The sequence below is a fragment of the Bidens hawaiensis genome, unplaced genomic scaffold (assembly GCF_021521415.1).
Source record: "Bidens hawaiensis isolate Kalapana, Puna unplaced genomic scaffold, B.hawaiensis_p1.1 tig00020418_1, whole genome shotgun sequence".
NCBI classification, from domain to species: domain Eukaryota; kingdom Viridiplantae; phylum Streptophyta; class Magnoliopsida; order Asterales; family Asteraceae; genus Bidens; species Bidens hawaiensis.
The window spans coordinates 40,999-101,946 of NW_027493109.1; the positions used below are offsets into that span (position 1 = coordinate 40,999).

Genomic DNA, 60,948 nt, shown 5'->3' on the forward strand with positions numbered 1-60,948 from the left:
GGATGAAAAAACTTATAGGTTTTTTTAAATTCATATAATTTACATCTTCTTCACTCTGGAGCTGCAATCTAATTAATAATATTTATTTATATATATTTACGCTGCAATCTAAATAGAATGTTATTATATGTTTACAAAAAAGTATAAAAGAGTAAATAAAGTTATTTTGGAATTCCACGTAAAGAAACTAAACCGAATCATAAATCTATGTAATATAAAAATTTAATTTGTATTTTGTTATTTTTTATATTATTAAAAGGTGGTTATAAACAATTATTATTGATTTTTATAAAGATTTAAAAATAACACACTTTTTATAAACATTCAAAGGAGCCCGGTCACGTGGTATAATCAACAAAAAATTAAAGTTATTTAGTTTTATCTTAAGAATCAATTGCGCCCGTTTTAAATATAGTTTATAGTTCACAAAATAAAGTATATATAAATAGCTCCATAGGCCCGCTATTTACCATTGCATCTCTCTCTCTCTCCCTCCCTCCCTCTAGGTAAAGATGAACTCTTCACTGAAGTTGTTTGCAACATTGTAGCTTGTTGCGTGGTTCTAATGACAAACGATAACTAATCCACCTAGTCAATATCTTAAAAAATATATTTAATACTTTGAACATGTTGATTTTGTAAATGATCATTACTAATATCAGTTACGAACATTTAGGTTTAACAGAACTCGGTGGTCCGATGGTGGTGGATGCTGCAACATGCGAATCCTAGAGCCAAAAGTTCATGAGCGACTGCTTGAGCAACAATTGTAGTGCTGTGTGCAAAACTAAGGGATTTGATAGTGGAAGGCGTTGAACCACCGGTGGTAAATTCCATTGTATGTGTATAAACCCATGTTAAAAAGACATCTAACATGTTTGACGTCGGTTGGCTTGTGTTTAGTGCACTAGGTCTTAGTATTATATCGGTGTTGTCTCAATTATTAAGTTTTCCTTATGTTTATATTTGGTTGATCGGTTTTCTAAAAGAATTAAATATAAAGATTTGTAGAAAGAGAAGAAAAATGAAAGAAAAAGTATCAAAATAAGATAATTTATAGAGATATTTGTTAGGTATTTTTACACAGCATAATAAAAATTTAATAATAATAAAAATAATTTTTTATTATATATATATTTATTTATTTTGATGATAATAACATTATAAATTTATAATTATGAAGATAGAGAATTACTTTAGGCATCTATTTCGTATTATTGTATTATCACAAAACTTTATATAATACAGAACTCAATCGCGTTCCTTTATATATATATATTAATGAATCATATTTAATTACAAAGTTGGTCTTCTTCTACGGGGGATTGTTTTATATTGTTTGTTCTAATATTTATTTATTTTTTAAATTTAGATTTTTTTTATTGATTGAAAGTTAATAATATACTTATAGTTTGATGATAAATTGTTTCACAAATAAATGAGATGTTATAACCTGGTTTAAAAGCTATATGGTTTTGATGAGACCCAAGACCCGTTTATTTTTTTTACTATAAAATTGGTTTTTTAATTATAAATAATATTTATGAAAGTTAATAATATACTTATGTTTGATAAGACCCAAGACTCGTTTAATTGTTTTACTATAAAATTGGTTTTTTAATATAAATAATATATATATATATATATATATATATATTGTCACACCCTCAAAATCCACTCACGGAGTTTTACCGTCAGAGGGTGTGAACTGGCAGAATCGGAATCATCAGTTATAATCAAACCATAAAAACGTTTAAATGCAAATAAGTGCGGAAGCGTAAAAACCTTAATTCAAAAGTTGCGTCACGCAGGACGACTTAAAACCAAAGATAACTGTTAAAAATAAGTTTGCAGAATAAAAGTGTTTTCATTTAATGCATGCTCCTAAACCGCGCGCCCTCCTCGGCTACCTGAGAATAACATACTAAAAGTGTCAACACAAGGTTGGTGAGTTCACAAGTTATATAAGATAAATCGTTTAGCGTTTGCATTCAGCGTTTACGTTAAGTGTTTTGCGTAACCTCGTTACGGCGTTTAAGCGTTTTGCGTAACCACGTTTTGCGTTTTGCGTTTTGCGTAACCACGTTACGGCGTTTTGCGTTACCAGATAATGTTATGTCAAATTATATATCGATAGGTAGCTAATCTATACAACAAGTATTACTAAGTGGTTCGACACCGAAGCTGACTGTTTATCAAGTGCCCGTCACCAGGTCAATCCAGACCATGGTAAGTGTTAGCCAAAATTACACCCACTCAACCTCCAGTTGAGCTTAGCGTCGGGTGGGGTTTGTCAAACCCAGTAGTACTACTCAACAGTGACTCGCTATTCTAAATATTAACCGGTTCGATGTGTGGGACTTCAAATGTTACGTTTGCCGCTTAGTCTTTACAAGTGATATATAATTTATAACAAAATCTTAAATATGCGTTTATCTCAAAAATGCGTTTATCGGAGTATGTTATCTCCCCCAAGTGAAAAACGTTTGAAAACAGTTTAAGAGTGGGGTAAGTGAACTCACTGTTTGCGAAGAACATCCCGAATTAGATCACCAAGTGATGCGCGTCGTAGAAACTCTCTAGCGTTCTAAATAACAAAGAGATTTTCTAAGTATCGGTATGTTTAACGAGTCTCTAGACTCGGCACATAATACCTATGCACGTAACATGTTTCGTGTTTCGTTTGTGAATCGTGTGTGACTTAAACAAGTACAATTGTGATACGATACGTGAGTGAACAATTACTTTTGTGTCATGTATTAATAACATACTTTACTAGCAATTATCCCCGTAAGGGCATTTTGGTCAACAAATAACAATTACTAGCCATTATTCCCCATAAGGGCAATTTGGTCAAATCATGGCAATCAATTTGCAACTATTCCCCGCAAGGGTATTTTGGTCAAAACATAACAATTATATAAGAAATATCATATTTCATGCATTTATACACAACTCAGCAGCTAGTTTCACTGTGACAGAATTTCTACTTGAAAGATTGTACTATTTCACCGATCATATCATCTCAATTAATTCACCAAAAATCACCACTGAAACATACATGTCTTAGGTTTCCAGAACATATTTTATCTTATTTTTATTCCATATAGATTTCTCATAATGATCAGAACACTACAGTAAACTCATATCAGTCAGATTCATGCGCAACAGAATGTTATTTGCAATTCCCGTTAAACGAAAAATCCAATAAATGCAAGACCACTTGGGTTTGGTTCCTAACTCAATGAGTCAACTTCCAGAAGTGGAACCAACCCAATTGGTCTCGTAGTTCATGAGATATAACATTTACAACATAACCTAACAGCAGGTCTAACAGCTCAGCTTTGCACAACGTTTTTGTAAAATCATAAAAGTAAACTTCTACTTGTCCAAAAATTACAAACTTATACTTTATAGAAACTAGACTCAACCTAGTTTACTGCAGTACCCACAATCTCAACCAATTTTCACGTTTACACTCCGTTACAGTCACTTAAACATCGTATACACATTCTGTCCAGAATCTGTTCACATCAAAACTCAACAATTTAACTATCTATGGACCATAAATCAATCATATAACATGCTAGACACTACAACCACTATCCATGCATATCAATTACACCATACATACAAGATTAGGGTTTGTGTTTTAACTCAAATCAAAGACAACAATCAATCAAGCAACAACATCAATACTAGTTATCAATCATCATGAATTCAACAACCATCATGTTAACTCATACATACATATAAAAATCGGCTGCCTAGGGTTCTTAATTAACCCATTAAACATCAAAATTAAACAACAAGAAGGTAAAGGATGATCAATTATACCTTCCTAGCACCTAGTTCTTGGATTAAACACTTGATTAGGGCTTGTATGTGTGTGTGCTTGTGGACGGCAGCCAAGAGGGAGCAAGGGAGGGGCCGATCGGAGCTTGTAGGTTTATAATAATAAGTTAGGGTTAAGTGTTAAGGTTATATTTATAGATATACAAGTTACACTCTAGTCCCTCTACTTTCAAGTGTTGTTTTCCTAGCCTAACTAGCTTGTTTTCGTCTTGAGTTAACGTTTATAATCATGTTATCACATAACACATAAGTCTAACACATAATTATCACATAATTATTGTTTTGACGTTTTTCGTTTATTTATCAATCGTTTGCGTCAACTCGTTTGCGTTTCGGTGCAAATCCCGAAAGACTACACATGTAGTAAGTGTTAAGCGTCATTTAAACCCTAGTTTAAATGTAATGATGTGTGCGTTATAGATTCAATGATCTTAAAGTTTGAATTGACGGAGTTGAGTTAACGGAGTTAACCTGAAATTGACGATTGTCACACACACACATATATATATATATATATATATCTTATTTAAAATATATAAGATATTAATTTTTAGTATATCCTATATTATAGGATTTTTACATCAATAATTTGGTGATAATAATTTTAATTTAATGATATGTTATAACCCGTTTAAGGAATATTTGGATTTGGTAAGACCCATACCCATGAATTCGGGTCAAATGCATGAGAAGCCCCCATTTAAAAATCAAGCAAATCTGATGACTCCAAAAAAGGGGGGAGCGATCACATCGCGACACGTAGGATTTTTATGTTTTCGTTTATATATATATAATATATATATATATTAATGAATCATATTTAATTACAAAAGTTGGTCTTCTCTCTAAGTTTTCATTGATTCTGCAAAGCACATGATCAACCAAGCAATTAACTCAAAAAATATTAAACCAAATTTTAGTGATTCTTTTAAATTAAGATAGATAATTGATTTTAATTTACTGCTAGATAGATATCCAATTTTCTTGCACTTGACATAAACACTCTATAATTTACTCTTAAATAATGAGATACTTTAGCACATAATCTATTATAACAAACATATTTCACAACAAATACAAATCAATAAAACAAACATATGTCACAAACCATGGTTCCCAAAGCTTTTAGTCTTTCGACCCGTTTACTCTGCTTCTACGTTCTTTCTTTCCGTCCCCTTTGTGATTTTCGACATTAAGTAGAAACACCACCACCGTTCACAAGGAATCAATTAAATATCCTCGATCATGAAATGTTTTTTCAGTGAATAGGGTGGTATGGTGTCACAACTCGCTTAGACGGCAATTTCCTTAGAATAAAGAGGACTAGAGACGACGGTAGTATCTCCACCAACTATCAAAGGGAAAATAGTTAGAAATATATATAAACGAAACCTTTAATAGCTCTTTGCCTCTCTGGTTGTTCCATACATTCTCTAAAGCCACCAGATTACATTATTTGTAAATGAAGGCTTCTCATGCATTTGACCCGAATTCACGGGTATGGGTCTCACCAAACCCAGATGGTTCTCAAACGGGATATAACATCTCATTAAATTAAAAATTAATCTCATCAAATATTTGATATGAAAATCCTATAAAATAGAGATATACTAAAAAATTAATATATATTATTTTAAAAAAAAGATATTATTTATAATTAAGAAACAATTTTATAATAAATAAAATAAGTGGGTCATGGGTCCCACCAAACCTATATAGGTTTTAAATCATGTTATAACATCTCATCTATTTGTGAAACTTTTACATTATCAAAACCTAAGTATATTATTGACTTATTTACAATAAATAAAATTAAAATCCAAAAAATATATAAATATTATATACGAATAATATAAAACAACCGCGTAATACCGGCGATAAAAGCTAGTTACATATATTTGCGAGAACTCAACATTTTAATATATTATAAGAATATATATTTTTATTCTTAAAACAAAAAATACATTTCCTTACCAAGTAGTATATGAAGTTCAAGACAGGGTGCTCCATCAAATCCAGGTTAGCAGCTTCATCAAACGCATTAAAGCACATCTAACGTCCCGGTCCAAAAACATAATACAAAAATTAGAAGAAAAAAACATAAACACCAAAAGATTGACACATATCATATAACAATATCATAATCTATAGATGGACAACCGTCATTTTAAGGAACCGAGGGACCTCACCATGATACATCTAAAAAGAAGCACGCGAAGCAGATAGTCGTCACATAGCCGACCTACATAAACAATATAATAAATATTTACGCGGTTAGTAAAATGTGTAAAATTAACAAAAAAGATACGAAAAATAAATATACCTCATGTAGCTTCTTTCGCCGGCCTTTTGATTCCACAGGGAACCGCTTCAACATTAAAAAGAGCCTGCATGAAAATTAAACAGCGCCCGATCACAAAATATTTCAAGAATTTGTTAACCATCCAAATGACTACATAATATGCGCGAGACACACACATATATAGAGTGACGTTTATTTCATAACTAATAATATGGAAAAGCAGAACAACGTATTTTATGTACCTTCCGTTGACCAATACGTACCCCCGTTGACCAATAATATAACAAAATATACGTACCCCCGTTGACCAATACGTTAAGAAGATGAAAGACTTTTTGGGTGGTCCAACCGTACTCCGGAACTCTAAGTTGTACCTGACTAATTGTACCTGCAGTTGTTACAAATGACCCAAAAATCAACATTCTGACCCTATTATTATGCAAAATATAATCCAATTTCAAGTATAAAACATGAGAAAAACATAAACGCTTCTACATACTATTTTAAATGGAATATACAGAATATATAACCGCAAATAGGGGCTAAATAAGCCGACCTGAATCAAAGCTTGTTTAGGCTCGATCTTAGCTCATATAGAGTTGTATTTCTAAAGCTCGAGCTCGGTCCGTTTATTATTTATTTATATATTTTTATAAATAGTTACATATATATTTATAGGGTGAGGTTACTATACAATAATTGCTTAACGTACGATAGGTACGCGAATCACTCTCAAAGGCAAAAGCTCAGCCAAAAAACTAAAACGCTCAAAAACGGTTTTCGTGAAGAAATGTAAAAAATTGATCGATTAACGATCCAAAACTGTTTATTTCGGTGAACCAATGATTAATTGGATATGTATTGACAATTTCGAGATCTTGTGATGTGATTTCACGCTATGCAGTTAATGCCAAAAAATAGCGGATATCGGTCAATGACCGATATCTGAGATATCGGTTATTGCGGTGGGATAGCGGTATGTATATATATATAACACCAAAAGTTATCTAATAATAATACTTAAGTCTTAATACCAAAATCATAAAAGTCAATAGTTCAAAACACAAAGTAACAATATTTTTAATTCATCATCATCATCATCATCGTACTCAGTATATCCCACCAATAGCAAAGCTATGGTAGGGTCTGAGGAGGGTAAGATGTAGACAGCCTTACCTCTACCCCATGGGGATAGAGAGGTTGCTTCCGGTGAGACCCCCGGCTCGATAGTAGTTTTTTGCATCAAGCCTTAGACATATTACATAAGGCACATAGCACTCAATCATCGGGACGCCGGCTGATTGGTCCATGTACCCTTGTCTTTCGGCTATCAACGCCACCACATGATGCCTGATTAACCTCCCATCACTTTTAACGTTATTTTCACAAAATTAGTAAAATAACGTCAAAATTAGTGCAATTTTACTTTTGCCCACCCGAGGGTTCACACATATATACATTATATGCGCGCACCGCAAGCAGGGCACAATATTTTTTAATTAAAGACATGATTTAATCACTTAATCGAAAGCCATAAATATATAAGCATCAGCAGCGGCTGAAGAAACGGGTATCGGAGATGAGCATCAGCAGTGATTGAGGTATTTTTAGGGCAATAAGCTGATCGTTCAATAATAATCATAATGAAATTGGGCTATGGGCTTACAGTTTGAGCCAAAAAAAGTAACAATTGGGTCAAAAATATTAAACTGATAATCTCACCGCTAATTCTGATATATCGGTGGCCAAATATCGGCGAAATAGCGGTAAATAGTGCCGCAAATATCGGAACCGCTATTTGGGCCGATATTTCGACCGCTATTTTACCGCCGGACCGATAACCGCTATAGCACCGCTATTGATAGCATAGATTTCACGGATCGATTTCATGAATATAAGAATTCTTGTACCTAATGTACGTTAAGCAATTAAGCAATTATTGTATTCTATCTTTTCTCTATATTTATAAATAACTTTTATATATAACATAGCGCATATTATTTACTTAGTTTAACACATGTTCATATATAATAACAGTTACAAACTTACAATTCAAATATATTGAACAAAAATTATATAAATAAAAAGCTCATCTAGGCTCGTGAACCACCTCAAGCTTGATATATGAAGCTTAGACTCGAGCTCGTTTAATAAAAGCTCATGCTCGGGTTGATTCGAGCTTTTAACAAGCCGATCTCGAGTAGCTCACAACCGGCTCAGCTCGTTTAAACCCCTAACCGCAATTAGTTATCTAACATTCATTCATCAACCAAAATTAACACAAACAATTAAACATAACAAGACCCAATATTATAAATCAAGTTAATTGCAAACTCACCAAAGCCACCACCGAAATGACGCCGTACAGGCCAGCAAGAACGATAAAGGTCCAATCTTGCGAAATTGAGGAATTAATAAACTCATCCCACCAATCATACACGTTTTGTAAAGACACCATCAACAATTCATTGTTATACATGTCGATTAAAGCTCTACCATCACCGGAAACACCGTTTTCCGGCGATAAACCGGCGGCCGGCGAGATCTTTCAAGAATTCGAAAACGGGACAAATTAAGGTGATTTTTTTGGGGGTGTTGCAAGATTTGAAAGAATATGATGGGTTTTGTTTGAATTTGTTGTGGGGTTTGTTTGGATTTTGGATAGCCGGCAAACGTGCGAACAGGAGGGAGAAGAAAGTGATTTGATTTTTGATTCAAAGGTGAATCTTTTACAACCAATTTATTATTATTTATTTAATCTTTTTATTACTTTAGGTTAGATATGATTTAGTCCTCTAACTTGTTTTCTTTGTAATAAAAGATCACTTGGGTATTATGGTTTTCAAGTAACAGATTTTGTACGTAGTGGGGCGTTTTAGAGAGGGAAAAAGCCCAATAGCGTCGGGCACACCGCCCCCCCGGGACATAATAAGGGTGTTTTGGGGCCAAAAATGGATTGGGTGCTTTGTCCATGGCGCTCCAAACTCACTTTTTTCTTACAAAAAAGGCCTCGGCCAATAGAGTGGTGGTGAAGGGGCACTATCACCCTTCACCACTACACACGGTCTAACATTAACGAGTGTTAAAACTTAACATGCCTAACATGTGAGGGTACTTTCATCATTTTTAAATAAATTGCCTAGATAATCTAAATACTACATTTAAAAATCCATTTTCGTATTTACGTCGACTCGTATTATCATAATCATTATTATACGATTGAACTGATGAAATAACATCACCGTGCTTTAAGCATTTGATTTTATAGGGTGAATTTAAGATATCTGTAAAATTGAGTTTCTATTATTTTAAAGGGTATTTTACGTCGTTATGTTTGGATGTCGAAATCAATTGAAATAAAAAAAATATTCTGATACTCCTATTTATTGTAAAGGATGTATAGAAAGTAAAGAATACACTCATATACATATATTGAATGAAATTTTAACACGTCAGAACGTGTTTCAATAGTGTCAGACTCGTAACTTATTGGTCGAGGGCCACAACAAATATTTTTTATATATTGAGTACAACAAGGAGGTTTAATTCATGTTTTTCTTATAACAACTTATACTTTATTAAGAAATATGATGGATATCCTTGACCCACATGAACCTATCGCGTTTATATCCAATATTATTTAAAAAAAAAACCCTATGTTGAAGCATATTTACTTAAGGGTACATAAATGATAAATATGTGACTGAAAAATCAATAAATATAAATAAATGATACGTATCATTTGATCATCTAGGTTAATTGGATTCATAGGTTTTTTTATGGTTAACAATGGGCCAAAACTTCTAATTTGTTAAAGGCAAAATAAATAAAGGTCAGATAGTATATATATATATATATATATATATATATATATATATATATATATATATATATATATATATATATATATATATATATAAAAAGGAGAGGTGGTAAGTGAAAATTGATCCAAATAATAAGAGGTTGAATGGTTGTCTACTTGTCTCATGTGAGGGGTGTGTTGGAATGAGTTGAAACTTGAAAGTACAGGCCACCCCACTTACAATTTGGTTTACATTGGTATATTATAGAATACTAAAATACCTTTTTTTTCAATGGCATCAAATATACGATTATGGTTTATGTTATATTTAATATTTTGTTATATACATATATTTTGCCATTATTTGTTGACAAAACACATAAACATGCACTTGTATATATTGTTTTACATGATATATAAACAGAGGAAGGTTATAATAAAAAGACAAACTTTTGTAAGAAGTGTAGGAAAAGATGTGAACCATTAGATTAATTATAGCACACAAGGGTAAGATCGTTCATATTTATTTTTATTATTTTTGGAATTAGTTTATGTAGTTATGTTTTCTGTTAAACATCAACCACCTATCTATACATTTACTTTCCTTCGAAGTTTTATGAAACAGTTTTTAGTTTACAATGTCTAACAACATTCTAGAAGGTGAAAATGGTATGTTCAATGCTCAACCAAATCTGTTTTACCTTATCAAGTATTCAGTTTTGTTTTTTTGTCTTTTATATTATTTTTTTTCCAAACGTATCTCATACAATTGTTCAAACACGAATGTGATTGCGTTATATATAGTTCGTCATTGTCATGTATGCTAGACAACTGTTTCTAGTTTATCTTTATGTTATAATTCATGATATTATTAATGAATTTTAGGTAATACGTTTGATAATAAAATCCGATCTGTGATGAAATCATAATACATATTGTGAAGATAAGCGTTTAACAAGAGATTTATGTGTTTATCTCAACTTGGTGGACATTTATTTGATTCTAGTTTTTGAAGTTTGGAGAAGATGTTGGTTGCCGATTTTAGGAGATTTGACAATGTGTAAAACAAACAATAAAGATTAAAAGAGTAAATTTGTATATTGGTTTTAATTTTATTATAAAGTGCAACTAATATGATTGCTAATTTATAGGATCCGAAATAAAAATATACTGGTGGAACTAATTTTATCAAAAAATAAATAAATAGATTGATAAAAATTCAACGTTTGCATATGATTCACTGTTGCCCTTTAAAGTTTTATTTTATTTTTCTTTTTTTAAAACCAATTATCACAACCATATTTGGTGTTGTATGGTATTTTTATTTTCCTAGCATGTATGATGCTCTCTTTTTTTAAATTTGCAGAACTAAAACACATTGGATAGAGTTTGTAGAACTCAAAGGCAATGAAGACAATTTGACGATGAAAGATTAAGTCATTGAAGGTGATTAAGTTTGACCAAGGGAACTTAAAGGATAGACACACCTTTCTTTTTAGAATAACCTCACCCTATATAAACATATCACTTTAGAAGGTGTATAGATGGTTCTCTTGCTGTAAGCGCACGAAGCCTCATTTCATCCCACTTCAAATGCGTATGACTGAATGAGACACTCAACCTCACAATCTGACAGTACTTGGATCCAAAGTTTTTCAAGTTTGTACCCCTCGCTGTCATTTAAAACGGTATAGTTGTATCACTTCAACAATCAACACTAGTGTGCTATATTGTCTTTTGAGACTCACTTGTGAGACAAGTAACCATGAGGAGATTGACCATTCGTTAAACTATACTACATCATGTTTCTCATATAGCTCCCACCAGCTCCACCTAATCCTAAGATGTCTTTTGAACATCAAGTGTCTTGGTCACAATAAGAGGTAGAATTAATACATGTTCAAACAGAGTTTATGCTAACGCAAATTTTAATGGACGATAAGGAGGACATGTAATGCTCAGATACTATACTAGCTTCTAATTTTTAAAGCGCAAGCTAGCAAAATGAAAGACACCAAACTTCTTATTATCATACCTGCGCACTTCATGGAGGCGCATATATAAATAAAAGCCTTGTAATGTGACCTCTTGACCGCCATGCTGAAAAAAGCCAAGGATAAGCGTGCTTGAAGAGTTAACAAGTTCGGGTTCAAATATCGTTATAGACGTAGTTCTCAAGTTTATCCGTATGCCCGTTATGGGGAAAACTGAAAAAGATACTTATCACTCAGAGTTAAATCAAATGTGGTTAAAGGTTTTATATGATACAAAGTTTTCAAACTGCTTTTATTCTCTACCAAAAGCAACAAGACAAATAAAAAAACACACACTTCTAACCTTAAAACTTAGACCCAAAAACTGTCGACATCTCAATCACATAACCTTAACACAAGTGCCTTAGACATTTTGTTTTCCGTGGACTTTCAAGAGAGAGTTTCCTACACTCACTTGCTCATTTTGAATTTTTACTGCAGATCTATAAGCCGAAAGGCTGCATCTGTTTACTTCAATCACCTGCAATGTAAAAATCATCCCAAGAGCCGCTGGGACGTTGTCAAAACTTAAGCAACGATGAACCACCAAACGTTGTAGTCTTGGGAAATTATCCCTTGAACAAACCCAATGCTTTATATCCAGATCATGCAACTTCAAAACCTTGAGTCGCCCAAACTCTGCATCCCCTGTCTCCCATAATTCTCCAATGCATGCTTGAAGTTTTAATTTTAAAATTTCAAGGTTAGGTAGCAAGGAGAATGTCCACATCTCTTCCCAATCCATGCCAGTATTTGATAATGTCAAATTCTGGAGATTCTCGGGAAACATAATAGGATTGCACGATCTAGTTGCTTCAGGGTGTGGAAATGTATTAAGTAACTTCAATTTTTGAAGGTGCTCCAGAGAGCCTAAATTTGGAAATTCCAGATCGCCTAGGCTTGATATTAAAGGTCCACAAAACCCAAGCTTTCTAAGATTGGGAGTCATTGAAAATATATTGTGGCAAGATCGAGGATTTACTTGTGATAATGTTTGAAAGCTACCCAATGCACTGGGCCCATCCTTCCCGGGCACTTGTAAGTAGGTAGACTCCTCCATAAGGTTTTCCCCAGATTTGATACACAAGTGCCTTAGATTTTGCATATTCCATAGGGTTTTTGGCACAATGATATTCTTCCTTGAAGATATTATGAGCATTTGTAGGTTCACAAGGTTTGATATTGATGCAGGGGGGCTTCCGTCGTGTGCTTGTATGGCCAGGTATCTCAAATCAACCATCTGTACTGCATCTAAGGAGAAAGAGGATATGCGAATATATTCTAGATCCAAAATCTTTAGAAGTTTGTATGCGTCGAGATGAATTGATCCGCCATCTTGTATAGATTTTCATAGCTCCAATGGATAGCAGTGCTTCGATGAGAGCATGCCATACCTGCAATTTTTTATTAGTAATTCTTACTTTTGGTAAGTTCAAGCAGCAACATGTGTTCATACCTATCATTGTTAGACAGATAATTTTCCTCCTCTGATTTTCTCAAACAAAAATCACGCAATAAGTCATGGATGCGGCATGCTTTAACTTGCCTGTTAGACTTTATTCTAGAAATCATCAGCAGGCTTCTCTTAATTAAATCCATCAAGAAATTTTGTGCAACATCCTCCAAATTTCTGCTTCCGCTTTCATGTATTAATCCTTGAGCAATCCATAGCCAAATCAGCTTTGTCACCGGGACTTCATAGTCCTCAGGAAATGCTCCAAAAAAGAGAAAGCACCGTCTTAAGTGAAGAGGCAAATGGTTGTAGCTTAAAGCCAGCGAGTCTATGTACTGTCTTGGATCACTAACCATAAATGACCGTAGACTTGCAGCAATTTGCTCCCACCAGGTGGTTGAAAAATTATTTTTCAGTAAACCAGAAGCTATAACAATTGCAAGAGGCAAACCTTCACATTTTCTCTTTATCACCCGTCCTGAATGCACCAATCCATCAGGGCATATTCCCATTCTAAACACTTTCTTCATTAATATGTTCCAACTTTCAAGTTGAGTACGAAGACGTAAAATGTGAGCAGGCTTTGCTGCCTGTATATGTAAACTTATACCTATGTCACGGCTTGTAAATAGAACTCGGCTTCCGGTTTGGTCATCTGGAAAATACATTTTGAGATCATTCCAAACCCTACAATCCCAGATATCATCAAAGACCACCAAATATTTACGTCCCTTCAATTTTCTGTATAACTTTTCCCCCAACTGGTGCTCACTCATTTCATAAAATTCGTCAGTAAGTACATTGCTAAAAGAGCTTAATATGCCGTGTAACAAATCTTTTTTCAGATAAACTTGAGAAACAGTAATCCACGATCGAAAGTCAAACATATACTTAACTAACTCATGGCTGTATAGTGTTCTAGCCAGAGTCGTCTTTCCAAGCCCAGCCATTCCTGTAATTGAGATGATCTGGAACTGCTTTGTGGAAGTTGCAGTTAGTTGATCAAGTAGCGTTTCTATTTCTTTGTCAAATCCCACCACAGCCTTTTCTTCCTCTACATTTGAGTTATATCTGATGTTACAGAGTTGTTCACAAACAGCTATTATCTTATCCAAGTTTCCTTTTTTAGCCACCACACCTTCCATTTCTTTCAGTAAAGCCAGCACTTCCTCGCTTTCATACCCGACCATCATGTCTCTGAGGTAATTCATTAGATCATCAAACGATGCGGTCATCATTCCCTTGGAATCTAGTATGTCTCCCTCCTTAAAGGGGTCAAATGCCTCATAGTTTCGGGTTAGTTGCTTTACAAGATGGCCAAGAGCACCAGCCATTGTTTCCCTACTAATACGATAACTATTTCAGGTCAGTGATAATCTTGATTGGCAGCGAAACTCCTCTTCATCCAAGTGTCATGGAACATAGACCAAGCACTCAAAGTTAAATGATTTGACCGACTGTTAACGAAATGTGATTAGCTAATTCGATGTACAAATTCTTCACATATACATCAAGATTTCATTTTGTTATCCTACAATCAAAGGTCTATCAGTCTACAAAGATTAAGATTAATACTCCTCCATTTTAACTAAAAAATGCATTTAAAGCAGTCCCAAATTTTACAAACATTAAAACTATTCCTCAAGGCGATCAATCACATACGTACCTGAAGAGGTAGGTCCCTGCAAAGCCCAGTTGGACCCGCAAGACACACCTCGAAGAGGTACGTCTGCGCAAAGACCAGCTGGTTCCGCAGGACCCACCATGCTCAGAGATGAAGACCTTACACGCAGTAAGTCAGCTGTTCCCGCGGGAAAGCCTCCCTTGGTACAGTACCCTACCTGTTCCCGCAGCTATGGGTACAAGCCAAGAAGGAAGGCTACCCGCACCAACAGTAAGGCTACACGCATAAGGCACTAACTCATACTTCAGTAATGTCACCTGAAGAAGGAATGAGCAGGGCGGGAATATTCCCGCCCAAAAGAGCCAGTCCGTACGCTTCTGGAAGATCTTTTGTACTATACCTGCCAAGGTATGGACAAAATAGACAAGATCTGACCAAAGCAGCCCATGAATCAATCACAGGGTGACAGCTCACCGACAATAGTACGAGGAGGAGCACGCTCCAGTACAAAATGTCACTATCAGCCGCTGTCTACCCACCAACTCCCATCGTGGCACGTACATAGCCCGTAGTTGGTGGAAAAGGAATATTATACAGCTGGCCGTACCTGCTTGGAAACCTACCTTCGGCTATAAATACTCCAACACCTTGGAACGGTATCATCATCTCATATTATCTTATCTTCTCTAGCTATTTATCTCAATATACACTTATATTCAGAGCAATCTAGTCTGATTCTCACGCCGGAGGGTGGTCACATGGAGGAACCCCCCTTCTCAGTGACGAGGTTACGGTGTCTGTTTTGCAGGTCGAGAAGAATAACCATCTTTGCCGGACCTAACCCTCGTGGGAAACATCTGCCTGACCCTAAGATTATCCTTAATCTGCCGGGGTCGTTTAGTGTTTATTTAGTACCGTATGTTTCTAACAATAAGGGCTTTAGGTAATTTAACTTCATAAATAAAACAGATTACAAATCTACAAGAAAATTTTTAATTACTTCACTTATGCAAGCTATTTTTATTAACATACTGATCGTAAAATCAAACAAAGTATACTAGCAGAGTTGCGCTATTACTATCGGAGAACTAAACTAGACGACGTATATACATACATAAGAACTCACCTCCGATGATAAGGATGATGATAATCTGAACTGATCGTTGCTGCAAAAGAAACTACGCACAGCACAAAAGTCAACAAGACACCCACATATCATATGTCTTAGTTTATTTTACTATCATATTTTTCTTAATTTATTAATGTATAATTATATTATATATTATTTGTATTTTGTACTTTGGCCACAACAAGTTGGCTCTTTAGACATTTTCCACCGGAGTTTTAAACATTTACACTTTTGGCATAAACACTTTTAAACAAATAAAGTCAGATAATATACATAAATATAAAATGAGAGGTGGTAACTGAAAATTGATTATCCAAATAATAAGAGGTTGAATGGTTGTCATGTGATCAAGGGTGTGTTGGAATGAGTTGAAAGTTGTCTGGAACGGACCAGACCAGCATAAGTGCAGGCCAGCACTTATATTTTATAAAAACTGTTATGGTCATTTATTTAATTAATAATTAATTTATATTATAAAAATGTGGTAATTAACCTTTTAGGCTAGCAAAACTTCATTTTAACAAAACCATATACTAGATTGTGATCTTTTGAATATTTAAACGTGTAGATATTGTAGAATCCTCATTTAAAACATATATTAGGGGCATATATGGGCTGAGTTTGAAAACACCTTATTGGCATTTTAGCTTTTTCAAAAAGCCAATAAGTTAAATGGTGTTTGGCAATCACAAAAAAATCTTTTATTTTAACTTTTTGAAAGGGTTAAAAAGCAGTTTTCCAAAAGCTCCAAATTCTAACTTTTTAAAATGACTTTTCAAAAAGCCATAAGCACTTTTCAAACTCAATCTAAATTTATTAAAATATATTGCTCAATATATTCAAGGGATCATCCTATATCTATATTTATATCTATACTATTTAAATAATGAGCCAATAGGAGGACACTTGTTACATTTCTAGCCCTCCTTATTTTCGTTTTCCTGACTAAATCCGTACACCCGTTTGACATGACACTCGGATCATGATTCATATCCAACTAACTCGATTGCATTTTCAATTTTAAAATGAATTATAACTTTCTATCTTTCGTCTTCATCAATTATAACTTTCCATTTATTATTAATCTCCATCACTAATAACTATCCATCTTTCGTTTTCAATTTACCCTTTTTTTAGAGTTTTAGAGTTTTTATGGGACAATGCGACCCGTTAATTCATTTAGTTCGTGAGCTCGTTCGTTTATTTGCTTTGTTTTTACTATGTTTGTTATATGGGTCTAGTCCTTGAACTATTGGGTTTATGTTTACTTTGGGATTGTTTCTATTTCGTTTGGGCCTTAGGCCGTAACATGAATGCCACGTTTATCGGGTTGGTTGTTGGCGGTTATCTTGATCACTACATGAAGTAGTTCAACACCAACTGGTGTTATCCAAATTGATGCGTCATTCCTATTAGGTTGTATTGGGATTAGTTTGTAATTGGCAGTATTACAATCAAGTTAATCGTGTTTGCATTTTAATTCATATCTATTGTTCATTGCATCAATGACCCTCGTGGCAGTCACATCATAACCATATGCGGCGATGCTGCATACGGGATAACCTAAAAAGCTAAAACATTTACATATTGATACAAACTTTTCAAACTTCTTTTATTTTCAATAGAAAGCAATAAGACAGCATTACACAATTTTAACCTTAAAAGTTAAAACTTAGACCCACATGATATAGATTTCAATCACATAATCTTCCCACAAGTGCCTTAAGAGTTTTCTTTTCCGTGAACTTTCAAGAAGTAGCTCCCTTCACTCTCTTGTTGTTTCTGAATTTCAACTGCAGAATTATATGCAGACAAGTTGCATCCATTTACCTCAATCGCCTCCAATGTTAAAATTCTCCCAAGAGCCGTTGGGACACTGTCGAGTTTTAAACAACGATGAACCACCAAACGTTGTAGCCTTGGGAAATTATCCCTCGAACAAACCCATTGCTTTATGTCCAGATCATGCAACTTCAAGACCTTGAGTCGTTGAAACTCCGCGTCCTCTGTCTCCCATCCTTCTCCAATGCATGAATTAAATTTGAGTTTTAGAACCTCCAGGTTAGGCAGCCACGAAAAGGTCCACATCTCCTTCCAATCAATCCCAGTATTTGACAAAGTCAATTTCTTAAGCTTTTCAGGAAACATAATAGGATTGCATGATCTCGCTGCTTCAGCGTGTGGAAATGTATTGAGTAACTTCAATTTTTGAAGGTGTACCAAAGCGCCTAAATTTGGAAATTCCAGATCGCCAAGCTTTGATATTAAGTGTCCACAAAACGCAAGCTTCCTAAGATTGGGAATCCTCGAAAAGATATTGTGGCAAGATTGAGGACTTACTTGGGATAAAGTCTGAAAGCTAGCCAACGCACTGGGATGCTGAAGATAACCATCATCCCCTACCGCTTGTTCAAATATTGGCTCTTCCATAAGGTTTTCCCCAGATTTGATACATAGGTGCCTTAGATTTAGCATATTCCATATGGTTTTTGGCACAACAATATTCTTCCTTGAAGATATTATGAGCATTTGTAGGTTCGTAAGGTTTGATATTGACGCAGGGGGACTTCCATCGTGTGCTTGAATGGCCAGGTATCTCAAATTAACCATCTGTACTGCATCTAAGGGGAAAGAGGGTATACAAATATATTCTAGATCCAAAATCTTTAGAAGTTTGTATGTGCCGATGTGAACCGATGCACCCTCTTGTATAGATTTTCCTAGCTCCAATGGATAGCAGTGCTTCGATGAGAGCATGCCATACCTGCAATTTTTAATTAGTAATTCTTACTTTTAGTAATTTCAAGCAGGAACTTGTGTTCATACCTATGACTATTCTTTTGCAGAGATCTTCGTAGCTTCAACAGATAGAAGCGCGTTGATGAGAGCATGTCATGCCTGCAAATTTTGATTAGTACTCCCTTCGTCCATTTGAAAGTGTCCACATTTCCTTTTTAGTTTGTCCCATTACATATGTCCAATTTCAACATTTATTAACTAATTTCCAAGTTTACCCTCACACAAATGCAATAATTCAAACTTTCTTAAATTTTGTCATTTTATATATGACAAGGGCATTATAGTCATTTGTTTATCAAAAAATGCAATCCTTCAAACTTTCTTAAATTTTGTGTTTTTCAAACTATGACACTTGTAGAGGGACGGAGAGAGTAATTCTTAATTGTGGTAAGTTCAAGCAGAAACATGTGTTCATACCGATTACTGTTTTTTTGCCGAGATTTTCCTAGCTCCAATGGGTAGCAGGGCGTTGATGAGAGCATGCCATACCTACATATTTTGATTAGTAATTCTTAATTGTGGTAATTAGTCATATCAGAAACATTTGTTCATACCTATAATTGTTTGACAGGAAATTTTCCTCGTCTGCTTTTCTCAAACAAAAATCACGCAATAAATCATGGATATGACATGTTTTATCTTGGCTGTCAGACTTTATTTTGGACGTCATCAGCAGACTTCTCTTAATTAAATCTATCAAGAAATCCTGTGCGACATCCTCCATAGTTTTGCTTCCTGTTTCATATATGAATCCATGAGCAATCCATAGCCAAATCAGTTTTGTCACCTGTACTTCATAGTCCTCAGGAAATGCTCCCAAAAAGAGAAAACATGGTCTTAAATGAGGAGGCAAATGGTTGTAGCTTAAATTAAGCGAGTCCATATATTGTCTTGGATCATTCGTTATCAATGGACGTAGACTTGCGGCAACTTGCTCCCACCAGGTTACGGAAATATTATTTTTCAGTAGACCAGCAGCTATAACAATTGCGAGAGGCAAACCATCACATTTTCTATTTATTACCCGTCCAGATTCCTCCAATCCACCCGGCCAAATTCCCATTCTAAACACCTTCTTCCGAAAGATGTCCCAACTTTCAGTTTCAGTACGAAGACGTAAAACATGAGCAGGTCTTGCCGACTGTACATATAAACTCACATCTATGTCACGGCTGGTAAACAATACTCGGCTTCCAGTTTTGTCATCTGGAAAATCATTTTGAGATCGTTCCAGACTCTACAATCCCAGATATCATCGAAGACAACCAAATATTTACGGCCCTTCAATTTTCTGTATAACTTTTCCCCCAACTGGTTCTCACTCATTTCATAAATTTCTTCAGTAAGATCAGTGATAAAAGATCCTAATATGCCAAGTAACATATCCTTCTTTTGATATATTTGAGAAACACAAGTCCACGCTCGAAAGTCAAACATATACTTAACTAATTCATGGCTATATAATGTTCTAGCCAAAGTCGTCTTTCCAAGCCCGGCCATTCCTGTAATTGAGATTATCTGAAACTGCTTTGCAGAAGTTGCGGTAAGCTGATCAAGTAGTGTTTCTATTTCGTCATCAAAACCCACCACAGCATTTACTTCCTCTGCATTTGAGTTATATCTGATGTTACAGAGCTGTTCACAAACAACTATTATCTTATCCTTATTCACTTTCCATTTTTTATCTCTATCCCAAAAGTAATTAACCGAAGTTTTAAGATGCTGCACGTCCCAAGCTTTGTTAGCCACCAAGTCATCCAATTCTTTCAGTAATGCCAGCACTTCCTCGTTTTCATACCCAGCCATACTGTCTCTGACGTAATTCATGAAACCGTCAAAAGGTTCGATCCTCGTACTTCTCATGATATCTGGTGCTCCCCCCTCTTCTGAGCGGTCAAATGTCCAATAGAGTTCGAATAAATGCTTTACGCGAAGACCAAGAGCGTCAGACATGGTTCCCTCTGATATGTCCAATAGGTAGTGAAACCTCTCTTTCTCCAACTGTCACGGAACACGGACCAAGCATTCACAGTCAAATGATTCGACCAACTGTTAACGAAATGCGATTAGCTAATTCGATGTACAATTCTTCACATATACATCAAAATTTCATTTGTTATTCTACAATGTCTACAAAGATTAAGATTAGATAATGCTACAATTGCTTTATCATGGATAAAAGTTTTTGTACTTAATCTTCTATTCTACTCTCATAAATGTTAAATTAATTAAGCAATAACATTTTCAGGTGCCATATAAAGAAAATACTGACAGTATCTCAGATCTGAACACGAAAGCAAAAATACTCCATTTTAACTATGAAAAACATTTAAACTCATTCCTCAAGGCGATCAATCAAATAATTAAGTACCATAGGTTTCTAACATTAAGGGACTTAGGTAATTTGATTTCATAAATAAAACAACTTACAAATCTTCAAGAAAAATTTAATGACTTCATTTCTGCAAGCTAATCTTATTAACATACTGATCGTAAAATCTAACTAAGTATAGTAGTAGAGTTATGCTATTACTATCGGAGAACTATACTAGACGACATACGTACATAAGAAGTTAAGAACTCACCTCCGATAATGATGATGATTGATGAAGATTATCTGAACTGATTGTTGCTACAAAAGAAACTACGCACAAGCACAAAAGTCAACAAAGACGAATGTCTTCTATCTGTCCGTCCACACAAATTAGTTTATCTTAGTTTCTCATTTTTTTCTTTTGTCATACAAGTTTCAAATATATATATTTTTTTGCCCTCAGTTTGGTTGATTAGAACACAAAAGTTTCACATATTTATTTATCATTTAGCTCATCAACTTTGGTAATAGAATTTTTGCCCTTTCAACGTACATTTTTACTTTTTGGCTCCTCAACTCTGGTATTGAAGATTTTGATGCAAAACTTTTACCATAATGAATCAAAACGATACTGACATCTTTGTGTACCAGCCGCAACAGACGGTGTAGCTTTTGAAAATGTAATTCATTTAAAACAATCAGCTGTAACGTGCAGATAAAAATACTTGTTCTTTTTTATAATATAGGATATATAGAGTTGAGACACATCATCTAATTGACATATGTATATATATATGATATGTACCACTTGGATTTAGATAGCTAGAATGGGGATTAGAGGATACCGCAACAACATTTAGAGAGAGGATTAGACAATTTTGAGGCTTACCAAGACGACAGTGCCTTGAGAGGGGCGCAAAATGGTAGCGATTTACATGTGGATCAGCTAGACCGGATTAAAAAACAGGATATAATTTTAAATATATAAAAGAATACATAAAAATTAAAATTAACACTTGCAAAATAATTAGCACTTAACACCAAAAACATAACATGATACATAAATTAAAACATACCTATAGATGAATTACATAAACTTTAATAGTAAATTCTAGCTTATTATTTATAAATCAATTCAAAAAATAAAAAGAAATAAAGGAAAAGAAACTTTTTAATAATAAAATACTAAAATTTAAAAGAAAGAACCTAGAAATGGGATTTACTAGTGTCAAAAATCAATACTCCACTAAGTGAATGTTGACTATCTATTGGTTATCATGATAGACATTGTTATTGTTAATCTCCTCACTGATCAAATGAATTCAAAGGTAATGTTGCGTATTTATATGGAGTTTACAAACTGCTTTTGTTTACTAGAGAGTATTTTGAAATATACAAAACACATTTCTATGATCTGAAAAGTTATAACAACAAAAAACCTTCAGATTTCAATAACATAACTTTAACACAAGCGCCTTAAGAATTTTCTTTTCCATGAACTTTCAAGATATAGTTTCCAACACTTTCTTGCTCTTTCTGAATTTCCACTGCAGAACTATATGCAGAAAGGCTGCATGCATTTACCTCAATCACCTCCAATGTAAAACTCTTCCCAAGAGCCATTGGGACACTGTCAAGTTTAATACAATGATGAATCACCAAACGTTGTAGTCTTGGGAAGTTATCCCTTGAACAAACCCATTGCTTTATGTCCAAATCATGCAACTTCAAGACCTTGAATCGCCGAAACTCTGCGTCCCCTGTCTCCCATCTTTCCCCAATGCATGCTTGAAATTTTAAATTTAGAACCTCAAGGTTTGGCAACCATGCAAAGGTCCACATCTCTTTCCAATCAATCCCAGTATTTGACAAAGTCAATTTCTTAAGCTTTTCGGGAAACATAATAGGATTGCATGATCTCGTTGCTTCAGCGTGTGGAAATGTATTAAGTAACTTCAATTTTTGAAGGTGTGCCAAATCTCCTAAATTTGGAAATTCCAGATTGCCTACCCTTGATATTAAGGGTCCACCAAACCCGAGCTTCCTAAGATTGGGAGTCCTCGAAAAGATATTGTGACAAGATCGAGGACTTACTTGAGATAAAGTCTGAAAGCAAGCTAAAGCGCTGGGATGATGATAATAACCATCATTCCCTGCCACTTGTTCAAAAGTAGGCTCCTCCATAAGGTTTTCCCCAGATTTGATATATAGGTGCCTCAGATTAACCATATCCCATATGGTGTTTGGTACAACAATATTCTTCCTTGAGGAAATTATGAGGATTTGTAAGTTTACAAGGTTCGATATTGATGCATTGAGACTTCCATCGTGTGCTTGAAAGGCCAGGTATCTCAGATTTACCATATGAACGTCTAAGGGGAATAAGGAGATATGGATAGACTCTAGATCCAAAATCTTAAGGAAATTGTATGTGCCAATATGAATTGATCCACCCTCTTGTAAAGATTTTCCTAGCTCCAATGGAAAACATAGCATTGATGAGAGCATGCCATACCTGCAAATTTTGGTTAGTAAGTTTTAATTTAGCAAGTTCATGCAGAAACTTATTCATACCTGTAATTGCTTGACAGAAAGCTTTCTTCCTCTTTTCTCAAGCAAAAATCACGCAATAAGTCATGGACGCGACATGTTTTAACTTGGCCATCGGACTTTATTCTGGATGTCAGAAGCAGGCTTTTCTTGATTAAATCCATCAAGAAACCCTCTGCAACATCCTCCAACATTCTGCTTCCGGTTTCAGGTATTAATCCTTGAGCAATCCATAGCCAAATCAGCTTTGTCACGGGGACTTCATAATCCTCAGGAAATGCTCCAAGAAAGAAAACACGGTCTTAAGTGAGGAGGCAAATAGTCATAGCTTAAATCCAGCGAGTGCATATACTTTCTTGGATCACTAATCATAAACGAACATAGACTTGAAGCAATTTCCTCCACAGAAAGATTACCTTTTAGTAAACCTGAAGCTATAACAATTGCAAGAGGCAAACCTTCACACTTTCTATTTATCACCCTTCCTGTTTCCTCCAATCCAGCAGGGCATATTCCCATTCTAAACACCTTCTTCTCAAAAATGTTCCAACTTTCAACTTCAGTACAAAGACGTAAATTGTGGGCAGGTCATGCTGACTGTAAATGTAAACTCAAGTCTATGTCCCGGGTAATAAATAAAACACGACTTCCGGTTTTGTCATCTGGAAAATATATCTTTAGATCGTTCCAAACACTACAATCCCAGATGTCATCCCAGACCACCAAGTACTTACGACCCTTTAGTGTTCGGTACCACCTTTCACCTAGCTGTTGCTCTCTCATTTCGTAAAATTCATCAGTAAGATCATGGATAAAGGAGCTTAATATGCTGAGCAACAAAATCCTTCTTTAGATACTCTTGAGAAACACATATCCATGCTCTAAAGTCAAACATATACTTAACTAATTCATGGCTGAATAGTTTTCTAGCCAAAGTCGTCTTTCCAAGCCCAGCCATTCCTGTGATTGAGATAATCTGGAACTTCTTTATAGAAGTTCCAGTAAGTTGATCAAGTAGTGTTTCTCCTTCTTCATCAAATCCCACCACATCTTCTTCTTTCTCTACATCTGAGTTATATCTGATGTTACAGAGTTGTTCACAAATAACAAGCATCTTATCCGATCTTGTTTTTAAATCACCACTCCATGCTTCATTAACATGCTTTATACGTAAACCCTGCCTGTCTCCGATATGCGCATACCAAGCTTCGCTAGCCACCAGGCCTTCCATTTCTTTCAGTAAAGCCAGCACTTCCTCAGTTTCATACCCTGCCATCATGTCTCTGAGGTGATTCATAAGACCTTCAAAACCTTCGGTCATTATTCTCTTGGAATCTAGTGCTTTTTGGCCACATGAGAGATTAAATGTCACATAGTGTTGAATTGCTTGCTTTATGTATAGACCAAGAGCATCAGCCATGGTTCTTTCCTGATCTTAGGAATATGCAAAAGTAAATTATTTTGTCTAGCTGTTGTGATAATTGTTCAAACTACTCATATATGTTTTTTTTGTTTTCTTAATTCTATACTCAAAGGTCTAGGAAGATTAAGATTGATGTTTTGATTTAATTATCATAAAAGTTTTATAGAAGCATATATTACAATAATCATACTTTATATATCTCACCTATAAAAGCATATATTATTAAAATCATAGCACTTGTTTTGCATAATTTTTCGTGTTCCTAGTTCAAGAAGAATATGACGAACCTTGAAATTGGAATTGTAAAATCTAACATGCATAGAGAATGGTGCTTAAAATCTTAAGATTTGCAACAGCGTCTGTGATTGAAGTACTCACTTCCTTACTTTTGAAAGAAAGTCAAGAAATTGCTTACCAGGATTCAAGTCAGCGAAGACGGAAGACTTTCTATGTGGCCACATAATGCTCTCTAATATCCATATACATAATTCTATTATCTCAAACATGAACTTGAGATGCTTATATTATTTGTTTTTCAGAGACAAAATACCACAGTCCGCAGACATATGTAATAGAGGTAGATCAAACATTTGCAGTCTGTAAAAAGAAAACTGTGTTTTTTAGCGTCCGCATACTGTTAAAATAAACTGAAATTTAAATAATTTTTTAAACTTAAATAAGGGCTTCAACAAAAAAATTTAAATAATTTTTTTAACATTTATGAAAAACCTACCTAAGATTGGAACATATAACATCTTTGTTATTGTCGTATAAAGTTACCAAAGAAATAATCATTAAAAGTGTGATTATTAGTTTCAAAACTTCTAAACACACATTAAAAAAATTATATGAACCCTGTTTAACCAAAAAATTGTAACTTCTTGACAATTGATTAACGGCCACGGTGTATGTTCCGTTCATAAATTAGTCACAAACACTACCAAACATAAATTCCATCAATTTTCAACTTCATTACACCAATTTAAATAACCAACAATTCAAGAAGCCAACCTCATAATCATCACCAAACTTCTCATATCGGATGAACATTCAATAAAATAGAAGAATACCCATATCAATTCAACCCGATTTGGGGCTGAATCATATGAAAAGTTGTTCAATTTGGATAAAAAACTAAACACATTATTGTGTTTAATGGTTACAAATGATGGTGAAGACGAAGATGATGACTGCATCTTTATTATTATTGTTATCTTCCAATAATTCTAATTCATGCACAAGAATAAAATCAAAGATATTGGTTGTAGAACTTGGCATGTGATATTGATAAATACCTAATTAGAATGGGGCAGTGGCGGAGGCGCGGTGGGGTCCGACAGGGGGCGGCGATGGAGGAGCGGGGTTGGCCGGAGGAGGCGAGGGTGGTGTCGAAAGGTAAATAAAAAACATTTATAAAATACATTTACTAGCAAGGGCAAATAAGATTTCGAATCCACTACAAAATAGTGGAAAATGCAAGTTTGACTCATAACTTATTAAGTATTAAACTAAACGGACAGTCGATGTCAAATGGTTTGGAAATTAATTTGGTTGTAAGACAATTTAAGAAAACAGTGACTAAACTTCAGGTTCGGGATATGCAATTATCTGACTGACAATAATTTATACAAATCGGGAAATCACATGTCTTCGTGTATTAGAATAGATAAATGATTACTAGACATAGTAATTTGGTTACGATGATTCACATAACTTAATCCGAAGAAGTGACACAACTGAGCACTATCTACTAAATTACCAGTTCATTAATATAAAACTTAGCATATATCAATAATTAATGGTAAACGGTTCAATGACAATATGAACTTAATCCTAAATGTTGACGAACACAAACTAAATAATTGATGATAAATGAAAGTCCCAAAAACACAATTGTTTAATCAGTTCCAATAAATATATAGATTTAATCAACCAAATAATTAATCAAAACTAAATCCCAATACATGTAATGTTCATAAAAATAATCAGTTCATATGCAAACCCTAGACCAGAACCGGTCACAAGTGGTTTAGCCTTGTCTGTGCAACACGAAAGACTCATTGGAAGGATGAAACCATAGATGATTTGGTGATGGAATGGTGTTAAGATGGTAAAGAATTGCTCCAAAGTTGTCCTTGGTGGCTAGGTATGAAGAATAATCAACTTTAGGGTTTTATGGGCTTAAATATGGAAGAAAAATAACTAAATTCGTTTTTCCGTCAGACCAGGCTGTAAGCTATAATCTGGCCACCGTGCCTACGGTCTGGCTTCTCTACCTTACGGTGGCTACAGCACCAAAACACCGTTTTCTTCATAAAATCTTCATTTCAACTCCGTTTTCCTTCCCGTTTGCGGCCACGTCTTATATTTCAATTCTATATCATATCATAAATCATTACTCTCATTTCCACTCCATCCTAAATGCTCCAAATCGGCTCCTTTAAGCTCCGATCACCTATAACATAAAACCAATAAAAGTGTTTGTGCTTGATACATATAAACAAGTAAAACACACAATATAAGACACTTAAAGCACGTTGTTTCAACCACACATCACCGGCGGCAAGGTTGTGAAGCTGGAGGAGAAGGGAGGAGGAGAGGGGTGTTTGGAGTTGATAGGGTTTGAGAAAATAGAACATGGAGGAAGATGAGATGGGAAGAGCTAGCAGATGTTAGAAGCAGTAGGCCAAGTCTGTAGCAGGAAGAGGGTGTGCATACATTTTTTTAGTAAAATGTCTTTAAAAAACAAACGCACTGCAGACCTAAATGTCTGTGCGGTGCAGACAAAAGAGGCAAAGAAGATCTTTTCTGAAAACACAAACACCCCTTTAGGCTATGTGTTGTGGAGGGGTTTTATTGCCCCTCCTCATCACCAACATGGGCGGATTGAAGGCTTGGTGAGGGTGGGTTGGCGTCCATAGTCAGCCTGTCAAAGTGTCATGTTTGCAAGTAAGCGTTGGTATATGACGTGTCAATAATCAGTCCATGCCCACCGTCGACGTTAACAAGTGCCCACCGTCGGGCATCAACAACGGAAATATGAGAGTATTTAAAGTGCAGAGAGAAGCCACAAAATAGTCGCACCAGACATTTTTTCAACAACACCAGTATTGTATAAGAAAGAAGGAAAATGATGAGACTGGTAAGAGAATATTTGACTTTAGTTCTAGTATTATATTTTATTTTATTTCTTTTAATTGAAATTTAGAAAGCAACTCTAGTATTGCGCTAGTTATATTTTTTTCTCAAATTAATTAAGCACTAAACATTTCTCTATAAGTTTTTAATTATTATTATTTTAAGTTTAAAAGTTATATCTTAATATGCTTTTATTGTTTATATAGTTTCAAGTGTTTATAATAACATATATGTAAAATAACATGTTTTTTGTGATCACATAAAACGTTTCGTTAGAAATATATATTACAATGATTTTAAGATAAAGAGAAAACAATTATAGTTATCGATTGATACATTAATTTCTAAAGAAAGTAATTTACAAATGGAAAAAATTCTAGTTGACCGCCCCTCTCATTTTAATTGTTCAGCCACTACAATTGATTACTGCCGTTTATAACCTTGTTTTCTTTGACTCGACCCATTTTTACCCAATCTATTTGTGCCCCCGGTAACGAAATTTCCTGAATCCGTATGTGGTCACCAACACGTAGGACACAGAGCTTTAGAGCCCCATTACGAATTTATAATATATATACACACACACACATATATATGTATATGTGTGAGAGAGAGAGAAACCCCTAGCCCCATCACTTTCACGAACCCCCCCCCCCCCCCTCACCCCAAAAGAAAAAAGAAGCCACGCCGAGGTGTACATGGGCTTTAAAGCCTCCTTTGCCGCCCCCACCACACCCACAACATGGAGTCTTATTTATTTTTACATATTTTGTATTTAACTGGGGAATTCTTCACACTGTGACAAAAATACGATACCAGTAGTCAGGGCCGGCTATAAGGGAGGGCCGGGTGGTCGACGGACCCCGGCCCGACATCCCGATAGGCCCGGATTTTTTTAAAAAAAAATTATATATATATTTTTATGAAAAACAGTATGTATATATAATGTTTAAACTTAATTACACAACTATCAGCTTGGTTTAGTGGTAAAGGGGTATGACTTTCAACCAAGAGGTTGTGGGTTCTAACCTCACTTTAGTCATTTTAACCATATTTTTATAAAAAAATTTTCTTTACACAACCAAGTCATAAGGCTCAAAAAATTAAGGGTCATTTAAAAATTAAACTGTTTAAACCCAACAAGATACCATTTTTTATTAAGGCCAAAAAAAAAATTTCGCCTTTGACCCCAAAATTTTTAACCGTTCTCGAAGCCGGGCCTTCCAGTAGTAATAAAATACCAAACAGTTTACAAACTGCTTTTGTTTGCTAGAGTATTTTGAAATATACAAAACACATTTCTATCATCAAAAAACTTACAACAACAAAAACCTTTACATTAGAAGATTTCAATAACATAACTTTTAACACAAGCGCCTTAAGAATTTTCTTTTCCATGAACTTTCAAGATATTGTTTCCTACACTTTCTTGCTCTTTCTGAAGTTCCACTGCAGTACTATATGCAGAAAGGCTGCATCCATTTACCTCAATCACCTCCAATGCAAAACTCTTCCCAAGAGCCATTGGGACACTTTCAAGTTCAATACAACGATGAATCACTAAACGTTGTAGTCTTGGGAAGTTATCCCTTGAACAATCCCATTGCTTTATCTCCAGATCATGCAACTTCAAGACCTTGAGTCGCCGAAACTCCGCGTCCCCTGTCTCCCATATTTCCCCAATGCATGCTTGAAATTTTAAATTTAGAACCTCCAGGCTAGGCAACCATGCAAAGGTCCACATCTCTTTCCAATCAATCCCAGTATTTGACAGAGTCAATTTCTTAAGCTTTTCAGGAAACATAATAGGATTGCATGATCTCGTTGCTTCAACGTGTGGTAATGTATTAAGCAACTTCAATTTTTGAAGGTGAACCAAAGTGCCTAGATTAGGAAATTCCAAATCGCCTACCCTTGATACTAAGGGTCCACAAAACCCGAGTTTCCTAAGATTGGGGGTCCTCGAAAAGATATTGTGACACGATCGAGGACTTACTTGGGATAAAGTCTGAAAGCTAGCCAACGCATTGGGATGATGATAATAACCATCATTCTCTGCCACTTGCTCAAAAATAGGCTCCTCGATAAGGTTTTCCCCGGATTTGATATATAGGTGCCTTAGATTAACCATATTCCATAGAGTGTTTGGTACAACAATATTCTTCCTTGAGGAAATTATGAGCATTTGTAGGTTGACAAGGTTTGATATTAACGCATGGGGACTTCCATCATGTGCTTGAATGGCTAGATATCTTAGATTAACCATATGTACTGCAGCTAAAGGGAATACCGAGATAAGAATAGATTCTAGATCCAAAATCTTAAGGAAATTGTATGTGTCGATGTGATTTGATCCACCCTTTTGTAGTGATTTTCCTAGCTCCAATGGAAAGCAGGGCATTGATGAGAGCATCCCATACCTGCAAATTTTGGTTAGTAATTCTTATTATAAAATGTTTATACACAGAAACGTGCGCATACCTAAAATTGTTTGACAGAAAATTTTCTTCCTCGGCTTTTGTAAAGCAAAAATGACGCAATAAGTCATGGATGCGACATGTTTTAACTTGACTGTCAGACTTTATTCTTGACGTCATCAGCAGGCTTCTCTTGATTAAATCCATCACAAAACCCTCTGCAACATCCTCCAACATTAGGCTTCCGGTTTCATGTATTAATCCTTGAGAAATCCATAGCCAAATCAGCTTTGTCACTGGAACTTCATAGTCCTCAGGAAATGCTCCAAGAAAGAGAAAACACGGTTTTAAGTGAGGAGGCAAATGGTCATAGCTTAAAGCCAACGAGTGCATATACTGGTTTGGATCACTAACCATAAATGAACATACACTTGCAGCAATTTGCCCCCACCATGTTATAGAAAGATTACTTTTTAGTAAACCTGAAGCTATAACAATTGCAAGAGGCAAACCTTCACACTTTCTATTTATCACTCTTCCTGTTTCCTCCAATCCACCAGGGCATATTCCCATTCTAAACACCTTCTTCTCAAATATGTTCCAACTTTCAACTTCAGTACGAAAACGTAAAACATGAGCAGGTCTAGCTGACTCTACATGTAAACTCACATCTATTTCACGGCTAGTAATTATTACTCGGCTTCCAGTATTATCATCTGGAAAGTACACTTTGAGATTGTTACATACCCTATAATCCCATATATCATCCAAGACCACCAAATACTTTCGACCCTTTAATTTTCTATATAACTTTTCCCCCAACTCTTGGTCACTCATTTCGCAATATTCATCTGTATAATCATCGATAAAAGAGCTTAATATGTTGAGTAACAAACCCTTAATTTGATACACTGGAGAAACAGTAGTCCACAATCGAAAGTCGAACATGTTCTTAACTAAGTCATGGCTGTATAATGTTCTAGCCAAAGTCGTCTTTCCAAGCCCAGCCATTCCCGTGATTGAGATAATCTGAAGCTGCTTAATAGAAGTACTTCCAGTAAGTTGATCAAGTAGTATTTCTACTTCTTCATCAAATCCCACCACGGCTTCTTCTTTCTCGACATCTGAATTATATCTGATGTTACATAGTTGTTCGCAAGCAACAAGCATCTTATCCGATCTTGTTTTCAAATCACTACTCCATGCTTCATTAACATGCTTTATACGTAAAGCCTGCCTGTCTCCGATATGCGCATACCAAGCTTCGCTAGCCACCAGGCCTTCCATTTCTTTCAGTAAACCTAGCACATCCTCATTTTCATACCCTGCCATCATGTCTCTGAGGTGATTCATGAGGCCATCAAAAGCTTCAGTCATCATTCTCTTGGAATCTAGTGCTTTTTGGCCACATGAGAGATTAAATGTCACATAGTGTTGAATTGCTTGCTTTATGTATAGACCAAGAGCATCAGCCATGGTTCTTATTTCCTGATCTGAGGAATATGCAAAGTTAATTATTTTGTCTAGCTGTTGTGATTAGATCTTGGACTTGTTCAAACTATCTTGGACTTGTTCAAACTACTCATATATATTTTTTTTGTTTTCTTAATACTATAGTCAAAGGTCTAGGAAGATTAAGATTGATGTTCTTATTGATTTAATTATCATAAAAGTTTTATAGAAGCATATCTTACTAAAATCATACTTTATATATCTCACTTATAAAAGCATATAGTATTAAAATCATATCACTTGTTTTGCATGATTTTTCTCCTAGTTCAAGAAAATATGACGAACCTTGATTTTGGAATTGTAAAATCTAACATGCATAGATAATGGTGCTTAAAACCTTAGATTTGCAACAGCATCTGTGATTGAAGTACTCACCTCCAATGAAGCTGGAATCTGATCGTTGCTGTGGATGTGGATGAAAGTCAAGACGAAATAATTGCTTACTACCATGTACGGAGGACTTCTGTCTGGCCACATATAATATTATCTCTATTTTCACAAACATGATGTGATGTTTATTTATGTATTTATCTTTTTAATGTTTTTTTTACTTAATATATCATTTTGTTTTTTTATAAAATAGTAATATATAATATTTAATATAGAGCAAGTACCTACGTGTTGCGGCGGAATTTTTACATCGATAGAGAACCATAAACGAATACTGATACCATATCTGACTATCTGATAATACCAACACCAATGTCTTTTAAACTTTAAATATAATTATAATGAATCGGTGAAAAAATTAGTTAAGAGTGAAACTTTAAGATTTTCATGATTCGGGTTTCCAATAATGATTTTCTCCGTGTTCCTGAGTCTCATTTAAGAGAAGAAAGGAAAAGAAAAGAAAGAAAATAAAAAGAAGAGTTGTTTTCCTGAGTTTTTGTTGAAAAGAAAGGAAATAAAAATCGTAATTTGTTTTGTTCCAAAGATTCATTTAAAAGAAGAAAGGAAAAGAAAATATGTAAAGGGAAAATGAAAATTGAAGGAAAAATTTTCCTTCCAAATTAAAAAGGAAAGTGAGAAGAAAGAAAAGTAAGAGAGAGAGAGAAAATAAAATAAAAGAAAGAAGAAAAACTTTCCATCCCATCCTTTTTTTTTTAATTGAACTGAACTCGGGAACACTTTCAAATGAGTCTTCTTAAATTTGTATATATAATAAAGAAGAAAAGCCTGGCTTAAATTAATCAGCTAGGAAGTTTTACATTTCGTCAATAGATATCTAATCTTAAGTATGAACATCCCCATGAGGGGCCAAAGAGAAAAAAAGAAAAAAAAAAGAAAAGAAATCTTTCAACTTTGGTGGACACGTGTAAACAAAACAATAAAAACTATACACAAAACATCAAAATATGTACCAAAGTAATAGTACTATGGTCATGAATGCATAGGTAACGTGGCTTCATGATTTTTATATATATCTTTATTTATATTTATATTAATGTAGAGCATACATATACCTTCTCTTGTTTCTAAACAAGTTTTATTCTAATAGGCCTTCATGTGACGTGTTTTTCACATAATAGAAGATGGCGCGCTTAGTCTACCCAACGTTATCTATATTCGCGGACGTATTATGTCATTTTTAATCATTGGGTTACTCCGGGTAATGAGAATTCATTCAATAATAGTTAAAAGTAAAGAATTTGAGAAAGTTAATACAAAAGTTAGTGGAGAATGAGAGGCATATAATAATAGTAGATAAGGTGGTGGGTGATGTGATGGCTGACAAGTCAAAAAGTTAAAGAGTGAGGAGTGGGAGTTTACTTTGATCAAGAAAGAACAAACAACTGAAAATAAACCATTACATGATCATATTGAAGGCTTCAAGCCCCAATTGTGAGAAACATACGGTACGTGTATTTAATTGATCTCCTGAGAACTGATTCTGTTAATTTGTTTGTAAAATTAAACTCCCCTAAATGCTTTCTTAGTTAAAGCGGATTGAGTATTTCTGCTTTGTATTCAGATCGGAGATTTTGTCAAATTTATGCTTTTATATGACCCCTGCAAATTTGTTATTGTTTAATTTGGAATTTATGAGAGTAAATGAGTGATTTTTGTATGCATATGAGTAGTTAGAAGAATTTGTGCATTGGATTCGGCATGGTCTCGGCTCGTTTACTGTTTTTTAGTTAACTTCTACATGTTCATAATTATATATATATATAGATAAAAGATCCAATACAATAATCCCTAATCGTACATTACGTACGCGAGTTCCTACACTGTTGATTTCAAAATCACGCGATGGCAATATTGTAAATTTCATCAACTATGATCCACTGCTCCCATCGATTCCGTCCGCCTTCACTATCACCGTTCATCAATTCGTCACCGTCCAACGATTGTATTCTCCGTCGCGACCATCGACGTTACCATTGTGAACACCATCTTCCTCCGTCACGAGTTGTTCACAGGTTAGTTTATCAAATTGATCAATTGAAATTGAAATTGAAATTGATGAACTAATTGATCAATTAAACTTTGAAATTGATCCAATTAGTCATCAATTTGAAGTTTCAGTTATCAATTTTGAGTTTGAGTTCTGGGTTTTAACATTGAACGTATTAATATTAATCTAAAACGTATAAACAGAACGTATAAACTTTTTGTACTGAACTTTTAAAGTTTAATTGATTTTTGTTCTGAACGTTTAAATAGAACGTATAATACGTTTAAACAGAATGTATAAAGTTTTCGTATTGAACTTCTAAAGTTTTTTGTATAGAACTTCTAAACCTTTTGTTAGAACTTCTAAAGTTTTGGTACAGAACATCTAAACTTGAACGTTTAAAGGTGTTCGTTTTGGTCAGAACGTTTAAATTTGTAGTTTTGATCAGAACGTATTAGTTAAACGTTTAAACTTTTTGTTCATTTTTGGTCAGAACGTTTAAACTTTTTCTTCATTTTGGTCTAAACTTTTTTACTTTAGAAGTTCTAGACAAAAATTTTAGAAGTTCTGTACAAAAAGTCCAGAATATTTAAAGTTTTTGTGCAGAACGTTTAAACATGAACCCTAATCATAGCTCAATTAAGTGTATTATTATGCAATTTCATAATCAATTGATAATTCTAAAGCCTCCTACACATCAATTCTATTGATTAAATCAACAATTTTTGATCAATTTGAAGATTATTAAACTATAGCGATAATGGGTTTATCGATTTTGATTATGCTTTAGTTTTGTGGATGATTTGATTATGGTTGAAGGCTTGCAGCAAATGACGATCTGTTGTGCGAGAAGTATTTTTTGATTTAATTACAATTATGCCACTGCGTAGTTTTAATTGTAATTAGGATCTGGTGGTGCAGGGTCTCGTGTACCTAATGTACGATAACCTATTATTGTACGTATATATATATATATATAGATAGATATATTAATTATATTTGATTTTCTATAAAAACATAATATATATTATTTTATTTAGTTATAATTATCATTATTTTATATATAATAATTGTTATTAAATAAATACGTATCAAATATATTAAATAAAAAAAATTTAAGCAATAGGCTCGTTTATGCTCGCTAGCTGACTTGAGCTCGATATGTGAGGCTCAGGCTTGAGCTTATTTAAAATAGGCTCGATTTGAGGTTTTTTGTGAGCTGATCTCTAGTAGCTCATGAACGGATTGGCCTGTTTATACCCCTAGGATTCTCTAATCACCTTCATTGACAATCAATTAATCAATTAACCTTAAATGCTTGGTCTGTGTTCATGACAGTTGGAGAAACTGGAGTTTCAGTGCTGATCAAGATCACTACCAAGGTTTTAAACTACCATATCAGAAGAGAACCATGGAAGATGCTCTAGGTCATCGCGTAAAGCAGTTAATCGAACATTATGAGTCATTTGACCTCTCAAATGAGGAAGAAGGACCAGATTTCATGAGAACTGTGACCACAAATTTTGATGGTCTCATGAGTCACCTCAGAGACATGATGGTAGGGTATGAAAGTGAGAAAGTGTTGGCTGTACTGAAAGATATGGAAGGCGTGGTGGCTAGTCAGGAAGAAACAATGTCGGGTTTGGTACGAAGTGGTAAGATTCGCTCAAGAAAAATGAGAGTTTATGATGATAAGAATATAACAAGAAGAACTGATCAGATGATACGTATATGTGAACAACTATGTAATATCAGATATAACTTATATGTGGAGGAAGATCAAGAAGTGGTCGGTTTTGATGGCGAAATAGAAACACTGCTTGATCAACTTACCGGAAATACTTCCACAAAGCAGCTTCAGATTATTTCAATTACAGGAATGGCTGGGCTTGGAAAGACGACTTTGGCTAGAACATTATACAGCCAAGAATTAGTTAAGAATGTGTTCGACTTTCGATCGTGGACTACTGTTTCTCCAGTATATAAGAACAAGGGTTTGTTACTCAACATATTAGGCTATTTTATCGATGAATTTACAGACGTATATTACGAAATGAGAGACCACGAGTTAGGGGAGAGATTATATAGAAAATTAAAGGGTCGAAAGTACTTGGTGGTCTTGGATGATATCTGGGATTGTAGGGTATGGAACGATCTCAAAGTGTATTTTCCAGATGATAAAACCGGAAGCCGAGTAATAATTACTAGCCGGGACGTAGATGTGAGTTTACATGAACAGTCAGCAATACCTGCTCATGTTTTACGTCCTCGTACTGAAGTTGAAAGTTGGGACATATTAAAGAAGAAGGTATTTAGAATGGGAATATGCCCACGTGGATTGGTGGATTTGGGACGAGCGATAATCAGAAAGTGTGAAGGTTTGCCTCTTGCAATTGTTATAGCTTCTGGTCTACTGAAAAATAATCTTTCTATTACACGGTGGGAGAAAATTGCTGCAACTTATTCATTTGAGGCTAGTGATCCAAAACAGTATATGCACTCGTTGGCTTTAAGCTATGACCATTTGCCTGATCCGATAAGACCGTGTTTTCTCTTTCTTGGAGCGTTTCCTGAGGACTATGAAGTCCCAGTGACAAAGCTAACTTGGCTATGGATTGCTCAAGGATTAATACATGAAACCGGAAGCCGAATGTTGGAGGATGTTGCAGAGGGTTTCTTGATGGATTTAATCAAGAGAAGCTTGCTGATGCCATCTAGCACAAAGTCTGACAGACAAGTAAAACGTGTTGCATTCATGACTTATTGCATTATTTTTGTTTAAAAAAAGCCGAGGAAGAAATTTTTTTGTCAAACAAATATAGGTATGTACATGATTCCGCACATAAACATTCTAACTTAAGAATTACTAACCAAAATTTGCAGGTATGGCATGCTCTCATCAACACCCTGCTATCCATTGGAGCTAGGAAATTCTCTAATAAAGGGTGGATCGATTCACGTCGAGCATACAAGTTCCTTAAGATTTTGGATCTAGAGTCTATCCTTATCTCGGTATTCCCTTTGGATGTTGTGCAGATGGTTAACCTGAGATACCTGGCCATTCAAGCACATGACGGAAGCCCCCATGCATTAATATCAAACCTTGTCAACCTACAAATGCTCATAATTTCCTCAAGGAAGAATATTGTTGTACCAAACACCATATGGAATATGGTTAATCTAAGGCACCTATATATCAAATCCGGGGAAAACCTTATCGAGGAGCCTAGTTTTGAACAAGTGGCAGGGAATGATGGTTATTATCATCATCCCAATGCGTTGGCTAGCTTTCAGACTTTATCCCAAGTAAGTCCTCGATCTTGTCACAATATCTTTTCGAGGACTCCCAATCTTAGGAAGCTTGGATTTTGTGGACCCTTAATATCAACGTCAGGCGATCTGGAATTTCCTAATATAGGCGATTTGGCACACCTTCAAAAACTGAAGTTACTTAATACATTTCCACACGCTGAAGCAGCGAGATCATGCAATCCTATTATGTTTCCTGAAAAGCTTAAGAAGTTGACTTTGTCAAATACTGGGATTGATTGGAAAGAGATGTGGACCTTTGCATGGTTGCCTAACCTCGAGGTTCTAAAACTAAAATTTAATTCATGCATCGGAGAAAGATGGGAGACAGGGGATGCTGAGTTTCGGAAACTTAAGGTCTTGAAGTTGCATGATTTGGACATAAAGCAATGGCTTTGTTCAAGTGATAATTTCCCAAGACTACAACGTTTAGTGGTTCATCGTTGTTTAAAACTCGACATTGTCCCAACAGCTCTTGGAAGGATTTTAACATTGGAGGGGATTGAGGTAAATGGATGCAGCTTTTCGGCTTATAAATCTGCATTGGGAATTCAGAAAGAGCAAGAGTGTGTGGGAAACTTTCTATTGAAAGTCCAGGGGAACCAAAATTATTAAGGCACTTATCTTAAGATTATGTGATTGAAATCTTCTCATGTAAAACTTTTTTTGTGTATTGAGTTTTTAGGCCGTAGAAGCGTGTTTGGTATTCGTCTCAATGCTTTATATATCAAACAAAAGCAATTCGTAAACTCCATATAAATATGAAACATTAGTTTTGTACTACGTTTGATCAGCTCTGGGTGAGGCCGAGGCTTGTTGGTCAAGCCCGGATGGTTAAAAGGATAAAAGACACCAAGCATTCGAATCTGAAAAACTTACTGTCATGTTTGGAATCAAATGTATAATATATGAACCAACACATCATCTGGTGGCAAATCTCTTCACAGGAATCTTGCCTCAAACAAATCGCCGAAAAATTGACAGTATATGGACCAAAATCCGGACCTCGGCCGTTTTAGCATATTATTACTAAACATTTAAATGAATACAACTATTTTTATTTGATAAAAACATCTTACAATACACAATCAATACAGTTTCATAGCTAAACATTTTAGCTTCTCAAAAATGAAGTTCTACAAGTTTTCTTATTGAGTTTGGATCTAAATAGGCAATCAATATAGTTCCATAGAAAAAAATACCCAATAACCCATATATACAATTTTCCTTGAGTAAAGTCAAAGGTTGACCACTCGTTGACCGTTGACTTACAAGCCATTTCATAATATTGTCTGCCAGTTGTTAAACACAAAAAAATATCAGTATTTCAAATATTATTCCTGAAAAACCAAGATTTGTTAAGGTTTATCACTTAAGTTTACATCGAGAGAATCGTATTAGCAAGATCCTCGTTTAGTGAAACGGGCAGTGGTGGCTCAAGGCATGAATCTCATGATGCAAGAATTGAAATGGAATTCATATACATTAGCAAAATTTTAATATATATATATAAGGATTATTGGATTTAAATAATCTCATCTTTAATGTGTTGGCCAATAATAATCTCACCTCAGTTATTTTCCTATGGCAGTCCCACCTTTTCCATGTTTTTTGTTTTATGATCCCCCATTAAAAAAAATTAACGGGGTTAAGTTTTTGCTGATGTGGCTAATGACTTGTCATTTTTATTTTCCTACATGGCTTTTACCTATATTTTTATTTTCCTACATGCTTTTACCCACTTTCCAATTTTAATCTTTCTTTCTCCTTCATCAATCAAACCCAGATTCAGATTCCAATTCCAATCACACCATGAACGACCTACTGACTAAATCCTTCACTAGCTACATCTATCTCAAGAAAGCCCTCTACGGTGTATGAAGGTTGAATCCACTGCCGATCGGAATCCTTTGCCGGAGACTTCAACGCCGCCGCGTCGGAATTCCGAGTTTAGATCGAGTGACCAGTACCGGTTTCCATCGTCGGAGAAACTTCCGGCGAGAATAACCGACGGTGAGATTGAGGTGACTAGAGAGAAACTCATGAGTTCATTATACATCTAGCAAGGCGGATTCGAGTTGGGCTAGGGTTTGACGGATGTAGTTCATCTCCTGTTTGACTAGCTCGGCTTCATGGAGGAAGTCGGTGAGGCGGTGATCGGGTTGCTGATGGGTTGCATCTGGAGGTGGGGGTCAGGTCCGATGGTCAGCAGATCGTTCATGGTGGCTTTCTTGAATATGGGTTTGATTGATGAAGGAGAAAGAAAGATTAAAATTGGAAAGTGGGTAAAAGTCATGTAGGAAAAAAAGATAGGTAAAAGCCATGTAGGAAAATAATTTAATAAATTGTTTTTCACATCTAAACCAGTTAATAAATAATTTAGAAAAATTACCAACATAAAACTTTAATAATTAAATCACTCCAAATGTTTTAATTTTTTAAGATAATTAGTTATAGATTTCATATTTAGAACCTACACCCGCTCTCTCATTCAAACTATTTAATCTCAAACTCGACCAATACATACTCAATCTCAAATATTGGTGTAGGGTATTCGTTTGAAATAGTACGCCCTTCAAATTTGTCACCTCCTTGTGTTGAACTCCAAACAATATGCGAAAAAAATATTAAAAATTTTTAGAAGTTGTAATAACTTTTAAAAACCTAAAAATATTTTTAAATCAATATTAAATTAGTTAAACAAATTAATAAATATTAAAAAACATAGCTTATCAAATCATTAAAAATTAATAATAATACTTAATTTAATCAATAAAAATTATAAAAAAAAAGTTGTTAAACCAATTAATAAACATTTAACAATTATATAACATTAAGATTGGCAAGATTTTAGGGGCCACGGAAATTATAAAATATAAAGTATTATAATAAAATAAAATAAAATAAAAAGGAGAAAATTCTATGTTCATATTTTTTTGAATGTGCTTGGTCAAACGTTCATTTAAGTGAGTTTCCCATTTGAAAAACTATATTATTAGGCAATCATCAAAAGACTTGGGTCTTCATTGACTGACTTCAGTCCTGGTGCATGCCTAGTACGTTTCTTCTTCTACTTCCGTTCATCATCATCATTATCACCGGAGGTAAGTTCTATGAATTCAAACAATATACTGCATTTTACTATCAATGTGATTTTGTAAAATGTATGAAATGCAATTGCCTAATTCTCTAATTATGAATTCAATTAAATATACTGTATCTTTTCTATTGCACTAGAATGTAACTTTGATTATAATGCAATTAAAGCAATAATCTTAATCTTCATAGACTTTAAATCATTTAGGGATAAATTAAATGAGTATTTAATTTATGATAGCTAATTATAGGCATGCAAACAAACTGAACAAGCTGAACAAACATGAACACGAACAATTAACCGGACAAACATTAATTAGTTCATTTTCGTTCCTTTAAAAAATGAACATGTTCATGCTCATTCATGTTCGTTCATTTAATCTAAACGAACATATTTGAGCATAAACTTAAATGAACATATACGAACAAACATAAACGAACACAAACAAACGAATAATATTTAATTAGATATTAGGTATTAGGGAGAAGATATAATTTGTAAAATACAAAAATAATTTATAATTATTTTCTTTTAATATGTAAACCAACGTTCATGAGCATAAATGAACGAGCGAAACATGTGTTCATGTTCAAGCATTTACTAAATAAACAAACATAAATGAACTTTCCACCCAACGTACGGTTCATGAGCAGTTCACTTATGTTCGGTTTGTTTACAAGCATAGTTAATTAAATTAGTAGATAAGCATGTAGGTTTTATTTGTTATTTGATTAGGAGTTCAAGTCCATCTCTAATTGTACAAGTCATGGTCTATATAACCTAGTCAAACTTGTGATTACGGTTGAGTTTGTAATCAGTTTTGGAGTTATACTTTTCTCGATATTATATACTTAGAGTTATTAGTTTGAAGTATTTGTACATTGGATAAGCTAATAATATTCCATTGACTATCAACTAACTTTGAATGCTTGACAGATCTGTGTGTTCCTCCAAACCTGATATAGTTATTATATCAGGAGAGGAGCATGGCTGACGCTCTCGGTCTTCGCATAAAGAAGTTAATCAAATCATATGCGACATTTGACATTTCAGAAGAAGAAAAAGCACCAGATGCCAAGAGAACGAAGACCGAACCCTTTGATGGTCTCATGAGTTACCTTAGAGATATGATGGTAGGGTATGAAAATGAGCAAGTGGTGGCTTTGCTGAAACAAATGGAAGACGCGGTGGAGACATTGGCGAGTCATGTGATAGGAGATGGTGATTTGTTAAATTATTTTGATATGCTCAACAATGATGGACAGAGTTTCAAGACAGAAATGAGGGTTTACGATCCGGATATACGGAGAAAAAGAGGGTTTGATAATATGATAGTTATTTGTGAACAACTCTGTAATATCAGATATAACTCAAATGTAGAGGAAGAAAACGATGTCGTGGGATTTGATAAAGAAATAGAAACACTACTTGATCAACTTACCGCAACTTGTACAAAGAAGCTTCAGATTATCGCAATTACAGGAATGGCTGGGCTTGGAAAGACGACTTTGGCTAGAACACTATATAACCATGAATTAGTCAAGTATAAGTTCGACTTTCGTTTGTGGACTACTGTTTCTCAAGTGCATATGAAGAAAAATCTGTTACTTGGAATATTAAGCTCTCTTAGCGATATTCTTACAGATGAATTATACGAAATGAGCGAGCACCAGTTGGGGGAAAAGTTATACAGAATTTTAAAGGGTCGTAAGTACTTGGTGGTCTTCGATGATATCTGGGATCGTAGGGTTTGGGACGATTTCAAAATGTATTTTCCAGATGACAAAACCGGAAGCCGAGTTATATTTACTAGCCGTGACATTGACGTGAGTTTACATGTACAGTCAGCAAGACTTGGTCATCTTTTACGTCTTCGTACTGAAGTTGAAAGTTGGGGCATATTTCTGAAGAATGCGTTTCGAATGGGAATATGCCCTCGTGGATTGGAGGAATCCGGACGGGTGATTATTGGAAAATGTGAAGGATTGCCTCTTGCAATTGTTATAGCTGCTGGTCTTGTGAAAAACAACCTTTCAGTCACATGGTGGGAGCAGATTGCCACAAGTTTACGCTCGTTTATGGTTAGTGATCCGAGACAATGCATAGACTCACTGGCTTTAAGCTATAACCATATGCCTCCTCACTTAAGACCGTGTTTTCTCTTTCTTGGAGCGTTTCCTAAGGACTATGAAGTCCCAGTGACAAAGATGACTTGGCTATGGATTGCTCAGGGATTCATACATGAAACCGGAAGCAGAATGTTGGAGGATGTTGCCGAGGATTTCTTGATGGATTTAATCAAGAGAAGTCTGTTGATGACTCAAAGAATAAAATCTGATGGCCAAGTTAAAACATGCAGTATCCATGACTTGTTGCATGATTTTTGTTTGAGAAAAGCGGAGGAGGAAAATTTTCTATCAAACAATCATAGGTACGGCACGCTGTCATCGATGCTATGCTTTCCATTGGAGCTAGGAAAATCTCTAAAGGCGGGTCGGTTAATTCATATCGACACGTACAAATTCCTTAAGATTTTGGATCTAGAGTCTCTTGTTATCTCCTTATTCCCCTTCGACGTTTTACAGATGGTTAATCTTAGATACTTGGCCATTCAAGCACATGATGGAAGTCCACACGCGTCGATATCTAAACTTATCAACCTACAAATGCTCATAATATCCTCAAGGAAGAATATTGTTGTACCAAAAACCATATGGAATATGGTTAATCTAAGGCACCTATATATCAAATCTGGGAAAAACATTACGGAGGATGGTTGTCCTAGTCCCGGTGCGTTGGCTAGTCTTCAAACCTTATCCCAAGTAAGTCCACGATCTTGCCACGATATATTTTCAAGGACTCCCAATCTTAGGAAGCTCGGGTTTTGTGGTTCCTTAATATCATCGCTAGGCGATCTGGAATTTCCAAATTTAGGTGCTTTGGTGCGTCTTCAAAAGTTGAAGTTACTTAATACATTTTCATACGCTGAATCAACGAGATCATCCGATCCTATTATGTTTCCTGAAAAGCTTAAGAAATTGACTTTGTCAAACACTGGGATTGACTGGAAAGAGATGTGGACCTTTGCACGGTTGCCTAACCTCGAGGTTCTAAAACTGAAACTTCAAGCATGCGCCGGAGAAAGATGGGAGACCGGTGATGCTGAGTTTCGGAAACTCAAGGTCTTGAAGTTGCATGATTTGGGCATAAAGCAATGGGTTTGTTCAAGGGATAACTTCCCAAGACTACAACGTTTGGTGGTTCATGGTTGTTTAGAACTCGACAGCATCCCAAAGGCTCTCGGGAAGGTTTCAACGTTGGAGGTGATTGAGGTAAAGGGGTCAGCCTTTACGCACAAAGATCTGCCGTCGAAATTCAGGAAGAGCAACAGAGTGAAGGAAACTATTTCTTGAAAGTGCAAACATGGATCTTCCCTACACATCTTGAGGGGGTGGGAATGGAAGAATGGAATGGAATCCTTACATTATCCGTCAATGAAGATAAAGAACCGTCGGTGAAATTGTGTGGAAAAACCGGCATCGGTAAAGATTTTACCGATGGATAAAATTAGACGTTACCATCGGCAATTTGATCGTTTGACACTAGTCGGGCAGTGGGGTAGGGATCAGGGATTAATTGGATTGGAATTGATATGTAATTTTGCAAAAAAATATATATATACATGTGTATACCAAATTTTATATATAAAATTTTCTATTTTGACCGATTTTGACCAAATTTTATACCAAATTTTATATATAAAATTTTCTAAACATGTAATTTAAAAAATGAATAGTTGAACACAGAGTTTTATTTGATAAAAACATCTTATAATACACAATCAATACAGTTTCATAGCTAAATATTCTAGTTTTTCAAAAATGAAGTTCTACAAGCTTTCTTATTGCGGGTTTGGATTCAAATAGGCAATCAATACAGTTATACAAAAAAACCCAATAACCCCTATAAACAATTTTTCTTGATGAGTAAAGTCAAAGGTTGACCAGTTGTTGACCAATGACGTTACAGCCGGTTTACTTCTGTACTTAGAGAAAACTATAACCGAAGGAACCAACCCTCACCAAAACCTCGGTTCTTGTTTCATATTCATCCCGCCTGATGACGCGAACATCATTGCCTGCCAGTTATAAAACACAAAACAATATCAGTATTTCATATATAATAATTATTCCTGAAAAACCAAGAATAATTTAAAGGTTAATCACCTGAGCTTTAATCGAGAGAATCGTATTAGCAAGATCCTCGTTTACTGATATGGGCAGTGGTGGCCCGGGTATGAATCTCATGCTGCAAGAATTAAAGTAGAATTCATATAAATTAGCATAAATAAAATAAATATAATTTAATCTAACATACTCGTTTAAGATGGCGTTAACATTGTTCTTCATCTGTCTAATAAGATCAACATTGTCCAGCAGCTGTTAATTGATGTTGAAAAGCATCAGCAAGACTAGTCAACCATACAGAATAGAATTGGAAAAATTACAGACCTTTAGCGCAGAGATATTAAGCGAGATCTGATCAAGAAGTTGTCGGTTCTGCTCCACCAGATGCCTTATTGAGCCTCGTAATGCTGCTTCAACGAATAAAATATCATTATGTTAATAAAAGTATAAAATCATCATAAACTTAAAAAATATATATACGCGTATTAGCAAGACTAATTTCATAAATGCAACTATTTCCCGTCATATGAACTAAGATAGGACTGTTAACGAGCCAAGCCAGGGTGGGCTCAGGCTCGACTCGTTTATCTTAATGAGTTGAACTGTTGAGCTTGAGATCGGCTCATCAAAAGCTAGGGCTAGTTCATGGCTTGTCATAAAATTGTTTTTTATACTATTTTACAATAAATAAAAAAACTCAAAATAATATTTATAACATACACGTAACACAAAATTTTGTAAACTACATAATTCATCATTTCTATATACTAAACTTTGGGCTATACGAGCCAATCGAGAATTTTCAATATTTAAATTTTTTTATAAGTTATTTTTATTAAAAATTTCATACTGTTTCGAGTTATATATATAATTTTGGGCTTTAATTTAAATGAGGTAACAAACAACCCAACAAGCGAGTTAATTTTGAGCAAGTTTATTTCGAGCTAACTGCAAAGGAGTCACGAGATTTTTGAACCACTCTAAACTAAAACTGACCTTCAACGTGAATACCATCACCTCTAACTCGATTCATCAAAACTGAAAGCGGGGCCACATTGACACTTGGAATTGATGGTACACTCGAGTTTGAGGATGATTCCATCAATTTATCCTGAATTAATATGAGATGTTCGATGATGAGTGTTGCGTTAATAATACGCTGCAAATGTAGAACGAAAGAGAGTATTTAATCGCAATGTACACAGAGTATTAGACAATAGACATCAGTTCTTACAAGCAAGTTCTTAATTATTATCTTGAAATCTTGAAAAAAAATCATCTCATGTAAATGTGGCCGAGTACCTATAAAATGCTAATGTTTAACAACCATTTATGCGTGTCTTAGATAACGACATTATTCTAATTCAAGCAGGATACAACAAGAGTTTCCATATATTCACATTTAATGCAATTACTAATAACTAGTTGCTACTTAAATTAATTCAAATAATAAAAAAAAAACATCAGCCTCAGATATTTCAAACATACTTTAATATTCTACCTTAATATCTTTTGACTTTTTCCACACACTCCGTTCCTCGTGTTTCCTTCGTTTAGTCTGCAAAATATCTCATATCAGCAAACATTCAAACGAGTAATTATAATGTTTAAAACTGAAGATATAATATTCTCACCGCCATCCACCTACACCTGATTGCAACATCGCGAACGGTTTTATTACGCAGCGTGGAAGCAATCTTGACATACTTTATCATACCAGATTTATCCGCGTATCTACATGTAATGTACAAGATCAATGAATATATAATTAACAATAATATTAGGGGTGTGCATGAAACCGAAAACACCAAACCGAAACAAAAACTTGCGGGTTGGTTTTATGAATCTGTAAAAACCGAACTTACGGTTCACTTTTGGTTTTGCATGTAATAAGAACAATTTAGATTTTCACTTTTATTGGAAAATTGGATTTTTATTATCCCAACTATCTGTTATTAGCCGATAATAATCCCAACTTAGTTTATTCCCAACAGTGGTCCCAAATTTAAAAAATTTTGCTCTCAATGATCCCTCGTTAAAAAAACCTAACGGCGTTAAGTTTTTTTCCGAATTTCAAACTGATTTTTTAGGGCTTTTGATTGGAAGGAGGATACGAGTCGATTAATGTAAAACTTAACTCGAAACGATACTCCAAACAGCTTAATTTTTGTTAATTTGAAGTTAAATTACACGATTTGAAGCACTAATCAAGCCGTTTGGAGAATCTTTCGAGCTAAGTTTTACATCAATCGACTCGTATCCTCCTTCCGATCAAAAGCCCCTAAAATTCAGTTTGAGATTCAGAAAAAACTTAACGTCGTTAGGTTTTTTTAATGGGGGACCATTGAGAGCGAACTTTCTTAAATTTGGGACCACTGGTGGGAATAAACTAAGTTGGGATTATTATCGGCCAATAACAGATATTTGGGATTATTAAAATCCAATTTGCTTTTTTTATTTTAAGTGATTTATAAGAATTTATGTAACTCGTATATTTAGCCCATTTATATAATAATCACTAGATATTAATTAACAAAATGATTTAGGCTTATATTCATTATTTTGGGTCACACTTTTTTTGGGCCCAAAAGTTTCAAGCTCAAACCGCAAAACTGGAAAAAACCGAAACCAAACCGAACGGTTTTCAAAAACTTGAAAAACCGAAATTTTGATTTTAACCCAACACCAACCCAAACCGAACCCTGCACACCCCTAAATAATATTGTTTATAACTTCAAAGGATACAATTATATAAAAATGCATACTTGACAAGTGCTTGTTCTAGCTTATACTGTTCTTCAACCGACCACTCGCCATCCAAACCCGGTCGGTGCTTCGTCTCGGGCACCGACTCAACCGAAGAACTACCCGAACTCCCCGAAAAATTCAAGCTTTTAGTTCTGTTCAATCTCTGCAAATCCTCCATCGTATTCATCTCAGATTGACCATCCGTTTGACCAAATTGGAACGATACACCTCGTGGGTCCATACCAGAACCGTCCATTATATGCCCACAAGTACAATTATTAATTACAAACCCAATTGCAAAATTACGCACATTTCGAAACCCTAGAGTCTGAAATTGGATCGAATTGATGAACAATTGAACAATTTGTTGGTATCATTGGTACCAGAATCAGCTTAATTGAAGAATTAGCCGATTTTAGTGAATTGTGGGTGGAATTGAAATCGCCTAATTTGGAATTGAAACCCTAGAATGGAATAATAATATTAATTGAGTGGTGGGTTGATATGAATGAATCCACTTGATAAATGAGAAGGTGTGATTGGTTGGGTATTGTTGGCGCCTTGTTGATATTCAGTTTGTGTATTTATTGTATGATTTGTGTTTAGCTTTTTGTGAAAATGCAGGACTTGTGTATCATGGGATTTAGCAAAAAGTGACACATTATTGTCACCATTCTACCAACCACCATAAATTAAAAGGTATTTTTTTATAAATTAAAAGCAAGAAGTTGAAACAAAGGTGTGTTAGGAAATGTGTAATGGGCGGGGAGATGGGCGAGAAAGGGCGAGAAGGAGGGAGAACATCGCCCCCCGGCAATTTGTGGGTGAAATGGGGCGAGGGCGGGGTTCTTTTGTCGCCGGCGTGTGTTTAAAAATATTATTATTTTATTATTATGACCGTTTTCAAACGGTCAAAAATAAAAAATTAACAATATATATATCTAAATAAACATACACATTCTTCTCCATTTCATACACAATTCATACACAAATTCTTCAAAAAATCTAGCAAAATGAATCCTACAAACAACCCGAACCAACCGAAACCCGTGGAACTCACCGCTATCATGACATAAATGATCAAAAAACACGAAAAGTTTGTTGAGTAACTCAACGATACCATGAGAGAAACCAACAAACAACACGAAAAGATTGCCGCTATGATGGAGTTGTGGGAAATGAGTAAAAAATACGAATCCCTCAAAGCGGCCGAGTCACACGAAGAGGCCGCATTGTTGCAACGACGACGAGTCGAAAAAATACGCGAATATTATGGATATTAGTATTTTTTTTTAGTTATGTATTTTTTTGTATTTTTTTAAATTTTAATGCGTTTTTATTTAATTATTTAAATAAATTGGTTTTTATTTGATTAGTTTAATTATAAAAAGAAAATTAAAAAAAAAAGATATTGTGAGCTAGTTTGTAGCCCCTACACCATTACACGCAAAAACAAATTCTCACTCCTTGCTGACTGGGCGCCACGTGTCGCAATTCGTCCCTATTTGTAGCCCCTCCACTACGCATAGCCTTAGTGTGTCAAAGTGGGTAAGGTTTGGGGTATTTAGGCTATCTGTTGTGGAAGGGGGCAAATGTTGTCTTTTTACAGTGTCATGTCACCGTCATGTATGGTGAAGTGCTATAAAATAGGGTGAATTGTGTCATGTGGCGCACAATCAGCAAATGATGAGTTTTTATTTTTGGGGTGTAATTGTGCTGTAGCCATATATATATATATATATATATATATATAGGGGAAGGTTAACGTACAAATGAAATTAACGTGCTAAACGTAAGAATCAAGTAAAGTAATTACATATACAAGTAGAGTAACTATATAATTACTCTACTTGAAGCTCACGTTTAGCACTTTAATTTTATTTGTATTTGATCCAAACGACCAAACCCTATACACCCTATACACACACAGACACACCCACCATATTATAATAATAATAATATGTCCCAAACACAATCAGGCATGAAATAATCCTCGGCTCCCCTTTCCTGCCCCAAAAAACGCCCCCGGGGGGGGGGGGGCGATGTTGGCGTCGGATTTCACCCCTATTCGTCCAAACAAGTCGAGCCTTATGGTTTGTTGTCTCATTATATATACATATATATATATATATATGTACGTGCGTGAGAGAGAGAGAGAGAGAGAGAGATTTGTCGGATGGTCCCACCTCATGACTCCCACGTCACCCTTCTTCACAATACCCCCCCCCCCCCCCACACACACACAGAGACAACGCCCACAGCGGAATGTCTTATAGTCAAACGTTGTGTTCCCGAATCTCATTAAAGAAAATGAATTGAAAGGAAATAAAATATTTGTTATGTTCTCAATCTTCGATAAAGGAAAGAAGGGAAGGGGAAAGAGGAGAAAGAAAGAAGAAAAGAAGGAAAATTTGCTTTTTAAATTGGAAGGAAATGAGAAAAAATAATGAGAAAGAAAAAATGAGAAGAAGGGAAAAGAACGCAATACGAATGAAAAGAATTTTTTTTCTTTCCTTTCTCTTCATAAGTGAACTCGAAAACACAACGTTAGGATTTGGAACATGATTTAATGGGAATTTTTATAGTTGTGAGTTTCCTTCTTGATGGTGTTCCTGGGTTATTCTGGGTCAAACCTAAAGCGTTAAAATTAGTATCGGCGGTTGACACCCGTCTCAGGGGAACTCGTTCGAGTATTGGGGGTAGTTCCAAATGTAAGTTGTTAAAAAAAGAACAAAAGCAAAAAAAGCTTAAAACAAAGGTGTGCCACACTGCCATGTCTATTTTAAGGCTTTGATGTGTACCTAGGAGTGTGACTATAAATTGTGTTTGGTACAAAGGCGTCAATGTGTAACAAATGTGTCTCTTATCGTACTCATGGAAATGAGCATACTTGGATGAGTGTGAGTGAGTGTGAGTGGATTTTTTTAATGAAATATTATAATATCAAATAAAAAAACTATTGGTTGATAATTCTATGCTCGTGGTCACACTCACAAAAAAGTTGCCCACTCACTCACACAGTGACATCACATTTACTAACTTTGGTTGACATCACCATGATCTTAATATGACTTTGTAAAAAAAAATAAATAATAAGGATTCAAGAAAAATGCTCACTTAAATATACCATAAGAAACTATCATGCTGATACTTCATTTGGTGAACTAAAATCTCCTTTGTAAAACATTTAGCAAGTACATTCCTATTAATCTGATTTTTGTCTAAAAGATATTTATGTGTTTTCCTTCTCTTATTTTTTAATGTCAAATCTCATCTTGTTTGTGTTCATACTCGGATCTTTGCATTATGTTCATGAGTCTTATTTAACGAGGGAAAGCAAGGATTCGGAAGGATGTCTAGAAAAAAAAGTGTCTTTTACAGGCTTTTTTTAAGAAAGAAAATGGAAAAGTTTATTTCTTTCATTACAAATCCTTTCTAATTGGAGAGATTTAGAAGGAAATGAATAACACATAAAACCCTTCATTTTCTTTCTGTTTCCCTCGACCTCAAAAACACGATAGTTAATTAAATATTTTCCATATTCCTTTTTTTTGTCTCCTTAATTATTTTTTCATTTGCTCATTCTATTCTTTGGCTTATTAAACTCTGAAGGCAAAGCATGTGGGAGTATTACATGGGGCATGTTCCTTTCAATAAACCAAAAAACTATTATTTTGTTCCTATATTATTCTATATTGAAATATTGAAAAAGTAGTGGAGAGGCATGACCTCCCCAATTATTTATTGAAAGGAAATCCCACCTAACCCACCCCCTCGCCAATTATCAGTTATCACTTTCTGCATGCATGTATTTTTACTCTTCAGGAAGAAGTTATTTCTTTTATATTTGAACTTTGTACTTTGAAATATGATAGGTTCACCATATCAATAAATGAACCTCACCCCTTGCTTTGCTATCTTGATATTTGAAATTATTTCTATGATAAAAGTGCAAGAAAATAAAAAGCTCCATCTAACTAATCTATAATTTCAAAACAACATAGTGTGGTAGTAAGGTGTCTCATTTCTATCTTAGAGGTGAGCTGGGTTTAAATCCTTCAAGGTGTACATATAGATGGTATACATTTATTGTTAGTTTGTCGTTAGAAAGAAAGAAAACAATAATCTATAATGAAGTTATGTTTTCCAAGAGTATTATAAGAGTGAAAATTAAGGACAAAGATGCGATAGGAAGATAGAAAATAAAAGTTCCATACAGATAATCTGTAATCTTGAAGGGACATGATGTGGTAGTAAGGTGTTTCTTCTCTATATCTTAGAGGTAGAGGGTTCAAATTCTTCAAGGTGATATAGATGGTCTATATATGTAGAAAATAATGGACGAAATGAAATTATTTCTAAAATTTTTATAATTAAAAGAAATGAAATGATTTATAAAAAGTTTCCCATAAGTATACTAACACTATAGATTTCCAAATTAAGATGCTCAAATTATCACATGTCACAATGTCACATCCAATTTGGATGGAAGCAAAAAGCCGACAATAGAAAATAATGGACGAAAAAGAAAGAAAAGAAAGGTAATAAATTCTTTTGTCTTGTTTTCGATTTAAAAGTTAGGAAGATATTTTCTTTTCATAGTCATTTTTAAAAAGAATAATTATTGCAACATTTCTATAAAGGAATGAGCATTATCGGTTACAAAATGGTTAACAAACCAAATACAGGTCAAAAGTTTTAATATAAACCAGCTTTAAATCCGGATAAAGGTGAGGATTAAGGATTATAAGAATGAAATTTGTATTAAGTGCCCTTGACTATTTTTTTCCGCGTTTTAGGCTTCTAAGATGGTTGAGCCACCCCTACTCTTAAGGTCCTAACAAAATGACATTTGACGAATTAGTCTCCGCCACAACATGCGGTAGTTTAAATAATGTTTGGACAAGTTATGTTAACTGGTTGAAGGTTAAGGGACTATTTTGGAACTTTTATATAGTTTATATAAGTATTGACTGGGTTTGGTGTAAGTTTGACAAGAAAACTAAAGTAGAGGGGTGATTTGTGTCAAGTCAGAAACTTTGTTTGGTAGTTACCTTATGGTTTGTACAAATTGAGGAATCACTTTAGAATTTTTTTTTTCAATTTGTGTCAGGGACCGTGGGTTTGTTGTGGGTCAGGCTGCGTTGAAGGCTGAATCGGGCAAAGTTGTTAAACACGAGAAAGCTTGTTTAGATAATCAACATATCTTTCTACCATTTGCCTTTGATACATTTGGTTTTCTGGCTCCAGAGGCTGTGAAATTTTTTAGTAGGGTTCAGCGCGTCGTACACGGAACCTCTTCAGCTTCTAGGTCCCAAAGCTTCGTTTTTAGCAGGATTGGCTTTGTTGTTCAAAAGGGGGTTGCGGCGCAGCTTGTTGCCCGTTTGCCTGCCACTTTATTGTAATCGTTTTATAGTAAATTATATAAAACTTCGATTGTGAAAATTTTAAACTAAAAAAAAAAATTTCTTATTGTATTGTTTCGGTTATCAATTCTTGTTAATATGATTAAAGTTTTTTTGATTCTCGTCCTTAATTTTGATACGTTTAATTTCATAACAGTATGCATCTTTTCGGGTGTTCAGGTTTTAACATAGCGAGTTAACTACTACAACAAAATACCAAGATACTAGATGTATATTGAAATCATAATAATGGGATTGTCAACAAGAAACAATGCAATATTTCAATACTTAGTTGTTGTCGATATCTATGACAATTTGTTTTCGTTGCAGTAACTAAAAGTTAATAAAATAAAGGAAACCGAGAACTCAAGTAAACAAAGACAAATGTTAAAAATCTGTGATTCAAAATATTTTTGCATATGGTTAAATTCCCCTTAACATAACCAAACCTAAAAGGGTCATAAACCTTTGTTGATTCAAACAAAAGATAAATCGGGTTAATTGGTTACACTGCTCGATACATTCTTTTTTAACCATCAAGATCTTCGATAGCAACTATTTTCAAAACCCATACTAAGCTCTACCAACTATCGATATCAATGATTGTTTGATTAAGTAAATAATAAAAGTGTTTAATCGATGAGTTCTCACTTATCGAATTCATAAATTAATGGAAAGCTAGTTAGAGTTATCTCTCGCTAGGCTTTACTTAATTTTAAAGTTAATTATGTTGTTAATTAAGGCGTTACAGATTACCTTGATGATCTAATAAATATTATTCGTTATTAACAACCTAGGAGATGCGGGGTTGCAGACTCATTTGATAATATTATTGCGTATTTTGTCTGTTGAGCTATATTTTTTAATTAGTTGGATTTAGTTATTAATTCAGTTCAAGATATGGGCTTGGGATTTATGCAATGGGTTTGGATAATCTTTGTTATAATTAAACTTGGAGTAAGCCTTGGGCTCTACTCGGATTAAACCTATTGGGCTTGAAATGATCTAGTTGCTTGAGCTTGAAATTGATCTAGCAATCCCTAAAATTTTTATTACGAAACAAAAAACGTTTACATCAAACAGAAGGCAAAATGGAAATAAGCTGCGTCGCAAACCCTTTTTAAATTGTTAAACCCAACATCGATTAGACATCCAGTTATATGGCCTTTTAAGTGATTTTGAATTTTATAACTTCTTCATAATCGATGTCAAAAATCGATTAGTACAGTTTTCATATCACGACATACAACAAAGTTAATGGATAGCAAATGAAAAAGGGCGGTGATAGCCCACCTATATATATTAAAAAGGCAACCTGTGAAGTTGTCTTTTTTTAAAATTTTACATTCAAAGTTTCACAACTTTATAAGTTGATTCCTCAACTTAATAAATAAAGTTTAGCCTATAAACTTTTGCCATTTATATGTTGGACCTCAACTTAGTAATTACACTTTAGCCTATTTAAACTTTTGTTATATACATGTTAGCCCCTCAACTTTTGTAAATAAACTTTGACCTTCTTTGAACTTTTTACACCTAAATTTCATGCATTTACCAGTTAGCCCCTAAAATTTGGTAACATAAACTTTTGTCACAAAACTTTAGGGGGTGTTTGTTTTTTCTTCAAACATCTTCAAGGGAGCTTATGTCTGCAGGCGCGCAGACGTCACCCTTGAAGACTGTTTGTTTTTTTTTTTAAACAGATCTAAACACATCTTATTTCCTCTTCAAAAATAAGACACAGATCTCTTTCTTATAACATCTTCACAAAACCCTACTCCCTCTTCTCCTCCGACCAGGTACGCACACAACATCAGTCACCCAACCAACCCACGCCCAACTTTAAATCTGATCTAAACCCGTCACGATTCATTTCATGTCATTTCAACAAAATAATAATATCATTATCAATCATCATGTCTTTGAGATCATCGATCTGTTTGACACTAGCAGCAACCCTAGCTCTCGTCTTCTTATTCTCACCGGCCGTTGCCGACCTCGTCGTCGTTTTAACCGAAGATAACTTCGAGAAGGAAGTCGGTCAAGATCGCGGCGTTCTCGTTGAGTTCTACGCGCCTTGGTAATTCAACTCAACTCATCTCATATTATTATTATTATTATTATTAACTGTTTCTTATATTGATCTAATTAGTTTATTTTGTTAATGATTAATTAGGTTTGTGATTCAGCTTCTAGTGTTTATGCAGCTATTTGAAGTGTGTTTGATGATTAAATTAGCTTATAGTGTCTAGTTTTGGATCCTGTTAACTGTATTTTAGTCGATCTGATTATTAGTTGATTTGATTATCGCCAATGAAAGTTAGATGTCACTGATTATTAATTTTGTTTCTGGTAAATTAGGCTTCTAGTGTTTATTCAGCTATTTGAGGTGTGTATTTGCTGATGAAATTTGCTTTTAGTGTCTATTTTCGATTCTGTTAACTGTATTGTTAGTTGATATGATTGGTCGAGTTGTTTATTGTCGTTTAAATTTAGGTGTCGCCGATTACTGGTTTTTTTTAAACAGATCTGAATAAATGACTTCTATCTTGTGAGATAAGTTTGACAGTTATGCAGACAGTATCAGCTTATAAAAACAAACAGTCTTATATTTTCAGCTTGCAGATCTTCAGACCACATCTTCAGTTGCAGACATGAAAACAGATGAAATCAGCTTGCAGACAGTTTATGTCTGCAAAAACAAACAGCACCTTAACCAGTCATATAAGATTTTACACTTTTACAATAAAACTTTTTGACTTTCCATTTCAGCCACAAAACTTTTGAAACTTTTAGATTTTAAACTTTTGCCATCAACTATTTACCATAATGCACCGAACCAATACCGGCCAAGTTTCTGCTGTGTCCCCACCGCAAGGTGTGGTAGCTATTAAACATGTGTTGCATTTAACGCCCTCCGCTGTAACACACGGTTAGAAATACGTGTTCATGTTAAAATATACAGTATAATTGGCTTTTTTGGCTAGGCATGAAACGTCAAGTAAACATGCTATTTGGGGTGTGTTTGGGATTCCATATTTTCCCCTCCTTATGACTTATGAATGTTTAAGAAGTTCTTTATATGTTTATAAAGTGTTTGGGAACACATAAGGACTTTTACTTTTCTCCTTATCAACAAAGCTAAAAAAGGGGGTTTCAATAAGTTGAGATTTGGTAACTTATCAACTTATAGGTTTGGAATTTCCATTCCACCCTTTCATTCCACCCATCTCTCTTTAACCACTACACCCTTACATCAATAAGCTAAACCAAACACTTTTTAAAAAACAACTTATTAACTTATTGGCTTTTAAGTTAATCCAAACATTTTTTTGAAAACTCCTTCTTAGAAAGTCATAAGTCCTTTGCAACTTATCACAAAAAGGCCTTTTCAACTTAAATAAGGAATCCCAAACACACCCTTGGTATGGTTTTTAAAATCAAATGATCTAAGATATTTCTTTGTGATTTACAAAAAAAGATCGATGGATATGCATGGGAGAGACAGCAACTTCTAAGGTCAGATATCTTGCCTTTTGTATATATACTATTTATCATTTCTCTTGCCAAAGAGAACGTGTTATTTTTCCCACCATTAATTTTTGCATATCTTTCAGTTTGTGGGTCGATATCCCTATCGTTAGACAAAATAAGCCAGCTCACGAATATTCTTGGTTAGCCTAAAGTGACCCACTCTTGCTACTCCGGTCACTTTCGAGACCATAAGATTTCTATTTGATAACTAGCGAAACATAGCCCGTGCGTTGTGGTGTTCAGTTTTTGAAAATCGAAACGTAGATTAAAAAAAACACCCTGTGACAATATATTAGTTTTGATCAGAATACGCAACACTCCAACTTAATTAGAATATAATTCTAAACCCAACAATCTAAAATTAAAAAAAAATACTAAAAATTCTTCACTTTTCTTTTGCATTTTCACTAGTCTATATATGAGTGTGCTATTCGAGTTATCGCCCCATAAATATCGTAACGAAAAGAACTCATTCTATGACCTTACCGGTGATAAAAGAAATAATATGGATGTGGACATGAGCGATTCTAGGTCAAATCCAACATTGGATGTGGACATAGCGATTCTTGGTTCATAAAAAATGCCCGGTCTCTTAAAGTAACAATGCGTTTTGGGCTTAACACTAGTGGGCGAGATGAGATTTCCACAACTAAGCGTGCTCAGGTTTGAATAGTATCAGAATGAGTGACCTCTTGGGAAGTCTTCACTTGGGCAACCAAAAACAAATTCGCAAGCCCTTCGTGGTCAAGGCGGACAATATTCGCAGTTGGAGAGGTCGGATGTTACAGGACCCCAGTCCATCGCCCACTCAACCCTTCCAAGCATGCATCAGCTCCATGGGCAAACACCTCCAACCTAGCCCTTTCAACAGACGGGCCCATGTAACTGGGTCCATGTTGGAGATATCTATGTCCTCAGGGTCGAAGCATAGTGAGGGCTAGCCCCCCCCCCCCCCCACCCTTGTTTCGTGCAGTGGTGTAAATTTAGTCATTTATAAATTTTTATACGTACGTAGTGTAAATCTACCCGTTTTCAACCAAAAATTTGAGCCCATCCCCCCTCGTTTATGATTTTTTTAAATGCATTTTGAGTTCGCTCCCGGCGTTCTTGTCCAAGCTTCACCACTGAATATCCTCATATTCCTTAACAAGAATAAGCCAAAAATGAAAGACCTCGTCAATTGTCTATCGTCCAAGTTGCAGTTTCCGGACAATTGCTAGGTAGTTTCTCCGAACAATAATAAGGAGCCAAGCCATATAACATGGTCTTATAAGATCTCTACTATTCCAATATTCAATCACCCAAAATCATCAAGAAAAAAAGAGAGTGATCATGAATATTTTACAAAAAGTACTAGCACTAGTTGTAATTTCAAATTTAGTGCTTGCAAGTGCTCAAAAGGGGTCACATTGTGTACGTTCATGTGGCAAGATGACCATTCTTTTCCCATTTGGCTCAGAATAAGGGTGCTACTACAGCCCACAGTTCAATGTAACATGTGACCTATCACTTGATCCGCCTACGCCTTTCTATGGCGATAATATTGCTATTACAGATATATCACTGAGCACGGGTGAGATGGAGATTATGATGTTTGTAGCCCATGATTGCTACAATAGCTCCGGACAAGATAAAGATAACAACCCATCTTAAAGATTAAAGACTTTCCGAATCTCTACCAAGAACAAATTTGTTGCAATAGGGTGTGACACGTACGCCTATATTAACGGGTCAAGGGGGAATGAGTCTGATGGTACGGGATGCATTTCTATATGTGATAACAACCGCAGAGTCACAAACGGATCTTGCTCTGGAGTCGGGTGTTGCGAAGTAGCAATCCCCGAAGGAATGACTTCTTTTGGGTTGGGCTTGATTAGCTACGATAACCATAGCAAAATATTAGACTTCAATCCTTGTAGCCATGCTTTCGTTGTTAACAAAGAGAAGTACAGCTTCTCTTCAAGCAATCTGCTTGATTTTAAAAATGTGGAGAAGATGCCTATGTTAATTGATTGAGCAGTTGGAAACTCTGTGATGTAGCAAGAAAGGACACTAAAAAATTCCAATGCAAGGGAAATAGCAAATGTGTAGATCAGAATTATACCGATGCTGGATATCGTTGTAGTTGCCTTGACGGTTATGATGGCAATCCTTATATTAAAGGTGGCTGCCAGGGTAAGTGTTTGTTCCTATGTTTTGCAAATCCATATTGCACAAGTTTTTCCCCTAATGAAGTGATTGAAACTTTGCTATGATACAGATATTAATGAGTGTGATTATCCAGAACATGACTGTCTACATATGTGTATTAATAATGAAGGAGGATACAAGTGTGACTGTCGAAAAGGTTACTCCGGGGATGGCAAGAAAGATGGATCAGGTTGCACTTTAGATCAATCACTCGTTACAACAATTACCATATGTAAGTAGACTACACGTCTATATACTATTATAAGAGTTTTACAAGTTTTTATTCATGCATACAACACTTGATGCATTCGGTTTATAATTAATAATACATTTTTAAAGGGTAGAATTGTCTTTTGTAACCATTAAAAATTAGTATAGTTTATTTAATAATGCATATTTAATTCACTACATTAAGTAATGCATGTTTAATTCACTGCATTTTTAATGTACCACTAATACTTTAATTTGATTATTATATAGATAATAATACCTATATATAATCTGTGTTTAAGACAAGTCGGGTTAGATTTAATCATTTAACTATTAATAGAAACCCCGCCACGAAGTCATTAGTATATTCTATTACAAACCAACATTGTTTTAGATATACATTAATTTATACTTCTAATTGTAGGTACATTAGCCGCTATAATATTTCTGTTTATGCTTGTTACTTGGGTGTATTTGGGAGTCCAGAAGCACAAGAGTATGAAACTTAGAGAAAAATTCTTTAGGCAAAATGGTGGAATAATGCTGCAACAACGAAATAATAGGGATAGGGGTTCTCATAACCAGGCAAAAGTCTTCACCGTAGAAGAGCTTACGAGGGCAACCAACAACTATGATGACGGCAGGATTATAGGCAAGGGTGGCTATGGCACTGTCAATAAAGGAGTTCTATCTGATGAAAGACTATTGAGTTGGCCACGGTAGTGCAAGGAACGCTAGGTTATTTTGATCCTGAATACTTGCAAACAAGTAAGCTAACTGATAAGAGTGACGTTTATAGTTTCGGGGTAGTGCTAGTGGAACTATTAACCGGAAAGAAGGTTCTTAACTTTGATAAGCCAGAGAAAGAAAGGAATTCAACCATGCATTTTATATGTTCGCTAAAAGAGGGGGGACTATTGCAAGTTCTTGATGAACGTTTGCATTTAAGCGAAGTTCCTAATGAAATCATCCAAGTTTCGAGGCTTGCTGAAAGATGCCTACGCCTTAACGGAGACGAAAGGCCTACCATGAAGGAAGTGGCAATAGAGGAATAATGGCATCAATGACACACAAGCATCCATGGGTCAAGAGTACTTCAAACGAAGAGGAAACCGAGCATTTGCTTAGGGAACCAATGGAAGACTACGAATACAAAGATGGGGAAAACACAAGCTCAAATACTTTTGATAGCATGAGTAAGCATACTATATTACCAATTGCTAGTGGTAGGTAAGGTAGAGAATTGTATGTTTGGTTTGTGTAGCATTCAGTAAAGACCAGAGGTAGCATGTTTTGCTTATCTCCTTGTAAACTCTTTGGAATTTGATGTATGTAATTTTTATTATGTTAATTGTCTATAAATTTCTGATTTCCGACGGGTAATTAACTTGTTCGCCCAGATGATTCTAATATATAATAGAAACTCAGGATCTCACAAGGTCAATTTGGTTCATTAATAAAGTCAACGAGCAAGTTAGTTAAAGTATGCGTTTCTAATTGTATGTTGGCCGGCTAAAAT

The 60,948-nt window shown here is 34.9% G+C and overlaps 7 protein-coding genes and 2 pseudogenes across 11 annotated transcripts; 2 read left to right on the plus strand and 7 right to left on the minus strand.

The window, feature by feature from the left end:
• Positions 1–4,829: 4,829 nt before the first annotated feature.
• LOC143560615 (tobamovirus multiplication protein 3-like) lies at positions 4,830–8,849 on the minus strand (annotated as a pseudogene). The gene is made up of 7 exons (XR_013140150.1): positions 8,496–8,849; positions 7,824–8,012; positions 6,400–6,545; positions 6,179–6,242; positions 6,045–6,097; positions 5,830–5,907; positions 4,830–5,206 (listed from the first exon to the last, which is right to left on the minus strand). The product of XR_013140150.1 is annotated as a tobamovirus multiplication protein 3-like (transcript).
• A 4,550-nt stretch (positions 8,850–13,399) lies between these two features.
• LOC143560616 (putative disease resistance RPP13-like protein 3) lies at positions 13,400–14,779 on the minus strand. Its single transcript, XM_077048887.1, has one exon. It carries the CDS (start codon positions 14,777–14,779, stop codon positions 13,400–13,402), a length of 1,380 nt encoding a protein of 459 aa, XP_076905002.1.
• Positions 14,780–17,793: 3,014 nt separating this feature from the next.
• On the minus strand, positions 17,794–21,771 carry LOC143560640 (putative late blight resistance protein homolog R1B-16; annotated as a pseudogene). Its single transcript, XR_013140158.1, has 4 exons — positions 21,583–21,771; positions 19,552–21,046; positions 19,415–19,486; positions 17,794–18,962 (listed from the first exon to the last, which is right to left on the minus strand). The product of XR_013140158.1 is annotated as a putative late blight resistance protein homolog R1B-16 (transcript).
• An 861-nt stretch (positions 21,772–22,632) lies between these two features.
• LOC143560626 (putative late blight resistance protein homolog R1B-16) lies at positions 22,633–25,004 on the minus strand. The gene is made up of 2 exons (XM_077048893.1): positions 23,886–25,004; positions 22,633–23,826 (listed from the first exon to the last, which is right to left on the minus strand). The coding sequence occupies exons 1-2, from the start codon at positions 24,053–24,055 to the stop codon at positions 22,788–22,790; spliced, it is 1,209 nt and encodes a 402-aa protein (XP_076905008.1). The 5' UTR covers positions 24,056–25,004; the 3' UTR covers positions 22,633–22,787.
• LOC143560617 (putative disease resistance RPP8-like protein 2) lies at positions 24,667–25,092 on the minus strand. Its single transcript, XM_077048888.1, has one exon. The coding sequence runs from the start codon at positions 25,090–25,092 to the stop codon at positions 24,667–24,669; it is 426 nt and encodes a 141-aa protein (XP_076905003.1).
• Positions 25,093–29,676: 4,584 nt separating this feature from the next.
• Positions 29,677–32,877, minus strand: LOC143560641 (putative late blight resistance protein homolog R1B-16). 2 transcript variants are annotated; one of them, XM_077048902.1, is made up of 4 exons: positions 32,727–32,877; positions 30,904–32,332; positions 30,781–30,842; positions 29,677–30,699 (listed from the first exon to the last, which is right to left on the minus strand). In XM_077048902.1, exons 1-4 carry the CDS (start codon positions 32,854–32,856, stop codon positions 29,801–29,803), a joined length of 2,520 nt encoding a protein of 839 aa, XP_076905017.1. In that variant the 5' UTR covers positions 32,857–32,877; the 3' UTR covers positions 29,677–29,800. The 2 variants fall into 2 exon arrangements, with proteins under 2 accessions (XP_076905017.1, XP_076905016.1); XM_077048901.1 differs by having other exon boundaries at positions 29,677–30,842; positions 32,727–32,876.
• A 1,174-nt stretch (positions 32,878–34,051) lies between these two features.
• Positions 34,052–38,841, plus strand: LOC143560628 (putative disease resistance RPP13-like protein 3). The gene is made up of 3 exons (XM_077048894.1): positions 34,052–34,207; positions 36,088–37,571; positions 37,633–38,841. The coding sequence occupies exon 2, from the start codon at positions 36,161–36,163 to the stop codon at positions 37,529–37,531; it is 1,371 nt and encodes a 456-aa protein (XP_076905009.1). The 5' UTR covers positions 34,052–34,207; positions 36,088–36,160; the 3' UTR covers positions 37,532–37,571; positions 37,633–38,841.
• A 3,300-nt stretch (positions 38,842–42,141) lies between these two features.
• Positions 42,142–44,568, plus strand: LOC143560618 (putative late blight resistance protein homolog R1B-16). Its single transcript, XM_077048889.1, has one exon. The coding sequence runs from the start codon at positions 42,142–42,144 to the stop codon at positions 44,566–44,568; it is 2,427 nt and encodes an 808-aa protein (XP_076905004.1).
• A 437-nt stretch (positions 44,569–45,005) lies between these two features.
• On the minus strand, positions 45,006–48,766 carry LOC143560629 (uncharacterized). Of its 2 annotated transcripts, none has more exons than XM_077048895.1 (8): positions 48,108–48,766; positions 46,977–47,076; positions 46,844–46,900; positions 46,339–46,501; positions 45,667–45,749; positions 45,533–45,594; positions 45,382–45,463; positions 45,006–45,293 (listed from the first exon to the last, which is right to left on the minus strand). In XM_077048895.1, the coding sequence occupies exons 1-8, from the start codon at positions 48,344–48,346 to the stop codon at positions 45,234–45,236; spliced, it is 846 nt and encodes a 281-aa protein (XP_076905010.1). In that variant the 5' UTR covers positions 48,347–48,766; the 3' UTR covers positions 45,006–45,233. The 2 variants fall into 2 exon arrangements, with proteins under 2 accessions (XP_076905010.1, XP_076905011.1); XM_077048896.1 differs by having other exon boundaries at positions 46,339–46,453; positions 48,108–48,765.
• Positions 48,767–60,948: the final 12,182 nt, after the last annotated feature.

Bases quoted from the DNA above. Each gene is read 5' to 3' on its own strand.
- LOC143560616 (XM_077048887.1), bottom strand. From the start codon at position 14,779: ATGGCTGGTGCTCTTGGCCATCTTGTAAAGCAACTAACCCGAAACTAT.
- LOC143560626 (XM_077048893.1), bottom strand. From the start codon at position 24,055: ATGTTGGAGGATGTTGCAGAGGGTTTCTTGATGGATTTAATCAAGAAA. The intron at 23,827-23,885 runs GTATGAATAAGT...CAAAATTTGCAG, and splicing joins TTTCTGTCAAGCAATTACAG to GTATGGCATGCTCTCATCAA.
- LOC143560617 (XM_077048888.1), bottom strand. From the start codon at position 25,092: ATGGAAGGCCTGGTGGCTAGCGAAGCTTGGTATGCGCATATCGGAGAC.
- LOC143560641 (XM_077048901.1), bottom strand. From the start codon at position 32,856: ATGTTTGTGAAAATAGAGATAATATTATATGTGGCCAGACAGAAGTCC. The intron at 32,333-32,726 runs GTGAGTACTTCA...CATATTCCTCAG, and splicing joins AGATTCCAGCTTCATTGGAG to ATCAGGAAATAAGAACCATG. The intron at 30,843-30,903 runs GTATGCGCACGT...CAAAATTTGCAG, and splicing joins TTTCTGTCAAACAATTTTAG to GTATGGGATGCTCTCATCAA.
- LOC143560628 (XM_077048894.1), top strand. From the start codon at position 36,161: ATGGAAGATGCTCTAGGTCATCGCGTAAAGCAGTTAATCGAACATTAT.
- LOC143560618 (XM_077048889.1), top strand. From the start codon at position 42,142: ATGGCTGACGCTCTCGGTCTTCGCATAAAGAAGTTAATCAAATCATAT.
- LOC143560629 (XM_077048895.1), bottom strand. From the start codon at position 48,346: ATGGACGGTTCTGGTATGGACCCACGAGGTGTATCGTTCCAATTTGGT. The intron at 46,901-46,976 runs GTGAGAATATTA...GATATTTTGCAG, and splicing joins TCAGGTGTAGGTGGATGGCG to ACTAAACGAAGGAAACACGA. The intron at 46,502-46,843 runs GTAGAATATTAA...CTACATTTGCAG, and splicing joins AAAAGTCAAAAGATATTAAG to CGTATTATTAACGCAACACT.